Source organism: Ambystoma mexicanum, chromosome 2q (genome assembly GCF_040938575.1).
Source record: "Ambystoma mexicanum isolate Mex_15411 chromosome 2q, UKY_AmexF1_1, whole genome shotgun sequence".
NCBI classification, from domain to species: Eukaryota; Metazoa; Chordata; class Amphibia; order Caudata; family Ambystomatidae; genus Ambystoma; species Ambystoma mexicanum.
The window spans coordinates 175,525,075-175,597,163 of NC_090924.1; positions in this window are offsets into that span (position 1 = coordinate 175,525,075).

The following is a 72,089-nucleotide window of genomic DNA, read 5'->3' on the forward strand; positions in this document are numbered from 1 at the left end:
ATTCATCTATAGCTGAATTAGAGTTTGTGCCAGCACAGGTAATTCATAGTTTCAGATTATTTTCTTCTGATCATATTTTATGTGTTAATTCAGACTAAACAGTTAATGAGGAGACATTTGCCATGCCATATTTATTGAGTGCGCTGTTGGATTATAGTAAAGAAGTTACCTTGTTACCTTCTCTGTTTACTCACACCTTACTTGATGTGTCAGGGTTACAATCGAAAAGGACGGCTCTTACAGGGGTAATTATCACCCAGTAATAATGTCTGCTCGATCAGATCCCACTGCTTTCTAAAAGTTAGGACATCTACTCCAGAATTGTTTAACTGTGTGCTGCTGAGTTGATGTCATCATATTATTATTTGATACATCAAAGTAATTCATGAGATAAAGGCACTAGGTTTGAATGCTACACTTACGGTCCCTATGAATAATGTTATGAGTAGTTCTGCGAAACCCTTGTTTTAAGCCATTTAAACCCCCTTATATGACAATGTAATCAATGTTAGGTACATGTGCAGCCTGGGTCTAAGTATGAGCCTGCAGGCTGATGGTGCGGTAGGTGTCCAAGGAAACTAAGGGCCTGATTGCGAGTTCGGCAGTATCCATGAAAGCCTAGCTAGTCAGAATTGATAGTTGGAAAGTTGATGAATTTATCTGTGGCAACAAATATTTTGGGTCATATTTTTTGGGACATTAGTGATGTTTGTGTGCCTCTGGAGTGGTTTCACTCCATGCTTCCTGTGGTAGTGGTGGCATACACCCATGTATGTCTTTCACTTAGTCACATGTTGTGCATGTTGTTTTATGTCTAATGGATGCACACAATGTTTCCCTCCGAGGGGCACATTCTCAGGGTGTTCTTGTGGGCATGGAAGATTAGCCCATGGTCAACTTTGAATGGCACCTGGGATTTGGCTTGATCGTGTGCACTCTGCAGGGACAGGATTTTACGTAGTGTAGGATTGCACCAGCTGGTTATGTGCAGCCTCTCCACGTGCCCTTTGCCAGTCATACAAAAGGGCAGTGCCTGTGGGTGTAGGTGGTGGCCGACCTGCATTTCCACTGGGATGCCACTCCTTGTGGAGACATTGTGCAGGACACATGCTGCCACAATGATCATGCACACAACTAGTCGTGCATGTAGCAACTCATCACCAGAGTGGTCAAGAGAGTGTAAATGTGACTTGTCAACTCGGAATGTGTGCTCCGCTATGCCCCTAGTCGCTACATGGCAGTATTGTATCTTATCTCATCTAGTGTGGTGGGATTCTGTATGGGCATCATCATGAATGTGCTCAGCGGGTAGGCACTGTCCCCAGTAAATGTGTACATGGTTGTCATTAACATTTGCTGGCAGTGTCTGTTGGTCAGTGTGCAATGTGCATGCATGTGCGTGTCTGTTCATACTTACCAACAATGTTCCCTCTAAGCTGAGTGTGCATGTGCGCTTACCCAGCTTGCTTCTGGGTCCCGCTCAGAAGATTTTTAGCAGCGCACAGAGATAATTCTCACCTAACTAAAATATTTTATAAGGTACAAGCTGCAACATTTACCTGACATTTGCTTTCTCTTAAAATAACTAATCTTAATATTCTGGTATAGCTCATTTGCGTTACCATACCATGCAAGCATCACCTTAAAAACCTATAAACCCCAACAGAACACACCCACAAGAGGCTAAATACTAATATGAAAAAGTGGCTCACAGCAGAATCTAACCAAGATTTGGCTGGACACATTAACCAAATAATGTTCCCTCCCCACCTATGAATTTATGAATCCGATACTTGGCTCTACCATGCTTTTACCTTATGACTCTTAACTTGTGCCCCAGAACACATTTAGATATCAACCTGGACTCTTCTTCTTTTGGCTCTATGAAAGGTTACCAGACTTGTACCGACATCCACTTGTTTTATATTTGTTGTATGAATAATGTTCAAGTTCCAGAATTTCTGGTGCTCATCGTGCCTCACCAAAAGCATCACCCACACTATGTACACCAACTGTCAGCCAAAAATTAGTTACTGACTTCGAGTAAGCAAGCTACTTGGATGTGTAGCCTCATCCGATGTTTCCTCTACTTTGTACATGTCACACAAGTGTTTTGAAGCGGTCCCCTTGCAAGTTAACACATTGTGAAACTCAAATAATAATTTGCCATCCAAGGATTTCGAGTAGACAAATGTTATGCTCAGCATCTCCTACTTTAACACTCCTAACAATACCGTATAGGTGGAGAGCAACATTGCAATATCATTTTCTTGCCCTGCAAGGGAAAATGGGCATCGACTATGCATTAGTCCTCTATAATATTAGGGTTGATGGATATTCAGATAGTTGAATGATTTTCACAAAATCTACATCCTTTCCAAGTGTTCAGAATTCCATTGTGTGTAGATCTTAACAAAGTTTGTTAACTTGCTGGGGATACAGAAAAAGCTTTTACTGAACACTTGTTTAATAGTATAGGGTTGTAGGTGTGGGGTATGTTGCAAGAAATCTTGTATGCACTGAAAAATAATGATGTACATGCCGACTGATGACATTTTTTTAAAATGCACATATAACAAGACATGAAATATGTTTTGCTTGCAAAGTATTGTTGGTATGCAAATATCCCAGTAAGTGTTTACTGCTACAATCCCTCACTTTTTACAGTGCTCGGTCAACTAGTATTGGAGGCTAGCAAAGAAGCCAGGGGATGCAGGAATACAGGTGGAAGGGCAGGGGAGAACACTCCTTGGTGATGAACAAATCAGCAAACTTAAAAAACCCAAATCACACCTTTCAGCAGGACAGGGAAGGAAATATGTTTGTTTGCTAAAGGGTAGCAAACTGCACCTTGTGTCTCTATCTCCGCTGCTGAAGCTTTTCTATATAATCATGTGTTCCATGTATTGACTCAATGATCCCCCTGCAACTTATTTAAGTGATAATGAATTACAGAAGAGGGGTCCCTGGTTACAGAAGGCACTCAATCTGTTGTACTGATGAGCATTGCTGCTACTAAATTAAAAGGTATGTATATGGGATTTTCTTCAACTGGCTCCATTAGAAACCTCAGTAAGGCACTTGTTGAATTTTATTTATTTATTTATTTATTTATTTATTTGCATTTGTTAAGCGCACTTGCAGCCCATGAGGCATCGAGGCGCTGTTACAGAGGAAACACAGATTAAGATTAGGTTTATTTTTTCTTTGTCTTAGTTACGTATTTATAACGCGCTTAAACACTCGGAGGTTTCTAAGCGCGGACACGGGGATCGAACCAGTTGTTGCTTTGTGTCGTCCTGCTTCCAAGACGCGCACGCTGCCGCTGTGCTATCCTCCCGGGATTTTGTCTTGGCTGTGGTGAGAAAGGGAGGGGACAACTATGGGCTGTATTAAGAGCCCTGTCATTTCACTTCCTATGTCAGGGTTGCAAGCAGGTCTCTGATAGGATTGTGCTCCCTACTTGGATTAAAGTGATTTTTCAGAGTAAAAAAATGATTAGCTTTGCCATTAAGGATATTTTATGAAATATGTTCTTACCTCTTAAAACTTCTCTTGAGATCGAGCAGCAATCTTATTAGAGTTGTTTCCTATCGCCCTGTTCTGATGGTAACTAACTTGGAAACATATCAGTGCACCTTTTTGGGTAGAAGCAGGGGTTATGCTCCCATGTGTTCATTGTTTCCCATTTTTGTTGGGCTAATTTTCCTATTTTTAGGGAGTAAAATTGGATAGTGTATATGTCTCTTCGCTATAAGGCTTGTTTTGTGTAAGTGTTGTCACAACTCACCGGACAATGCAATGTGGATAATAAGTCAAGGCCCAGGAATTTTGACCATCATATTCTGAGGCAGTTATTCTGATGCAATTATTATTACACATCCTTACACAAACTATGCACGTTAACTTGGCCCTTGGATTACTTAAAGTGGCACATAAACTCGCATTAGAGTGTGTTCAGACACCGTCCTTTTCGTTGCCATTATCCCATATGTAAATATTGTGTTCTGTCTGAGTAGTTTTACAACTACATCAATTATGCAATGTGGGTTTTTTAATACACATGAGGGTCTTTCCAGTGGCTTAAAAAAAGTTTTCTCTGCACAGGAGTACTTTTGCTAGGCACTGAGGCAAATTTTGAAGTCTTGGACTAGTTGACGAGTAGTCTTTATAATAACATATACAATATTTTTTAGTCTATTCGTTTGGAAACACATGTAAATTGCAACATTTACACAGATTTGTAAAGAATTGCAGTGGATCGGAAGCGGAAATTCCTTTTCAAACTCTATTCAGAGACACTAGCTAACTAACTTTGCATGCTCACAAAGTGGCTTACTTCATTAGTCAGTTGCACCCATGGAAATAAATGTGCGCACGCCAGCCAACCATTTCCGCACATAGAGAAAAATAATTAGAGGGAACATTGCTTACCAATGAGCCATACATCCCCATGTTAACTGGCTACCAGGCTCCGGTGTAGTGGTGACATCCAAAATATATAACTGTCATTTGTGCTTCCTGGATAGTTGGCATACACTTCAGTTATGATGCCCTTGGCATCTCACACAACTTGAAAATTAATTGAGTGTCAATGTTTGCGGTATATGTGCTCTGTCAATCTGGGGGGAAGTAGCGCAACATGGGTGCAATCTATTGCACCAAGTAGTCTTGGGAAGTGCGCCACAGCATAGAAGTCCTGCATTCATGTTTGCCTTTCTGCCAGTGTTCTTGGCATATAGATGTGGTGGCGCACAGAAGGTTGTGCAGTCATGCACGCTAGCACTTGGTGTAGGCAGCGTGATTGTGTGGCCTGGGAGATACTGCCGACTATGGCAGTGGTACACTGGAAGGATCCAGTTGCCATGAAATGTAAGGCAGTGAGCACTTTTTGTAGGGGGTTAGGGGTCTGGGAGCACACAGTGGGAGATGTTAGCCCATCTTCCCAATCCCTGACCATGTCTAGGATAATATGGAGGGGGGAACCTGTACCTGCCATAGACTTGGTCATCTGGCATCCTGAAAAGGGTGGTACGTGGGTTAAAGATCCAGTCCTTGGCCATCCTCCTCCTGTGGTGTCCGTGCACAATCACTCCGACAAATGCTGGATATGTTTGTTTGGTGTGTATTACATGCTTTATATGCGTTTGTTACGATCTGCATTGAGGTTTACGCCTGCTATCGGGTGGCATGAGGGTACTGGGATTTGCATGAACTTTTTTGCAACCCGATGTTCAGAGTTAAAATCCATGAATACGTATATATTTGCGCTCATGTGGGCATGCGATTGCTTGACCGTGGACCGTCCTTCAACAATCCCACATTTACATGTGTTATTCGTCATTCTGCATGTTTCTGTAATGCTCACATGATATCCACGGGGACGCCACTCAGCTTGATTGGACCACTCGCGATATCGAACCCCTCCCTTGGAATCTGTTTAACCAAGGATTGGGCCTAAAATACAGGAATTTTGGATTTAACTTTACTGTCTCTTGTTGCTTGACTCCCACCTCCATTGAGGACCAAACCTTCCCCTTTGTCCTCTCCTCACCTTGTTTTCTTGTATTGTGCGCTCTCCGTCCTGCTTCTCGGTGCAGGGGTGCATTGTTGATATGGGTGCAGCGCGAACTAGTTGCTTCACTGGTGCAGGCCCAATGAGTCTGGACTTGCTGTAACTCCAGTCCGACAAGGTAGGTTTGTTGGTTTTGATGAACTGTCCTTTTCTTTTCTCTTGCCCCTAATAATGTCTCCTCTTCTCCCTCTAGGTGCTGGGAGAGGTTGTTGATGGTGTCGTGCTGCTTGGGGGGCCGAGCACGGAGAAATGAGTGAAAGCACAATGCACGGTGCTATTCACCTTTTTCTTGTGCTGACCTATGTCTCTCTTTTCCCTTGCAGGCCGCTGCAATGTCCCAGAATGGCTGGGGGCTGAGAGAGTAATTAGCGGTGAGTAAAGTGTAATGTGCGGCACCTTCTTGTCTTTTCATGTGCTAACCTGTGTTTTTTCTCCTTTTTAGGTCGATGGTATGCTCCGGAATGGATGTGACCATGAGCAGCTCGAGACCAGGTAAGCGTGTGATTATTCTTGCTGTTTTTGGAATCGGAATATGAGAACGCTTACTAATGTCTTTTCCTCCGTTCTTTTCTTCCCAGGATGCGGCGTTCCGCAATTGGAGATGGCACCGCTGAGATGCTGTTCTCTGGACCAGAGGGGCGATGGATGGAAGAAGGATTCTACTCAAGGTAGGTGTTGTGCTAATGTTGTTCTTGTTCTTTCAGGTACGCAGGTCTAGGAAGGCAGGCGAGGATCTCAGGAGACCGATCTGAGCGCAGTGAGTGTCACGCTGCAGGCGCAGAGTAACGTGAAGCGTGTTCCTCTGCCCGGGCGTGGTTTATATAACCTCCAGGTATCCCAGGTATGCCTATGCCTAACCACACCCAAAAAGCTAGACCGCATATTACAGTTCATAGAACTGAGCTATGTGGAGGCATCCGTATTGGACCAAAGTCCATTACCAAGTCCAGTTCTCAAGTCTTTCCTCTGAAAATGTATGAGCCTGGCACCAAAGGCACCAGGACGGATTCCAAGAGGTTCTCAGATGAGATGGGGAAGCCTTTAAGGCCAATATGGAGGATCGTAGCCTGGCTCCAGTGTTTTGCCGAAGAGGGTTAGGGACAGGGATCATGACAGTTTTGCCGTCTGTTTAGCCCCACTCATCCCCTCTGACTCCCTCTAACCCCCTAAACCCACACCTCACTCCATCTCTCCATGCACACCCATTCTACTCTCTCTGACCCCACCCCATATCGCTCCATCCTCACCCTCCCTACCCCCACTATCCCTACCCTCTCTCTTCCCCACCTAGCTATCCTCTCTCTCTACCCCCACCCACCCTATTCCCTCACTTTACTCAACCCTACCGCCACTCGCTCTAATGCTACCCACCCTAACCCCTCTATTCCCCCACCAACCCTAACTCCACTCTCTGCAATCCCTTCCACCTCACCCCCATTCTCTCTACTTCCACCCTCTCTCTCTATCCCCTCTCTTCCTTCCTCTCACACTCTTGCTGTATACCTTACACTTTCACTCTCACACTTTCTCGCTCATGTTTCCTCTTCCTCATTGTTGCTCTAGTCCCCTTCTCATTCTATTGCACACTTGCACCCCTTATCACATCCTTCTTTGAATCTTTCCTCCTTGCACCCTGGTGCCTATAAATGCAAAATGCAAAAAACAGCAGTAAACACCAAAACTATTGGCTTTGCCAATGCGTGTTTCAATACAGATCGAAAAAAAAAAGTATGTAAGGGATGTCCACAGATCCTCACAGAAGTCCTGCTTCTGCAGCCATTCACATTGTATTGCATAGCCGACAGGTCTCCATTGCTGGCCTTGTCAGAATCCATGTCATCTGAAGGGGGCAGTACCTATATTTAAATACTAGCTGTCCCCGGCCACGCGTTGCTGTTGCTCAGTCTGGTTAAATGGAAAAGAAAGAAAAGAGAAAGTGCACATTTCTAATAGGTTTAATTTCAAAATGCTTCTGGGTATACAATATGTTTTGTTGTTCCATTGTCTGTGCGGATATAGAAATTGTCTGGTTTGCCGACCGTTGTCCATGTGAAAAGCAATCTGTGTCTAGATGTAAACCGCACAATTGTAAAGATTTGCCTTGAGCTTTGTTGATGGTGATTGCAAACGTAATTTGGCATGACTTGAGCTGTTAGGATTCCTGCGCCGAACGACATCATTTGGAAGCATGAGTTGTATTTCCTGATGTTAGATAGGAAATGCTTTGATTCAGCGGTATATCTGGCAAGCAAAGTTTTTAATGGCTCTGGCGGTTCTCCAAGTTGAGGCAGTTTAATTCTTCCAGCGGCGCAACACATTCCCGGCAGCGCAACACATTCCTTTTGTTTCTCCATTAACGTTTCTCCTTTCTCCTTTTAGGCACTCTCAGCCTTTCGCGTTCATTCTGTTGAGAACGAAGCAGATCTGAAGCTGCAGAACGCGATCACTGTGCTCGCAACCGTGCTTTACTGAAGTCTGGCTGCATGTAGCTCTGCTGCTTCATCGCTCGGCACTGTCATGGATGGCACTCTGTTAAGAGTGGCACAGGGCACCCAGGTAGGGTTTGGGTGGTTGTACCAAAGTAAGGTGGACAGATAAGTACACACACAGCTGAAAGTAAAAGAGAACAAAAAGTAGACAAGTGTAGCAAGGAAATAAGGTACAACAGACTGGATACCCTCTTGGGGTGTATGCAGATATGGGAAAGAGTGATCCACGGACTTTAGGAAAAACTCCAGCCTTCTGCACAGTTTGCTATAACAGAGGCCCACGCTGTTTGCTCATGGCTGGGAACAACAGCTGTGGGTGTCTGTAACACTGAAACGAGACAAGGGAAGGTGCAGAGGTTGCCTGCCGGAAACCAACAGACAAGCTCTGTACAAAGGGGTCAACAAACGATACAAGAGAAGACAATAACAGGCAAATCCAGGAAAAAAGGAAGTCGATGAGCAAACTAGCAGAAGGAAATGAAGGGAAAGCAGTATAACTGAATAGGACAGGGATAAAGAACAGAGGGTTGAAAACAAGGAAGAAAGCAAGGGAGCAGCACTCAGGAAACAGGGGGACTGCAATAACTGAAAGTAATAAATGCAGGTAAACTATTGTGGATTGCAGAGGACTGTAGGGTACAAAGAAGAGAGCTCAGAGGAGCAGGACAGCAAAGAGCAAGCCCAAAGGAGCAGGGCTGTAAGGAAGGGAGCCCAGAGGGAAAGGGCTTAGGGCAACGGAGTGAAGCAGGCTGCACAGCAAGGAGCCCAGAAGGGCCGGGCAGCAAGGAGTGAGCCCAGACGAGCAGGGCCGCTGACTGTAGAAGGCTGCAGAGGACTGTAGAGGGCTGCTAGGCTGGAAGCCCAGCGGACAAAGGCTGTAGGTAGAAAGCAGCGAAGTGTGATCGGCTGCAAGGCAGGAAGTCCCGAGGACAAGGGCTGTTGACAGCGGAGTGAAGCAGGCTGCGCGACAAGGAGCCAGAAGGGCCGGGCAGCAAGGAGTGAGCCCAGAGGAGCAAGGCCGATGACTGTAGAAGGCTGCAGAGGACTGAAGTAGGCTGCAAGGCTGGAGGCCCAGCGGACGAAGGATGTAGGTTGAAGGCAGCAAAGCGTGATCGGCTGCAAGGCAGGAGCCTGGAAGACAAGGGCAGAAGGAAGCAGCAGAGCTTGATCGGCTGCAAGGCAGGAGCCTGGAAGACAAGGGTGGAAGGTAGCAGTGGAGCGTGATCGGCTGCAAGGCAGGAGCCCGGAAGGGCAAAGGTGGAGGATAGAAAGCAGCAGAGTGTGATCGGCTGCAATGCAGAGAGCCCGGCAGGGCACTGGAATCAAAAGCAAGAGTAAGGAGGAACAGCATACAAAGATTCGTAGAATAGATAGTTATGGCAAAGTGCATTGTGGTACTTGTAGTTAGTTGGGTAAAATAAAAAAGCACCAAAGTCTCGCAAATGGGAAATAAGGTCCAAAAAGTGAATAGAGGTTGATCCAAGAGTTTTCTGTAGATAAATGAATAACAATTAGTCCATAAGGATCGCCAATGTATGGGCCCATGGCGCAGGCATCACAGGCACGTATTTGAGCCATTCTAAATCGGAAACATTGAAATGGAATTGTAAAATATTTAGTAAAGCGTGTGTTGCTTTTACATCCACCAGATGGCATTGCTTTTCCGGAAAAGCATGAAAATATGTAGTATAGCATGTGTTGCTTTTACGTCCAACAGATGGCACTGTTTTTCAGAAAAGGCATGCTTTTACCTATCACAGGTGTGACATCTATGTACGATAGGTATATAAAAAAACGTGCATATTCGAATGCGACGTTGATTCAAAATTTCAATGTAATCAGTGAAGAATTTTCGAAGATTTAAGATTTTGAACAAACAAACATTTACATTTTTATTTATATAGATGAATCATTTTGGGCAGTGTTCGAATTCTAAAAGCTTAAATGAAAATGGATGATCTTCCAATTGACTAATTCCATTCATCCTCTTTCTTCTCCTCTACTTCCTACTGCTCAAGTTTAGCTGCATCCAGACATGAATTCACCCAGATTTTTCCCAGGGTCTGTTGCATTGGCAGCTGAGGGAGTAACCCTGGCCCATTGCAGCCGCTAGTGCTTCTGCAGCCGTGGTACAGAGGCATACAGGAAGGCAGGAGGGGAGGCATCATGTGGCTGCCATGTTAAGAATGGTTGCTGCAGAAGAGGAGAGATGCTATCATTCAAAGTGCTGCTGTGGAGGGAATAGAATCATGCTCATAAGTATGGTAGCTGAAATGGGCACTCGAATGCAACATCAACCAATCAGAACAGACATCCACTTTTTTTTTTATTGTATATTGTGGAAAACCTTTACAAATTAGATACAAAATTTATCACATAAAAGTAAAACACATAAAATTCATACATTCAGAAATTATTTTCCTAAAAATTGATACAAAGCAAATGACATAAAGCAATAAACTTAATGTAATATTGATGCAAATTGATTAGTATATCAAGTTCCACAGAATTTCAGTTCATTCAGCTTAGAATCAATATTTGCCAAGATCTGCGTCAGTCTGATAATAAGCTTGATACTATCTCCATTCATACATTTTTGCCATAGTGCCTCACGGGACAAAATTGAATCTGAGTACATAAAGTGGCCAAACCTAGATTGACACAAATCTTCAAAAAATGTACAATATATGACTACATGTTTGAGGGTCACCAAAACCGCGACATCATTACAAAAGCAGCATGATCAGAAGCAAACTTTGCATCACATTTAACCCATTGGAGCAACTTTTCATTAGTATGATACAAGTTGAGTTTGAACCGGGGATACATCCTTGGAGCGGCAGAAGATGGAAATTGCATGATGTATTTCGATCTAACCCCCCACTTCCTTCTGTACTGGGCATACTCATGATAAGAACTACATAGTCCTATTCTGTCCGCCTGACAGCTCCAATAATATAAATGCAGTTTCAGTCTGCAACTAGGCAGACCCAGTAATAAATCCTCCCTCAGAATTCCTAGTAATGTCATTAAATCATTCATTTTGCCTGCATATTCAGGTAATGATCTCAGGCACCCTATTTTAAGCAGGTCTTTTAAATCTTCATAGAGGGAATTACAGGGAGGGTGAAGAATTTTTGCGTAATTATTCAATAATCGCCAGTTCCGTTTTGCACATAGTGGTAAAAGACCCAGTCATGTCGGACAATGTCATTTGGCACAGCAGTGGCTAAACCAAGTACTTTTTTCCATACTCCCCCCTGTACAGTATCCAATATGTCATCCACCTCATATAGGCAAATATCAGTTATATAAATAATAGTTGGCTCGACTTTTAAAAGATAAAACTGAAGGATGGGCAAAAGTGAAAATTCACAATATTTAGCACTAATTATGCGCATTTGTGAGATTAAGGGTTTGATTGTAATTTGGATTTTTTCCCTCCACCAGGATTTAGAAAAGGCATCAGATAGGGGGTAACCCAGATATTTAATTTCAGAGGCTATTTCAATACGTCTACCGTCAATCGACCAGTTATAGGAACACCATTTTTTTTCCCATCAGATAGTTTAACAATCAATGACTTAGAGTGGTTTACTCTTAAATTATGGGATGCAGCAAAGATGCTAAATGCATTGATCTTATTCTGCAGACCAAAGGGGTTTTTATCAAGAATAAGAATATCGTCAGCAAAACCAATGTAGTTCAGTTGAAGGCATCCTATCTTAATCGGGTAGGTAATTTCCTTTGCCCAGCAATCCTCCACATCGCAGATGTATAAATTAAACAGGACAGCTGCCAACGTACAACCTTGTTTTAACCCGATTTTAGATGGAATCAGGTCAGTAAGCACGCCCCCCTTATTGAGTCGCACTCTATAATTAGTATGAGAGTGTAATAAGGCAATGAGCACTATTAAATCACCCGGGAAGCCCATTACTAGCATCTTAGCCCATAATAATTCTCGCAACACCATGTCATATGCTGAGCTGAAGTCTAGTGTTGCAATATAAACAGCACCCATGTGGTGGTGTTTAGTATTGAGTTGGATGTGAGATATTATAGTAGTATTTAGAGAACAGCCCATATGGCGTCTAAAGCCAATCTGATACTTTGGCAGTGTAACATTGTTTTTCATAAATTCCTGGAGTTCTTCGAGGATTAGCAGACAGAAAACCTTTGAAGAGGCGTCTGTTAGGGCAATGGGTCTGAAATTCAAAGGATCATCTATTGGTGTCACATCACGGAATACCTGGCGTTTGTGGAACCGATGGCGACACGAACGCTAGTTTCGTTTTCATTTGCCTCCGTTTTGGCCACGCCCCCTTTTCCTACGTTTTTCTCCCCTCTGCCCTGAATTCATTGGTTGTGACGCTCCCCGACTCGGACTCTTTACCAGCTCCTTCCGGGTCGGGGATGCGTCGCAACGCTTCCGGGTTTTCGTATCCCTGAGCCTTGCTGCTAGTTTCCCGTTCGCCTCCCCCTTGCCAGCTACTACTTCCATTCCTTTTTGTTTTATAGTACTGCGCCTTTCTGGGCGCCGCTTTTTTCCACCTTATTTCCTATTTAACTAGCCTTTCTTTGTTTTCCCTTTTCCCGTAACTTTTCTTACACCCACCTTCTTCGCCTCCTTCCAGTCTGTTACCCCCCTTCCTTCCTTCTACGTTCTACCCTTTTCCGTCTTCCCTTTCTTGTTTTCCTATATCTATTTTACCAGGTCTTTCCTTCCTTTCTCACTCCTTGTTCCTTTGGGTATCTCTACCATTGCCCTGCCGTGTACCAGACCCTTGCCTGTTCTCCGGATTGCCTATTCTTGCCGCCTAAAGATACCTGCCTGTTACTCACCGTGTACCAGACTCCTGCCTACATTTGGACTGCCTTTGTTTATCGATTTGAGTTCAGACGCCTGTGTTTGTTCCTGGTTATCTGTGGACTACTGCCCTTCCTAGGCATCACTCCACGGGATACTTCCGGTCTACAGTTCTACTCACCTTTCCGGAGACCAATCTACGAACATTATAGGATTTAGGGGTTTTTTGTGCCTTATAGGCTTTTTCCCCTCCTAGGCGATTCCGGGAGAGGAGCCCCCTGGTCTTCCTTACTGGAGACACGGTGGCTTCCTTTCGGGGCCGTCCTTACCTCCATAAAAAAAAAGAACCTTCCAGGAGAAGAGAAAAGAAGGGTACCTGGAAAGAAGAAGAAGGTGAGGAGTTAGGGGAGGGGGTAACTTCAGAATCTGATTCATCTGACAAAGAGAGCACTGATTCAACTAACAGACCTGACAATTGGTCCTTTTTTGTGAATAGGAATGATAATAGCAGAACACCATGATTTGGGTACATCTGTCAGGATTAGTCAGGCGAGTACAAAGGCAGCGAATATGGCAAGGGAAATGTGCACCCAGGAACAACGACTCAGGTATGCTAGAACCCAGGAGTGCAAATAGAGTGTGACGTCAAAACCAATATATGAAAAGGGATGTGGGGTAAGCACCTGACCGCGAGGAAAGCCGGCAAGCGCCTTACCCCCAATTGCTGTTACAGGTACTGACAGCGCTAAACCCACGTGGAGGGCAAGCAATGACAGGATCTGTGTACTAACACTCTTGATGGTATTACATAAGGGAATTTAAGAACTGTACTCACGAGGACGGGATACACCTCTTGAATGTCAGCTAGCCCACGAATCCTGTTGGTGAATCTGGGACCCAGAAAGGCTATAACAGCAATGGGAGTAGTAGGGAGGTCCAGAGGACAAGGGCTGAAGGCAGCCGGAGTGAGGCAGGCTGCCGGGCAGGGAGCCCAGAGGACAAGGGCTGAGGCTGGGAATCAGCAGAGCGAGATCCGCTGCAATGTGGAGAGCCCGGCAGGGCAAGGGGGGAGACTGGAAGGCAGCAGAGCGTGATCCGCTGCTATGTGGAGAGCCCTCAGGGCAAGGGCGGAGACTGGAAGGCAGCAGAGTGAGATCCGCTGCAATGTGGAGAGCCCGCAGGGCAAGGGCGGAGACTGGAAGGCAGCGGAGCGTGATCCGCTGCAGAAAACTAAATACCTAAGTTGGAATAGGGATTACAACTTAGAGGGGAAAACATAAGCATTCACACAGGAGCTAGCTACCACCACACACCACACCTAATGATCAAATGGGAAATGGATGCAGAAGTGCAATGGAAAACATGGAATGGATCCTCCAGAAAGTAAGGATCAGGAGCAGGGAAAAACGAAATAACCTATGCAAACTTTTCCCTACCCCTCCAAGGAAAAGACAGGAAACTAAACTAAGAGGAAGGCTAAGGCAAATGGGTATCAGCAGCAAAGGACAGAGTCAAAGAAATATAGAACACAGACAAACTGGGCTGCATCTAAAAGGGGAAAGCACTGAGAAATGCTGCCTGCAAACAGGGGAAGACAAAAAGGGAAATCAAGGGAGCAGAAATCAATTAGCGCATGAATCCGAATTTCAGGGCGGAGGAAACAAGAAAACAGGAACAAGGAAGTAGGTACAAAGGCAAGGAACCAGGAACCAGGGACTAGTCAAAAACAGGAACACTGCAATCGATGACCAGCGCTGGACTGAAGTGAGACTGAGGCTTTTAAAGCTGTTAAACGAGCACACGCCTCTGGTGTGCTGACTGCTGCACCTGCAGCCACAGGTGTTGCCTATCCTCCACCCAACCTTGTCCTGCAAGGGTGGAGGTGGAGCAGTGGGCCAGGCATTCTGGGAAGCACAGTCATTTGGTTAAAGAAGCATGCTGGCTGCCAAAAACCTGGAATGGATCCGGAAGGGAAGTAGTTTGGAAAATAGGGATTTAGCGCTCCCAATTCATTACAGCACTGTGGCATTAGGTTCGGAGGAAATGTCCAGCAAGGAATAAGCCCCAAAACATGCCCCCAAGTGGCGGGAACGGGAGCGAAGGGAGCGAGTCGTGACAGTATACCCCCTCCTACGGCCCTCTTCGGGTGCCCGCCACCCGTACGAGACTTCTTCTTTCCATGATGGGAGTGCTTTTTCTTTGGAGGTGGCACTGATGGAAATGGTGGCTTGTGGGCAAAGGCAGATGGGCTTCCATGATAGGAGTGTGTTGTCTTTGGAGGTGATACTGATGGAAACGGTGACTTCTGGTGAGGAAGAGACTCATGGTTCGAAGAAAGGCATGAAGAACTTGCAGGACCTGGAGCAGAGTTGGAAGGTCCAGGAAGCTCAGTCACTGGGAGTGGACCCTTGTAAGTCTTTGAGGAGGGAGGCAGGCTGGTGCAACTTGCCTTAGACGATGGTAGAAGTTCTGTTAGCCTTTCTGCCGAGAGCGGACATGCGGGAGGTGAGGAAGTTGCTGGCTTCAGGAAATGTTCATGTTCAGCCATTAGAGAAGGTGGCGGCTGAGGTAGAGGTTCAGATCCTTTTCTGTCATCCATCTGGGAAAAGGCTTGTGGTTGAAAATGATTAAGGTTTGACTGCACATATTCTACGCCTTGGATGCCTGGAAGTCCCATGGGTTGTACGAGGCTGGTACTCCTGGTGACAGTCGTGTAGTCACTTTGTTGCACGTTGGATACAACAGCAGGGACGTTTGGCATACTGATAGGAGTGATAGACACAGTACTTGGTATTTCAGGCACACTCGCAGAAGGAGCAATAACAGACACATCTTGAACTGCAGCAGTCATTCCCTTCCTTTGGCTACTAGCACCCAACTGGTGCTTCTTGGCGGAATTCTGTTGCACAAGTTCTGTAGGTAATACGCCGGTCTGCACCACCCCCTGTGCACACCCAGGTGAGTGGTTCTGACTCACCACTTGGTCCAGCTTGATGACTCTGAAGCGGGAGCTGGCAAAAGTCTCAAACTCTGATGCTGCATTTTTAGGAGGCTCTGATGCTAAAGTGAAGCAGTTGGGAGAATCGTCTTGTGGAAAAGGCAGGCATTCTGGTGCTCCTCCTGAAGCAAAAGAAAGGCAATCTAAACGTTCATCGACAGTAAATGTTTGGGATTCAGGAGGACTGTCTGGAGCAGTAGACAATATAGCAGGATCTGATGGTGTAGACAGGTATACCTCTGATGTTGGAAGCGAAGCTAAGCAGGATACCGGTGTATCATGAACTGAAGGCAAACAAGCAATAAACTCTGGAACTGAAGACATGCACATATGATGGACTACCGGAGGCTCTCTGGCTGAAGGATGATCTTCTGGATGAGTCACTGTAGCTGAAGACAGGCAGGCCAGAGGAAACTTTGAAGCTGAAGGCATGCGAGTTGGAGCCATCTCGGTAGCTGAATCCAAACATGTCAGGGTCTTTGGGACTAACCCCGTGCATGGTGGAGGCTCTTGATTAAATGGCAGACATGGCAGCGGTTCATTGATTGAAGACACGTGTACCAAAGATGACTGCAGGGCTGTGGAATGGATCATAGAAGAGTCAATGGTTGTAGGAGGACACACAGAAGTCTCAGAAGTTGATAGACACATTAGTGGCTCAGGAATGGAGGGCACCTTTAGGGCATTAGACTCCTTGGCTCCAGTAACCAAGGACTGAACTGTACCCTTGCAGTCCTTTTCTTTAGTGGGTGACACAGAGTCTCTTTCTTTGTGGAAGTCAAAACCAACCAGTGGAATCACCATAGTAAAGTCTCTGTTAATCAGGATTTCGTCAATTGTCCATTCCTCTGTCTTAGCTTCTGAAAGAGGCAGATTAACAATCAACAGTTCAGGAATCGCCTGCTGGTCTTTTGGTTCTGTATACTGTGGAATGAGTTCATCAGAACATGAAATCTGTACTGTCTCTGACTGTTCGTATTGATCAGAATTGGCAGAAGGAAGAGTGAACCCAGAGGTAAGATCGTCTTCCACATCAGCTTTAACATCTACTTCAGTCTCAGCAGCTGTATCAAGAGCAGGACCTAAGCCTACTGTAGTGACTGAATCTGTGTATGCCACCTTTGTGTATTGTGTTTGGAGATCAGAAGCTTGTATGTGTGCTAGCTCAGAATTATGACAGACTGCTACACAGGAAACTTTAGGTAAAGGAGTGGCTTGTACATCTTCAGCTAACTGAAATCCCTGACAATCAGCAGAACAATTGTTAGAAACTGTGCCCGGATTGAGCGCTGTGCTAGACGAAAGACCTTCACTCCCAATAGATCTAACATATCGACAAATATCATGGTTTACCAAAGTCTCTACCCTCAGGGGCTGAACAGTGTTCACTTCCTCCACATCAACAGATAAAGTCTGAGGTGTATTCAGTAAAGAGTGTAAGGTTTTGTTTTCCTCTTGTGCAGAAATGAGTTTTTGTCTTAACTCCTCAAGTTTAGCTCTTAGCATGCCCTGCATTAACTGTACATCACTATCAGTAGGCACAGGGGGAAGCATAGTGGCATCAGGGCTGGATCCTGCACTAGCAATCTGGATGTGCATCGATTGTACATTGTCCTCTACTGCTTGCAGGTTCTGTGATTTATAGTTCCTCTTACCAACTTGGTCTGTGTTTCCCTTAAACAAACTATTGACATTAGACCTCTTGGCATTAGGGACTACAGTATGTACCTGTGCAACGGAGTATGCGTTAGACTGAGGGTAGAAAACAGAAGTTATGCAAGAAACCCCTCTATTCTTTATGTTGGTATCATGAAACTGTTCCATCTGAGGTGAAGCACAACTGGAATCATGGGGTTCAACAACCGAGGTACTCTCGTATAATAAGTCTAACAGTGTGTTGTTTTCTGCGGCTAAGGCTTGTGCTGACATAGAATCGGGATCAAAACCAAAGATAGAACTAGGATCAGGCCATGTAGGGTGTGCCATCCTATGGGAAAAATACTTTGCACGTAAATGCCCATTCGTGACAAGGAGTTCATTGGAGTCAGGCCTAGTGATTTGATTGTCACAGGTAAATGTAGGGGAGGCCTTCTGTACAAACTTGTTAGAGGCCTTGCTGCCTTTCTTTCTTAAACTTGCCATATTCAATGGGAATTTTGGGCTGGTCATTCTGTCAGGATTAGTCAGGCGAGTACAAAGGCAGCGAATATGGCAAGGGAAATGTGCACCCAGGAACAACGACTCAGGTATGCTAGAACCCAGGAGTGCAAATAGAGTGTGACGTCAAAACCAATATATGAAAAGGGATGTGGGGTAAGCACCTGACCGCGAGGAAAGTCGGCAAGCGCCTTACCCCCAATTGCTGTTACAGGTACTGACAGCGCTAAACCCACGTGGAGGGCAAGCAATGACAGGATCTGTGTACTAACACTCTTGATGGTATTACATAAGGGAATTTAAGAACTGTACTCACGAGGACGGGATACACCTCTTGAATGTCAGCTAGCCCACGAATCCTGTTGGTGAATCTGGGACCCAGAAAGGCTATAACAGCAATGGGAGTAGTAGGGAGGTCCAGAGGACAAGGGCTGAAGGCAGCCGGAGTGAGGCAGGCTGCCGGGCAGGGAGCCCAGAGGACAAGGGCTGAGGCTGGGAATCAGCAGAGCGAGATCCGCTGCAATGTGGAGAGCCCGGCAGGGCAAGGGGGGAGACTGGAAGGCAGCAGAGCGTGATCCGCTGCTATGTGGAGAGCCCGCAGGGCAAGGGCGGAGACTGGAAGGCAGCAGAGTGAGATCCGCTGCAATGTGGAGAGCCCGCAGGGCAAGGGCGGAGACTGGAAGGCAGCGGAGCGTGATCCGCTGCAGAAAACTAAATACCTAAGTTGGAATAGGGATTACAACTTAGAGGGGAAAACATAAGCATTCACACAGGAGCTAGCTACCACCACACACCACACCTAATGATCAAATGGGAAATGGATGCAGAAGTGCAATGGAAAACATGGAATGGATCCTCTAGAAAGTAAGGATCAGGAGCAGGGAAAAACGAAATAACCTATGCAAACTTTTCCCTACCCCTCCAAGGAAAAGACAGGAAACTAAACTAAGAGGAAGGCTAAGGCAAATGGGTATCAGCAGCAAAGGACAGAGTCAAAGAAATATAGAACACAGACAAACTGGGCTGCATCTAAAAGGGGAAAGCACTGAGAAATGCTGCCTGCAAACAGGGGAAGACAAAAAGGGAAATCAAGGGAGCAGAAATCAATTAGCGCATGAATCCGAATTTCAGGGCGGAGGAAACAAGAAAACAGGAACAAGGAAGTAGGTACAAAGGCAAGGAACCAGGAACCAGGGACTAGTCAAAAACAGGAACACTGCAATCGATGACCAGCGCTGGACTGAAGTGAGACTGAGGCTTTTAAAGCTGTTAAACGAGCACACGCCTCTGGTGTGCTGACTGCTGCACCTGCAGCCACAGGTGTTGCCTATCCTCCACCCAACCTTGTCCTGCAAGGGTGGAGGTGGAGCAGTGGGCCAGGCATTCTGGGAAGCACAGTCATTTGGTTAAAGAAGCATGTTGGCTGCCAAAAACCTGGAATGGATCCGGAAGGGAAGTAGTTTGGAAAATAGGGATTTAGCGCTCCCAATTCATTACAGCACTGTGGCATTAGGTTCGGAGGAAATGTCCAGCAAGGAATAAGCCCCAAAACATGCCCCCAAGTGGCGGGAACGGGAGCGAAGGGAGCGAGTCGTGACAACATCTTGCAGGAGAAAAATAGCATCAAATCTGTACTTTAGAATCGTTGCCGACAAATCAGTATCAGATCTATATAGGCATGCAGGAATGCCATCAGGACCAGTAGCCCTCGAAGGATTTAGCTTCATAATAGCCCTGGACATGTCTTCATGTCCCTAAGGTGAATGAGTAGGAATGGCCTTACTAATGTCAATTCTGGGATAGTTCAAGAATTGACTTGGTATATCATATTTGGATTTGATTAAATGAAACCATACATCAGCAGATATGCCATTTTCCTTTGGACCATCATTACAAGCATTCAATGTCCTCAGTATCGACCATATTTTCTGTGTGTCACTTTTTCTTAAGTTATGCATCCTATTACGGTTATCATTTAAGTAAAGTTTTGTTCTAAAATTATTCACCGCAGTTTTATAACTATAAAGGATGTTCTTTTTTAAGAAATAATAATCAAACGGTAAAAGAACAAATTTGGAGAGTTGACGAATCTTATCATTCTTACTCTGTTTTATTCGGAAAATTTCAATATTAAAGACATGTAAATGCTGTTTTTTGTGCAAGTCAATTTTCTTTTCTTTATCATCTCAAAGAGATGGTAATCAATCCTCTCAGCCAAAAGTATGTCAATTCTACTTGGATCAAGACATAAATCAGTCGCAATTATGTTAATCACCGGATCAGCTTTTATTCTTCTTGTCAACTGATGGCAAAGAGAAGGGTTCCATCTAACCGAAAGACCCACCCGATCATTTTCAACTAACGTCAGAAGTGGGTTAGATTAAAAAAAACAGCTATTTACTTTCACTTTTAAAGAGATTGCATGGTGATCACCAAAACCCAATTTCGTTATGTGGGTTAAGTCATGGGAATTCTGCAAAATCGAGGATTGAAAACAGTGATCAATGTGTGAGTACAACCCTCCTCTTGACCATGTGTGGACGGGACCCTTTTCATCAATGGTGTCATGCACAATAGGTCAGTTACACACTCATACAACACCTTGCATAACACTCCGACACAAAGGACTGTCAGGCTCCCCGGGTCACAGTCAAACCCTCAAGTTGTCCCATCACCTAGGGTGCAGGGGAGTCGCCATCACCGATGGTTTCAGGTCACACGCAGAGGAAGGCGTTGTTTGTTTCCTCGTCTCCAATGGCAACTGCCATGGAGATTGCGATCGGGCTGGAACAGCCGATCGCGATTGCTTCCTGGTTTCACATCGACTTCCCGATCACGTGCACGAAGTCCCGCTCACGTGATCGGGAGGCGGCTCACATAAAAACCGGGAGCTTTGAAGCACTCGCCGCTTCACAGCTGTTTCACAACACTGTTCGGCGTTCTTGACTCTTGTTTTTTGGCCACATCGGATTTCGACTTCAGGCTTACACATAACGGATTTGGTTAACTCTTGCTCCTTGGATACGGTTACTGGAACTTTGCACGGATACTGGTACTTTGGACCTTTGTCTTACGCATAACGGACTGCTTTGGATTTTCCCTATCTGCTCACTTACTGCAACTCGGATTTTGACCCTTGGATTCCTTACGACCTTCCTTCCGTTCTTTCTTGGAAACCATTACGTGCACCTTAAGGGTTACGGGTGGTCAGCCCGTACCTGCCTCCAGGTACTTGACTGTTTGAATCGTTGGCGCTCCCTTGCACCAAAACCTCAGGCTCCCTTTCACGGAACATAGGTAAGAGAGTATCATTTATTTGCATTTCACTAAAGCACTGTCTTTGCCTGTATTAACCCCGACTTCCTTCCAACAGCCTCTGGGTTCCTCTGCGCCATCTGATTCAGCGAACCATCAACCACCTGTGGCCTCAAAGCTCGCACAGGGAGTGTTTATCTTTCTCTCCCTGTGGGTGATTTGTGGACAGAGGCTCAATACTCTTCACTTCGTGGCAAGTCACGACAGACTGTGAAGCCATTGCGCTGTGTCGAGTATGGAGCCCGTAGCCGAAGACCCCGTGGCTGCATTGGTACAGGCACTCACAGTACTGAGGGCAGACATGACAGCAGCCAATGCGGCTATACATCAGAGATTAGATATGATCCAAAGTATACAACACCCGTTACCCGCTGATGTAGAGTTCGGGGAAGCCGCCACTCAACCCCCAGTTGTCCGGCCTATTGTTCCCCCTGTAGCGCCACCAGTTCCTGTACTCATGCCTGCGCCCTTTCCCCTGGCCGCCCCAGAAAAATTCCACGGAGACCCCAGAAAGTTTCGCACTTTTGTAAATCAATGCAAACTCCATTTTCTTTGTAGACCTCAGGCCTTTCCCGACTCCACCACAAAGGCGGCTTTCACCTTGTCCCATCTGGCCGGCACTGCTGCAGCCTGGGCCAATCCCCTACTGGAGAACAACAACCCTGTCTTATATGATTTCGAGTTATTGATCACAGAAATGTCTCATGTATTCGACACACGTCATAAAGCCCAATCCCGGGATCTTGAGCTGTTAGACCTGACTCAAGGAAAGGGGTCACTCATAGAATACATTGCCCGATTTAACCAACTGGCTGCTGAAACATCTTGGCCCGAACCTAAAAAGGCAGTTGTGTTTTACAGAGGGCTCAGTAATACCATGAAAGATGCTATGGCCGTCGTTCCTTCTTTGCCACATCTCATACTGACTTAGTGGACCTCGCCTTACAGATCGATGCAAGGCGTTCCGAACGCAAGTTCGAAACAGGGCTCCCTACTACTAGTTTGGCCTCCCCCTCCTCTGATACAGGTGGTGAACCTATGCAAATAGGCGGTATTCGTAGCCCGATCACACAACTAGAGAGGGACCGCAGAAGAACCAACCACGCCTGCTTCTACTGTGGCCTGAGTGGGCATTTTGTAAAGTCCTGTCCCAGACGCCCCAAGTTAAAAAATCCGGTTTTTCGGAATGCTCGACCCTAGATCCGGGGGCCGGATCGAGCAATCCTTCAATTCCCTCGGACAAGTTCCCCACCTTTGGCAGGATCAGGCCGGTGATGATAAAGGCTACGTTAAAACCCACACCCGACATCGTTCATGCCGTTTCGATCTATATCGATTCTGGTGCCACGGGCAATTATGTCGATATAAACCTGGCCGGGTCATTGAATCTGCCCCTGATTACCAAACAGCATCCGGAACCAGTACAGGCGGTGGATGGCACAGCACTGATTTCTGGCCCAATTCGACAACAAACTGCCCCGATCACCCTGACTATACAGAAAACACATCAGGAAGTCTTATCCTTTGATTTAATAACGATGCCCCAATTCGGGATTATACTGGGTCTCCCATGGTTACATCAACACAACCCTCTGATCGACTGGAAGTCTGGGAAGGTTCATTTTGAATCGGAAATCTGTCAGAATTTTTGCCTCACTGCACCTGATGACACTGAATCTCCCTCACGTGCCTTGGGGGCCATTGCACAACTTACACTATACGAGGACGCTTCCACGTCCTTGGAGCCTCACATGGTGGGGGCGGTTGCAACAGGTATCCCTATGGAATATAAGGACTTTCAGGAGGTCTTTGACAAGGGTTCTTCGGAGGTACTACCACCACATCGTTCTTACGATTGCCCTATTGACCTCATCCCTGACTCCAGCATCCCTTCGGGATGTATTTACTCCCTGTCCCCCTCAGAGGAACAGGCATTGAAAGAATACATTCAAGCGGCTCTGAAGGTTGGCCATATACGCCCTTCCACCTCTCCGGCGGCTAGCCCTATTTTTTTTGTCCCCAAAAAGGAGGGCGACTTACGTCCTTGTGTGGACTACCGCCGCTTGAATGCTATCACCATAAAAAACCGGTGTCCGATTCCCCTGATTACACCATTGTTGGACAGGTTGAGTCACGCCAATATCTTCACGAAACTCGATCTCCGCGGAGCCTATAATTTAATCAGAATTCGCCCCGGAGACGAGTGGAAAACGGCTTTTTGTACTCGCTACGGACTGTTTGAATACGTGGTCATGCCCTTCGGGCTTTGTAACGCCCCCGCTACGTTTCAACGTTTCATGAATGAGATTTTTCATGACTTGTTGGACATCTGTGTAGCGGTATATCTCGATGATATCCTGATATTCTCATAGGACCTGAAGGAACATGTACTACACGTCCGCGAGGTATTGTCTCGACTACGCCGTTTTTCACTCTACGCTAAGCCAGAAAAATGTCAGTTCCATACTGAGAGTGTGGAATTCTTGGGATTCCACATTACCCCTGGGGGTTTAGCAATGAATCAATCCAAGGTTCGTGCAGTTTTGGACTGGCCAAAACCCTGTAATGTTAAGGCATTACAATCATTCCTTGGGTTTTCAAATTTTTACAGGCGCTTTATCCAGGATTTCTCATCTCTTGTAACACCTCTTACTGCCTTGACCAGCCCCAAGTTACCTTTTATCTGGTTGGAAGAACACCAAACAGCTTTTGATGCGCTAAAAGCTGCGTTTACTACTGCTCCTGTACTGAAGCATCCCGACCCAGAACTCCCCTTCATTGTAGAGGCGGATGCATCCTCCTTTGCTCTTGGTGCGGTGTTATCCCAACATTGTCCTTGTTCAGGTCAGCTAAACCCGGTGGCGTTTCATTCCCGAAAATTTACTCCTACGGAAACGCACTATACGGTCACGGAGAAAGAATTGTTGGCCATCAAGGATGCCTTTCAGGTCTGGCGGCATCATCTGTTGGGGGCAAAACATGCAGTCACAGTATTCACAGACCACCGTAACATCCAAGACTTGGCCTCACTCAAGTGCATCAACAGTCGGCAGGTGCGGTGGCATTTATTCTTTGCAGCCTTTGACTTCCAGATCAAACATCGGTCAGGTCTGTCCCACGGGAAGGCGGACGCATTGTCTCGTTCTCCTGGTGGGGTATCCTTGCTTGTTTTCCCTGAAAAACTACTAGATCAGCACGTCATTTGCCTCTGTACTCCTCCTTTGCCACTTCTAGAGTCCATTCGCACATGGGTTTCATTACATCCCGAACAGGCCTCCGAGTGGGATCCGGTGTTTCATGATGGGCTGCCATTCATACAGAACAAATTATGGTTACCAACAGCCGACACTCGCAATCTTGCACTGGAATGGTCCCACGACAGTGCCATTAATGGTCATCCCGGACAGAAGCGTACGCTGGACCTCCTCAGACGGTGGTGTTGGTGGCCCTCCATGAAACGCGATGTTGAAGGATATGTCAACACGTGCGCTGTATGTGCCCAATGCAAACATCGCCGAGGACGTCCGGTGGGGCTCTTACTCCCATTACCTATACCTCCTAGGCCCTGGCACACAGTGTCAATGGATTTTGTGACAGACCTACCTCAAACCAAGGGCTTCGACACCATTTGGGTGGTGGTCGATTCCTTCTCCAAAATGGCCCGTTTCATTCCCTGTTCTGGCATCCCATCAGCACCGGCTCTGGCTGACCTTTTCTTTAGATCTGTCTTCTGTCTTTTCGGGTTACCCACTATTATAATCTCGGACAGGGGACCCCAGTTCACTTCTCGGTTCTGGCGGGCGCTCACAGGCCTCTTGGGCATTGATTCCCGTTTTTCCTCCGCATACCACCCGGAGACAGATGGCCAGACGGAGAGGGTGAACCAGGCCATGGAGCAGTATTTACGTTGCCTCATTCTACAGCACCAACAATCCTGGCTGAGTGTACCTCATCTCGCTGAATTCTCATACAATAATGCTCTGCATACTTCTACTGGCTTTTCTCCCTTTTTTGTCTTGTATGGCCAACACCCCCGCACCTTGCCTGTTCCAGACCTTACACATTCTGCTAACCCTGCCGCTGTTACCTGTGCACGTGACCTATCGGCCGTTCATGCCCAGACTCTCGCTCACCTTCGTGAGTCCCAAGTCTCTGCGAAGTCTGCGGCTGACCGGCAGAGGGCTGTGGCACCTTCCTATGTAGTGGGGGACAGGGTTTGGCTTTCCTCTCGTCACCTCCGGCTGCCTGGTTTTTGCAAATTGCTACCCCGTTTTGTGGGCCCTTATAGGATATCTGCTGTGATCAACCCTGTGGCTTATCGCCTCTCATTTCCCACCTCCTGGCGCCTTCACCCTGTATTCCATACATCCTTGCTAAAGCCTTGTCCTGCCCCTACCCGTCTCAGGTCTACGCCTGGCCCCGTTTCTGTGGGTAGCTCTGTGGAATATGAAGTATCGGGTATACTGGGTTCTCGTATGGTTCGTGGTTGTCTCCAGTATTTGGTGGACTGGGCGGGTTTTGGTCCGGAAGAACGGTGTTGGGTCCCCGCGGTTGACGTCCATGCCCCGAGACTTGTCTCCCGTTTTCATTTCGACCATCCCTCCTGCCCACGTGGTCGTGACCCATTGAGGGGGGGCTCTGTCATGCACAATAGGTCAGTTACACACTCATACAACACCTTGCATAACACTCCGACACAAAGGACTGTCAGGCTCCCCGGGTCACAGTCAAACCCTCAAGTTGTCCCATCACCTAGGGTGCAGGGGAGTCGCCATCACCGATGGTTTCAGGTCACACGCAGAGGAAGGCGTTGTTTGTTTCCTCGTCTCCAATGGCAACTGCCATGGAGATTGCGATCGGGCTGGAACAGCCGATCGCGATTGCTTCCTGGTTTCGCATCGACTTCCCGATCACGTGCACGAAGTCCCGCTCACGTGATCGGGAGGCGGCTCACATAAAAACCGGGAGCTTTGAAGCACTCGCCGCTTCACAGCTGTTTCACAACACTGTTCGGCGTTCTTGACTCTTGTTATTTGGCCACATCGGATTTCGACTTCAGGCTTACACATAACGGATTTGGTTAACTCTTGCTCCTTGGATACGGTTGCTGGAACTTTGCACGGATACTGGTACTTTGGACCTTTGGCTTACGCATAACGGACTGCTTTGGATTTTCCCTATCTGCTCACTTACTGCAACTCGGATTTTGACCCTTGGATTCCTTACGACCTTCCTTCCGTTCTTTCTTGGAAACCATTACGCGCACCTTAAGGGTTACGGGTGGTCAGCCCGTACCTGCCTCCAGGTACTTGACTGTTTGAATCGTTGGCGCTCCCTTGCACCAAAACCTCAGGCTCCCTTTCACGGAACATAGGTAAGAGAGTATCATTTATTTGCATTTCACTAAAGCACTGTCTTTGCCTGTATTAACCCCGACTTCCTTCCAACAGCCCCTGGGGTCCTCGGCGCCATCTGATTCAGCGAACCATCAACCACCTGTGGCCTCAAAGCTCGCACAGGGAGTGTTTATCTTTCTCTCCCTGTGGGTGATTTGTGGACAGAGGCTCAATACTCTTCACTTCGTGGCAAGTCACGACAAATGGGGACTACTTGAATATCCCAATTAAGGAAGACGTCAACCCCTTTTTTACCATTCTTCATAGTATTACTAGCATTTGGTAAGTTCCGCCCCATACACATGTCATCATACAAGCACGAGGAATTAAAATCACCCCCAACCACGACACCCAAATGTGTATGTCGGGTAAATGCACCTTCAAGGATTGCATCAAGTATACCAGTTGCTTAATTAAACAGGGTTTTACTCCTATTCCAATATATACACATAATGAGAAGGGAGTTTTTACATGGTATGCCTGCAGTTAATTCAATAGCTATTATGAAAGCATTCTTGTAAACACATTTCGTGGTGAGTTTACAGGCGTTGTTAATAAGAATTGCTAGCCTCCCAGAGGGTTGGCCCTTTTCCCCTCTTAACGCAGGCTGAGTGTGACAATCAAACCCTTCCACATTAAAGTGGGTTAAATGCATGGTTTCCTGGAGTAGTATAACAGCGGGGTGGGCCTTAACATCCACTGTACCCCACCATCTGTTCAAATTATCCAACCCACAACTGTTCCAGGAAATACATTCAAAAGGTTGATAATGCTGCGTTAGGCTAGGGTGGTACAGCCAAGGTGGATGCAGGCACTACTGTACTCAAATTATTATACCCAGGCAAGGTGGCAGCCATAGCCAAAATCTGTTTAACAAACTCTTCATTAATGCGGGGTAGTTGTACATTCTCCATATTTTGATTTACTATAACAGCAGGAGCAATGGGTTTTTCCAAGAAACCTTTTGCCTCTAAATCAGAATATAGGAGAAATGGGGTTAGTCCCACATAAACAAAGTTCTCTCTTTGCTCCCAAACCAGTTTCATAATCAGCCTGGAATAGAATCCACAGGTCAATCTGTTGTGGATAGTGGCCAGTCTCACCCAGTCTATATCATCGAGCCTATTGTTCTCAAACAGGGGATGGTATGGAAGGCTTTCAGAAGTGAGGAACGATTCAGATTGAGTTTAGTATTGATTTTTGGATCCCTTTACCAACCCAATATAAAGGGCGGGTCTTGATGAGGTCAAGATCATGGATGATATCATTTTGTTTAATATTTAAGCCGCATGTCACACCAACTATAGGCGGGCCTATCGTTTTCGTGGGTGACCCCTTTTCCTTTATGTTTCACAACATTAATAGGTGGCGCACTTACATCATTAGTAACAGGCATCGCATTCATATCGTGCGATAACCGGTTTATTCTTGATGGATCATTGCCCAACACACCCATCATCCATGGCTCATCAAAAATGAATTTAACAACTCGAAGTTCATCCACTATCTTCAACTCAGTTTCACTCATTTCCTTTTCAATAGTTTTGCTTTTGTTGCAAGAAGTTTGCTTGTGGGAGATGGGGTAAAATTGGGAAAGAGACAACTGTAACCCCCCCAGTCATGGTGCCAGGGGGGATCGGACTAATAGGTGGTACAGTTTTACATTCCTTTATCCCCCTTTTTCCGGTAAGGTTCTTACTGTCATTCTTTTTAGACCCTACTTTATTATTTATCTTTTTCTGATCTCGATTTGTGTTGGAGGGATTTAAATCCAATAAAACTCTAGATTCATCATCAAGCTGGGAGAGATCAAGGACCGCCTCGTTCTCAGGAATGGCAGTCGTTATTTTTAATTGGGCAATCAGCACTGCCCTTGCTTGTTTCTTTGTTAGTGCAAGTGCTTTAGCCCTCCTTTTCATTGCCCTCCCAGCAAGCCTCTTTTCTTTGCGAGTTAGAACAGCCGTATGGTTCGATAATGAGTCATATTAATTTTGATCAGGTTGAGTGGGTAGACTCCTGTCCAAGCACTCTTCAGAAATAGCAATCAGATCAGTCAGAGGGTGGGACTATTTAGTTCATCAGAGTTGTCACTCACCTCCTCTACAGGAATAAGGATCTGACTCAAAGGATGTGCAGGACAGGAGTCAACCTTCAATTGCTCCAGATGACGTTTGATTTTTTGCACAGAGGTTAACACTGAATATTTCATCAATATTCTCATCAGTCTGTGTATGAATCGATTGTTGGGCAATTGGGTCAATACACTGGCAAAAGAGTGCGTTTTTATTGGGGGGATACCAAAAATCCCATCAAATTGGTTGGCACTGTCAACCATGACCTTCCTAATAGTAGTCTTTCTGATAGTGCGGCCACAGCGTCATATGCAAACAAAAGACCTTCAATTCTGTTGGCTTTGTTTGTAAGTTCCCCAATTGCTGCTCTCATGATTCCGATCTCATAATACGAGCATTCATGCCCTTTATCGAGTAAGTCCACAATACTCGTCAATACAGGAAAATCAGGACTTAGTGATGGTACATCGAGAGTAATGTTCTCTGAGCGGACCTTGTTTTTAGAGACTTCCTTATCTCTATCATTCAGACTTGATTGAAACTCCTGAATGTCTATGGTCATTCTGTCATTAAGTGCAGTTTGAGCACTCTTTGCCTTTGGAGAACTCACCAAAGGTTTGCTAGGCGAAACATCGGTAATGAGATCAGTTTCCCATACCAATATGGACTTTTCGCCACCCAAAACACCAGAATTGTAATTGGGTAAATTATTTTTTGGGGCAGGGTTCCTCAACATAAATACGTCCTCTCGTCCGGCCAATCGTTGATTAACTGGCGTAGAAGGGTCAAAAGAAAGACGTACACGTTTGCTTAATTCTGCCTCAATTGTAGGGCCCATCAGTGAACAGTCAACCGTATCTTCTTTATAAGATAAATTGGTAAGACTATACATACTGTTGTCGCAAGTTTGCAACGAGTTGGATTGGGAAAAACACGTTTGGTTACTATTATTCAAGTCCTTTAACTTGAATTTCGTGTTTGTTAAGGTACTAGCAGTATCATAATTGGTGCAATGTATCGTAATGGGCACGTTAAATTTAGATGAAATACCCATTTCTTCCATAATCCTAGGTCTAGCATCTAAAGATGGACTAGTTAAAGTTGCACCCATTTCCTCTTCAACATCTGATCTTATAACCTCTGATGGCATAGCAGAAATCCCAGATGATAATACAACTGGTAACACAGGCGTAGCCTCATGATCATTGTTAATATGCATTGTACTTTGTGAGTCATTCAGTTTCCATCCGCTTTTTAACCCATTCACCATTCTGAAGCAATCACGAGTTATAATGCTTATTTTCAAAATGGAGGGGGAACGAGTGCCAGGATAAATCTCATTTCAATTTTTAGGGACAGGTTACTATAGCCATTGAAGCCACAAATTAAGGATGGTTAATCAACCTAACAAACAGTTCAAATACTTAAAGTATTAATAATTACAATCTCCCTACACAATGCACACAGATTTTTACTTGTAGCAGATAGAGTCAGGAGCCCCTTGCTTCCGCCGCTCCGCCGAACAGCCCAACAGCCACACTTCCGGAGCACTTCGGATGCGCGTGCGAGATGCACGTGCACCGGTGCTAATGAGGAAGAGGCTGTGGGTGGAGAGCGGGAGGAAGGCGGGGAAATTTAGGTGGGGCTGAAAGAAAGAAGTAAAGAGTAAGTTACACTCTCAAGCCAGCAACAAGACCCATGGCAAAACCTGCGGTCTTAGAAAGTAAATAAGCAAGTAATCACCTAAATGAAGAGTCCAAATGTAATCCAAAAGACAGTCCAGTTACAGCGCGTTACGCGCATTAAGCGGCAAGGCAAACTTCCTCTTGCCGATGCAGTACCAAGTAGCAAAAATCCAAACGGCAATAATCCAGCAGGAAAAAGAATCCAGACTGCAACATTCCAGCAGGAAAATCAGAACTCCCAGCCCAACAGCCACACTTCCGGAGCACTTTGGTGCGCGCACGAGATGCATGCGCACCGGTGATAATGAGGAAGAGGCTGTGGGTGGAGAGCGGGCGGAAGGTGGGCCAATTTAGGCGGAGCTAAATGAAGAGTCCAAATGTAATCCAAAAGACAGTCCAGTAACAGCGCGTTACGTGCATTAATCGGCAAGGCAAACTTCCTCTTGCCGATGCAGTATCAAGTAGCAAAAATCCAAACTGCAATAATCCAGCAGGAAAAAGAATCCAGACTGCAACATTCCAGCAGGAAAATCAGAACGCCCAGCCCAACAGCCACACTTCCGGAGCACTTCGGTAGCTGAAATGGGCACTCGAATGCAACATCAACCAATCAGCACAGACATCCACTCCACATATTTACCTGCCAATCCACATCAATTCCTGCATGAACCCGCAAAGGAAAGCTTAATGCCAAAAATGGCCTGCATGAAACAATGTGACCAACGTACAGACACACTGCACAAACACACGAATCCATTAGTCCCTAGATATAGATGAAAGAAGCACATATGAATGCTTAACCTCCACTGATTATCAATGCAAGCAGAGGGTGTGCACACAAACCAATGCCACACTTTGTCTTGTCGATCCAGGCTTCTTTTAAGTACCTAGATGTGTTGCACACTATCAATCCAGCAGGAACTAAACAAGGTCCTTTCCTTTACGCCAAAGTTAGGGTGATCCAGGTGCGTCATCAATCTGTTTTATTGGTCCTAATGCATGTTTTCAAATTACAATACTGCATATTGATTGGTCCGCCATAGAATCTAAATATTTGACTGCAAAAGCATTACATAGTCCTCATAGTATATTGCGGCTTGGCTAAATGGGATTCAAAAAGTAGAGACTAGCGGATGGTGTGCCATGGAGGTTATTACCAGTAGGGCAAGGCCTATTTGCAGAGCACATTCCAAACCTTAATGATAAATAACGTGTCTCTCTCATTTCTTTTTAAAGCTCTATTTCCCACTCCAATGTTGTTGTGTGCCCTGTGAAAATTAATATAATCTGAATGAATTCCAAATAAAGTATTCTGCATTGGTTGGATTTCCGCATGCAGTTATTTCGGAAGCCCCATGTTTATCAAATGCTGAACATCACCTTCCATTTCAAATATTGTAAAGTAGGTGTCAACACGCTCTGGGCACATCAATGTTCCTACTTGAAGGATTACTTTATATCCGCCTTTTAAAGTTGACTAAAGTCGAAAGTCTTGCGAACACAGGATCTTTGGTTAGATTTACTTTTATAAGGCACATGAGTACGATTGTAAAAAATGTTTCTGGCTTACATTGCGGAATTCAAGAATCTGATCCCTTCAACTTCCTCAAACGTAAGCGGCGACGTGAGATGGAGAAGGGGAAACTGTATCTCAAACGTGCCCAGATATTCAGAAACGCCTTGTAAAGTCAATCTTTTTTACCTGCACCATAGACACATATCTGTGTAGGTATGACGCCATGACCATGGTGCATTAGGAATAAGAAGAAGGCCTCTCCAATAGAAAATGTAAGATTGACCCAACTGAGCCAGTAAAAGAATAGCACTGATCATGCAGTTCAAAAATGACCTTAACTCTCATTAGCCAATATAGGCATATTCCTCTCCAGGCAGTATTAGGTCACTCCCAACAGATGGGCTTGGCCTACAGAATAGTTTAGTTAAACAAAGTAACACTGCGAACGGTAACTTCAGGCTAAACACGTGGGCATAGAAAGTGGACTATGACAATATGCAGCATTCGCACTGTCGCTGGTACGTGTTCCCCGCGCACGCCCCCGATCCAAGGTCTGCATGCAGCAGCTAACACTAGCCACCCAACACCGCAGCGCAGCAAAACGGAAACAGTCCCCCCAAGGGACAAGGAGCACTGTTCGATGCACACGAAAGCTGCTTGCCAGAAAAACTTTACAGAACACCAAATAAGAAATGAAAAGCACTTAAATGGCAGCAGACAAGAAGAGGACGAGGCAGCAACCTGAGCATTATTTATAGACTGTTGGTGATGAGGTGCACCCGGGTCATGGTGGGCCCAGGGCAAAGTACTTTTTCTGTTTTTACAAGTTAACCCTGCCATGTCTTTGCTGCTGGCAGTTAGTAAAGAGGTTGTTATGCAAAATCGCAGCATCTGTGTCTTGACATAAGATTACCTTTACTCCCACTAACCAATATAGGCATGATCCTCTTCATGCGGTATTACGTTATTTCCAACAGGTTGTATGGGCTTGGCCCACAAAATATAGTTCAGTTTCGACGGTCTTGAGTGAAAATATATTTTTCACTTTTTTGAATCAGGAAAAGATTGATCTCGAAAGACCGTTCGGAGCCGCTCCAAGCGGTCTTTCTAAATTGAACTGTCACACACCTGGATGCGCACAGGGACTAACAGACGCACAGTGCCCGAAGAGGAAAGTCTCAGGAATCCCTCGTGTTTTTTTGGTGACATTGGGATTGGTTGTGTTTGTATGTGTGTCTGTATGTCTGTATTTCTGTTTGAGGGAGGAGGTGGAATTTTTGTGATGGGTAAAGGTGGGCCTGGAACAAGAGAGTGAGTAAATATAATTGTGTTTGTGTATGAGTGCTTCTGAGGTAGGGGGTTGCAGGGAATTCTTTGGGCATGAAAGGGGGGTGGCAGGGAAGGAATGGGGATCCACACATTTTACAAAATCCCACAACACTGGGAGAGGGTGCTGGTGAGTGTGGGCAGGGAATCGGATTCTCAGTGGTTTGGCGTAAATGCACATTTTGAAGGCAGCACAAAATCAGCCAAAATAAAATAAAATGAGGCAATATAACATTGAACCGTTTTGACAGCCACATTGAGGAAAAGGTATTGAGCATTGTGGGACAAGGGCACTTTAAAAAAACAGGGTTAAGTTGGGGACCATTAGAGGATCTGTGAAGGGAATGTGGTAGGCGAACTGGGAAGAAGAAAGTTCACTATATGGTAAAGGGGCATTACCACAAGAGTTTTTGGAGGAACTGTGAGCAATATGTGGGCAGAGTCACTTCAAAGGAGAAGCACATAATCAGGGTCTTGGAGAACAGTGATCAAGAGGAATAGTGATCAAGAGGGAACACAAAAGAAGCAGCTGTGCTGTATGGAAAGTGGAGAGAAGAACATTCTGCGGAGAGGTGCATTTTACACACATAGAGTGACATGGAGCAAAGTGAGAGGGCATGGGCCCTCTGAGAGCAGGAAGGCAGAAGCTGAGAGGAGCAGGTACTCTCCAGAGGGAAGGTAGGCAGCATGAGGGACAGCAACGAAGTCTAAGACACATTATTGCTCTGTAGTGTTTCTGTAAGAGTTAAGCAACGCAAGAGACAGGGCACATGGCAGGATCCAGAATGGGGTACAAAACGAGGTGTTCTTTTTCCCTGACATGAGAACACACACACACACACGTTTTACCTACCTTGTGGGGACTATGTGTGTGGATACCTGCCTTGTGGGGACTAACCCTTCCCAATGTTTTAGAAATGGGCTAAGAGCACAACTATGTTCAGAAAAAAAATCATAATACAGGATCCAATTTCATATTTGCAAAACTGCTTATTTTTACTTGCGTGTCCGGTACCATCTTTGCGGGAACTTGGACGCACGTTACCATCCTTGTGGGGACCTAATTTATTATTCTTATTTAGGATGGATTGCACCATGAGCAAATGGAAAAATGTTTTCTTTACAGTACTCAATATACATTATAAAATGTTATTTGGACATGTGAGTACCTGCCTGCATTATAGCTATCACAACAGACGCATTTTGGGGGTTTGGCATTTCCCACAAGATGTTTAATTTGCATGCAAAACTTAAAAAGGCACTTAGTTTCTGGCATTAAACACTATTATAAACAATCAAAATGTTCCAGAAAAGATAACTGCGACACAGGCGATGGCTTGATTGACCCAGGCTGACACACAGTGGCCAAAAAGGAATAAATATTTCAAATTCAGATTTCATTCTTTCACAGGAATCATCTTCCCTTCTAACTCATATCTGCTCTTTAGAAATGGTGTAATGGAAATGATGTTGCTTTCTTCTTTTCGAAAGTGTATAATTAGAGTTGAGTTAACTTTCCTATAGGGATCATGTTTGATTATGGAAAAGTTAAATTTTCCACAGATCTCGTGTGCGATAATCATGAAACGGACCCCACAGAGACAGTGGGCCTCATTCCGAGTATGGAGGTAGCCATGCCGCTTTTAGCGGCATGGCTACCTCCATACCGGGTACCGGGTCTGGGTTCCTTGAATGGGGAAATACCGGGCCATTCTGACCTTGGAGGGCCCGGTATTTCCACATTCAAGGAACCCAGACCCGATACATCCCCATTCCCATTTCAGCCCCCATAGGGCTCAATGGGAATGAGGAGGATGCTAACGACGGGCCCGTTAATGACGGGTCCGTTGTTTGCATCCTGGTCTGCTCACGGGACCCGCAAGAAGACCTCGTAATGAGGCGGTAGAGGGTTGACGGGGCCGGCAGCTCTACCGGTGCTGTTAACCCTCTACCACCAGGGTCGTAATGAGGCCCAGTGTATACTTGCAATCATGTTGAGGTCCCCACAGAGATGGTGTGTGATTACAATGATGTTAAGATCCCCATAGAGATGGTGTGTTATTAGGACTATACTCAAGCCCCCACAGAGACAGTGGGCCTCATTACAGGTCCGGCGGTAACCCTAACGGTGATACCAGCAGGTTGCCGCGGGACCCGTAAAGAATTACCAGCGCCTGACTTCTTGGTAACACCGGGGCATTACAACCCTGGCGGCTGCAAAGTCAGGCACCGGTAATCCTGTTAATCCCCATTCCCATGGAGTCCATAGGACTCCATTGGAGTGGGGACCATGGAAGCACCGGCACCGTTAACAGTGCCTGTGCTTCCGTGACGGTTTGCCTACCATGGCTGATGTGTCCGGCAGGGCCTGCCCTGTCGGGCACAGCGGCTCCAGCAGGCAAACCTGTAGTATGCTGGTCAGGAAACAACGGTGCCGGTAACCTTACCGGCACCATTGTTTCCGGGCCTGCATGCTTATAATGAGGCCCAGTGTGTAATTATGGTGCTGTTAAGCGATTGTGCATTAGTCGCTATATAAATCTAAATATAATACAATAAATATAAATAGAAAATCTGGTCCCCACAGATATGGCAAGTGATTATGATAACTTTAAGGTCCCCACAGATATGGTGTGTGATTACAATGATAAGGTCCCCATAGAGATGGTGTGTGATTAGGAATATACTCGAGTCGCCACAGAGACAGTGTTTAATGTGGTGCTATTAAGTGCTTGGGCATTAGCCACTATAGAAATCTAGATAAAATGCTAAACATTTACAAATACAAAAAAAGATCCCCACAGATATGGTAAAAGATTATGATAACACTTATGTCCCCACCGAGATGGTGTGTGATTACAATGATGATGAGGCCCCCATAGAGATGGTGTGTGATTATGACGATACTAAAGTCCCCACAGAGACAGTGTGTAATTATGATGCTGCTAAGCGCTTGGGCATTAGTCGCTATATGAATCTAAACATAATAAAAAAAATACAAATACAAAATAGGGTTCCCACAGATATGACAAGTGATTATGATAACATTAAAGTCCCCACAGAGACAGTGGGGGTCATTAGGACCTGGGCGGTAGCCATGGAGCTATTAGCTCCATGGCTGCCTCCCATACCGTGTCCATGTCCGGTGTTGTTCAATGGGGACTTACCGGTGTAGTCCGACCCTGGCGGGACCGGTAAGTCCCCATTAAACAAACCATTCCCCATTCCCAATTGAGCCCCCACAGGGCTCAATAGGAATGGGGAGGGCGCTAATAACGGGCTTGTGACTTGCAAGCCCGTTATTAGCGCCCTGTTTCCTTAGCGGGACCCGTAAGGGACGAGTGGTCAGACCACACATTCCTTACGGTCCCCGCCAAGGGACCACGGATTAGGGTGGTAAGCGATTACTGGCACCGGTCTCCTTACCGGTGCCTGGTACCCCTTATCGCCCAGGTCGTAATGACCCCCAGTGTGTAATTATGACGATGTTAAGTACTCATTCATTAGCACTATAGAAATCTAGATAAAATACTAAACTTTTACAAAAACAGAATATGATCCCCACAGATAAGTGATTATGGTAAGTGATTATGATAATGCTAACGTCCCAACAGAGATTGTGTATGATTATGGCAACATTCAAGTCCCCACAGAGACAGTGGGCCTCATTACGACCCTGGCGCTAATGGGTTAACGGCGCTGTAAAAGGCTGCGGCGCCGTTAACCCATTAGTGCCTGATTACGAGGTCCCTTAGCGGGACCCGACCTTAACGGCTGGTATACACCAGCCGTTAAAGTAGGGACCCGCGTACAGACCTTGGTGCTAAGTGCGGTACCGCAATTTGCGGTACCGTACTTAGTGCCATCCCCATTCCCATTGAGCCCTATTGGGCAAAAATGGGAATGGGGAAGGGCCATGGAGGAAGGGGGAATTACCGCCCTGCCAACCTTGTAATGGGGTGGTAATTCCCCTTTTCTCCATGACGGAGTCGGTAAGTTACCGGCATGGACCATTGTGCTATTAGCACCTTGGTTTTCCGCCTGGGTCGTAATGAGGCCCAGTATGTAATTATGATGATGTTAAGCCCTTAGGCATTAGCCGCTATAGAATAAATAAAATTCTAAAAAATTACAAGTACAAAATAAGGTTTCCGCAGATATGCCATGTGATTATGATAACACTAAAGTCCCCACAGAGATGGTGTGTGATAAGAATATTTTTAAAGTTCGCCCGGGGGCCACACATAGGTCAACAAATAACTGGAAAGGAAACATTTAGTATTCAACTCCTCAATGGTTGTCCTAATAAATCATCAGCCCTTCCCCATCTAAAATGATGTACCTCTCCTTCTCCTACCACCGTAAACTACACACACATATTCTACCCCAAACATGGCAGCCTTGTGTCTATTAATAAAGAATTAACCTGATGCAGACTTGCCAAAGCACTCATCTCTATTTATTTGACTCAACCCCTAAGGCAGTGGAAAATCAAGTATTACAGTGCTGTCATTTAATGGATTGTCGGCTCTTCCGTCTGGATAAATGAGAAATCCAAGTGCCAGTGTCACAAACTACACAGATCCATCCTGGCATTGAGGACTCAGACACTGTCTCTGGCCTTCACACATCAACAATGCTGGTTTTGCATATGATTCCCCCTCTAACCCACTAAGACCCCAACCCCACCAGTTTTCTAGAAAGAGTGCATGCAATAAAACCACGAAAATGCAAAAGGTTCACTATGGAAGACCAAGGTTCACTTCATGTATGGAGTGTGAAAATCAAGTTGAAGTCCCATAGAGATTAGATGTGATTATAACGGTGCAGAGTTTCAGTCTGCTGCAGTGCTCGAGGAGAGAGGAGCTGCTGCTACTTATTGCTTTGCTCGTTCTGTCCCGTTTTTTTTTTTTTCTGGAACTGGAACTGTGGCTTTAAGGAAAGTAAGCCCAACTTTCCTTTAAAAACTCTGATCTAGCGCGGAGCACGCGCAGAGTTTCGTGCAGAGTTTCAGTCTGCTGCAGTCCGCGGCAGGACGTCAGGAGGAAGGTAAGACTTTACAACTCCATTAAACTCATGGAAACAGGTCCTCAAACACGTTTAAAAGCAAAACAGGCTTCAACCGCATGCACCAGTGCAAAAATGAATCGCCAGAAAGTCTTTGGAGTGCATGAAAGTTCTTTATATGACATTTCTTTGTTAGCAAACAAAACATGTGAGCAGGAAGTGGGGAGGGGGAGTGAGCGACCGCGCGGTGAGTTTGTGGTTTCCCCAGCTCACGTCACTACCGCGTGCATATTTGAACATTCCACGCCGCCTCCTCCTACCATCCACATGCCTCCCCGACCACACACGTCCTCTGAAAGTATTAACGGTCCTGCAGCGCTCGCTTACTTGGCTGCCCGTTGTCTCCCTGAACCCTTGTTTATACAAACAGGAGCAAGGTCAATGGAAGAAAGGCCTTGGTCTCGGATGAGTGAATTACAGCTGGCCCCCATGGAAATTAATCCCGCGCCCACAATAGCCATCAGCACAGAGTCCATAATAACATCTAATCAGAGGCTATATGAAATGAAAAATAAAGAAAACAAGTGTAGTAAAAGCGAAAGAACTGAATCGTCAAAGAATGTCAGTGAAACAAGTTTTGCACGGGCACCAGGCTTGTTGGTCTCGTCCAGTCAGATGGACTTTCTTGGCAAAACAAACTCAATGGCGCTGACTGCAACACAAGTGAATCAAGATGAGGAAAATGAGCTCATGGCATGCGAAACAGTTGGTAATACGAAAATACCAGCAGCGCAACTATTACAATCTGAAGAAGGAAGAACTGAAGCAGGCGAAGACCTGTTTTATTCCCCATTCGACGTGACGGATGCAGAATTACTACACATGGAAACATCACAAACTCCATCAAATCCCAAAATATTTAACTTCGACACCCACCAACAGGAACCATGTTGCAGTAATCGAGAAGATATCGCACGTTTTCTAGCTCAATACAACCGCTGCGACTCACGCTGCCTATTGAATACAGTTGCCATTCAAACACGACTCTGAAACAACAAGCGAGCTTGAAAAAAAAAAAAATGGAAGGCAAGAGAAAAGTGGCTCCACAAGTAAATGCAACGGAGAGTCTAAATCATAGTGGCATTGATTTGGCAGGTCGAGAGGCAAGACTTACCCTGAGACTACAAGCCGATTTTGAAAATATTCAAACGAAACTCTCAGACAGCTATGTGAGTAAAATGAAGGACAACAAAAATAGCTGTAGAAATCCGGTACTTGCAGAGTCAGTAACTGACAAAGACTCAAGCCGCGCAAACTTACAAGGTAAAGAACATTGTCAGCTGAACAAAGAATACACAGTGGATTCCGAGTTGAGTACCGAGAGGCCGGTACATCATCTCCCACAGATCCTTGCATTTGGTGAAAAACCTGGGAACTCTCTTAGTGAATCACTCGGACAAGGGAAGAAATGGCAAAATAAAAGGGACAGAAATGCACCAAACTGTTCCACTCCAACTAACCATGGTGCAAGTGTAACCGCTGTGCATTTGCTAAAGCCTCAAGACTCACATCTGGTCTGCGACTGCATGGATTCAAAAATACCAGCCAAAGAAAAATCATCAAATGCCGTTGATAAGGAATATGAAGCAAAATCAAATCTATCTGTAGCAGCAGCAATCCAGATTCATAACAATGTACTTGCTGCAACCTCCTTGGCCCTAATTCCTTTCATAAAATTATACGATAACTTGAATGAAGCCACACAAAACAATGTAGCTTGCTTGGGCAATTTGGTGGAAAAAGTTTCAAAAATGGAAACCCTAGTACAAATACAACAACAACAAAAAGATAATCAATACACGGAGTTAGATGATGGCCTTAGAAAGATTTATGAGTTAATCGAAAAACAGACAAATGAAGGAAGAAAACAAATGGATGATCTGTTAGACTTTATGAAAAAGTCCTTTTCGGATCTAAATTCGGCAAACTCATGTGCAGTTAAAATGGACGATGGGCCCAATACTATTGCTATTCCTATTGGCTCAGAACCAAAAGGAGAGGAAATATTGTCACAAAAAGCTTCCAATGTCGTAATCCTCCATCCGGTAGACGTAAATCTAAGTACTCAAATTGTACCCAGCTGCCAAGAGGCAAGTGTCATAGCCCCTTCTGCAACGGCAATAGAAAAGCGCTCTATCAACGTCCAAGAGAAAAATGAAGAGACCTTGAAGATACAAGTTTCAGAGCCTCCGTCAGGCATGCCGAGCTGTTCAACCGTCAAGGCCTCGTTTGGGATCTTCCATGGACTAGCAAAAAACATCCTATCAGGAAAAATGCCTGATCCTAAACAGTCTGCGGTCCCTGGCACTTCTGCACCAGTTATCCCAAAAAACGAAAGGAAAAGAAAAAACACATGACAGTCAACAACCAAACTTCAAACTCAAGGAAATTTATCAGAAACCTAACCACACCCCCGAAACCAAAGCTATTTGTTCGAGAAAACGCAGTGGGAATAATGACCAACAAATCTTCGATCGTAAATGGTTCAAAAGAAGTAAATGTGGACACATTGGAAAAGGAAAAGGAAAAAGACACCGAAACAGGTCCTAAAGATCATCCTGTCCGAAGGGTACTTAAAACTGTTAAATTAAACCCAAAAAAACGGATAAGAATCGATTCAGACACAAGTAGTGATTCATTATCCAATGACATTCAGGAACTGTGCAACCTCTCCACATATTCCAATGTTTCTGGAGAAGATGAAACTCAAGACGAAACCAACATTTCTTTATCCGAAAGTTCGAGCATTCTGGAAGCTTCCACCCAAAAACATCAGGGTAGGCAGAAAGGCAACACGAAATACTTGAGGGCTGTCGCAAAACAAATGGGAGACAACAAAAAGTTATTGCCTCAGGCAGCAGCTACAAAAATGGCTGACAGACACCCGAACGATAACCGTTTCATAAAAGAGAAACTGGAAACGGCACTAAATCCAAAACATACGTCAGCTCAAAATCAAACAAGAAAGGAAATGTCAAAATCCCGGCCAGGACAAAGCACAGGTGCCTCAGGAAAAATAAAAATAATCAACGTATTGGATGATGATTCAGAGGTAAATTTGAACCGAGGCAATGTAATGCGATTATTTCACTCCGTTCCGACACTAAGGATCCTTAAGTCTGATGACATACGAATTGTCGAATACACGTCAGAAGAACGAGCTGATAGTGTTCTCTTACACATCAACTCTCAAGCGGTCAGAAAGACTATATTGACCGCGAAAGAGGAACTGCTACGTCTGGGGTTCGAGATTTCTGAACAACTCGAGATGTCAACACCGTTGGCTGAAGCTCGCGAGGAAAGAAATGAATCAAAAAAAAGATCCCTGACCCAACGTCGAGCTCAAATACGATCCCACTTGAGTACCTACTCATCAACTGCGACAAATGAAGAGCTGCGATTGCAGGCTAAAAGGAGACTTTAACTAGTCACAACCGGACAGGATGCTGAGGCCACCCTTATTTCCTGGAATACCAGGGGATTCAGTCACTTATACAACGGCTTCCCAGTGGACCTAACCAACAACTTTGCCATCTGCCTGCAGGAAACTTGGATGCGGCAATCACCGGTAAAGGACGGTTATCATATATTGATCAACCCTGCCGATAAAAACATAACAGGTCGTCCTTTTTCTGGTCTTTTAACGCTGATAAAAATAGGAACAAATTGGGAAGTTACTGAATCAACTAATCCAAATCAGCATGTACAAGCGACCCTACTTGAAAGAAAGAGTGGAGAAAAAGACAAAGTTCAAAAGCTATTGCTACTGAATGTCTATTGGAACCCAAACAAGATCACTAGTAGCAAATTCATTAGCTCCATAACAACATTAATAGACCAGAACCAGTCGTCCCATCAAAATGTATGGATCATTGTATGTGGAGATTTAAACCTAGCATGGTTTAATGGAAAAAAAGAATTAATCGAAGTATCCCGAGTTGAAGATCGTAAAGCCAGCTCCAGGCAAACAAGATGGAACGACGCAATGGAGGCACGAGACTGTACAATGATCAACGGAAACGTGAAGGGAGACATACCGCCACAAGTCACCTGGCGAAATATGGGTTATGAAAAAACTTTAGACTATATTTGGACGTCTAATAATGTGACAAAACTAATTCACAACCTGGCGATAATTCCCTCAAACAGTAGTGATCACTCTCTCCTGATCATGTCTTGGCATCCAAGCTGTAAGACACTAATAGGTTCGGCATGTACAGAGCTGGAAGTAAATTCCGGACGTAACAGACTTAGGATAAAAGCAAATCAAATCCTGAACCTTACTGCTGTTTTTCAATCACAAACCAAAGACAGCCAGGAAACACCAAATTACACTGCTTTATTGCCGTATACTAACTCGACAAATAAAAGGCAACACCATCAAGAACATGATCACTTACATATCTGGAGTAGTACCGTGAGAAAGGGAAAGTTGAAATTAAGAAAAGACCTACGAGAGCTGAGGTCTGGAAGCAACACAAATACAGTTACTATGATAAAACATAGGAAACAAGTTTATCGCAATTGGTCAAAGGCCTTCAACCTGCAGCGCGATCAAGAACGAGGTGAGGCAATGCTAGCTCTGATTAAAACTAATAATACCAGAGACATCTGGAACATCTTGAACCAAGGCAGTATAAAACACGCAAGTACTATGGCCAATGGTGTATCGGAAGCCAACTGGGTGAGGCATTTTGAACAACTACTCACGTCACAACCAATTGAGCTGGAAGTAAAAAACGAGCTATGTTTAACTGCCTGGGATATAATCGAATCTGAAGAGGACATAGCAAGTGCAATATCAAAATTAAAAAACTCAAGAGCAGCCGGCCCTGATTGCATCACCAACGTGATGCTAAAACAACATAAACACGAATGGTCAGCTTTCATCTCGGAGCTGTTTAAGGAGATTGCCAAAACAAGGAAAATTCCAGCTTCATGGTCGGAAGCAATAATTGTCCCAATATATAAGAAGGGCGACAGAGAAGATCCTGTCAATTATCGCCCAATCACTCTACTAGATACCATTGGGAAGGTATTTGCAATGTTCTTACAACAAAAAATAACAGCATGGGCTCGGAGATCCAAAATCGATGACAACAGACAAACCGGCTTCACGAAAGGAGTGGGCACAGAAAACAACCTCGTTATAGTGAACATCTTGAAGCTTGAAGTCATTCGGAAGAGGGAAAACCTGTACTTCGCCTTTATTGATATGCAACAAGTGTTCGATACCATAAACCAAGAGATGCTCTGGGCAAAATTAAAGAAATGGAAATGCCCGCTTTCTCTGTTAAATCCAATACAAGCCTTACATGAATCCACCACAATAAGAATAAGGCTTAATGAAAATGGTGATCTTTCAGAATCGATCGCAACAAATAAAGGAGTGAAGCAAGGCTGCCCCTTGGCTGCGGTCCTATTTAAGTTATACATTGCTGATGTCTCGGAAGCCTTAGCTAGCACACATTCATTTCCCCCTAAAATAAATGGACATCAAATACGTTGCTAGCAGACAGAACACCAATCGGCCTACAGCGTCTCCTAAGTGCCTTGGAAGGGTACATGGAAGCAAATGACCTTAGGATCAACGTGGGAAAGACGAAGATCATGAAATTTGGTCACATAGAGGGAGCAAGAAACAAGAACTTTAAGTGGTATATTAATAAGGTTCCAATAGACGAAGTCAATGTGATCCGTTATCTGGGAATCTCAATAAGCACTTCAATCAGAGAACAAAGCTGGGTTAATGAACTTGACAAGCGAACGCGAACCCTGGCACTACAAGGAGCAAGAATCCACATGCTATATGGAAAATTTACGCTTGTTCCAGTCCGCACATTCTATCTCCAAAAAGTTATCCCAGCTATCACATTTGGCGCAGAGGCAGGCTGGAACATTGACCTAAAAATCTGGACAAAACTTGAAGGTATTTTTTGGCGACGTGTGTTACAACTACCAAAATACCTATCAATGACAATAATTCGGCATGAACTTGCAGTGGAGCCTCTGTACGGCATAGTTATTTGGAAATCCATGGCGTTGCTAAGAAAGATGGAATTAAACAATGTGGAACCTGCATACAAAATCTTTGCTCCGCATGGGAAAACAAATCAAGTAAATTTATTGAAAGAATGGTCTCAAAGAATAAAAATCTATATGAAGTCTGCAAACATTACAATGGAGATGCTATTGAAGTGGCCACAAATTGCAAGGAAAAAACTGAGGCAGTGGCTATGGATACAAAATTTAGATAAATACTATGAGCTGGCAACTGCAATGGACTTGGGGCCGACAATTAACAAATTAGACAATCCACCAAAATATCTCTGTCAATTTCCATCTCGACTCCATAGAGACCGATTTTTCCGTCTACGAACTAATATCTACAAGTCACGGAACATGCTGCTTGTGAGACATATGGAAAATATCACAGACGACGCATGTAGGCTCTGTGGGCTTGATACTGAAACAGTAAAGCACTTATTAACGGAATGTCAATCACTAAAGGAAATTAGATCCCTACTCATGGGCCAGTTTGCACCTTCAACTGGAAACCCAGAAGACTTATGGATGCGAATCCTAAGTGGGAACTCAGTCCATCTAATTTGTGCGGCTATAAACCTGTTGGACAGTGTTCTATCCACATCAAAGAAGCCGATTAGTGAATAGAATGGAGGCTGCTCTGTTATGCTTTTTTTGCTCTTCTTGTTTGTTTAATCATGTAAACTCCTTTGTTATCTCTTTTTGATGTTGTTGGACTACTGATGACAAGGATGAACTTAACAGGGAGATGTGATTTTCTGAGGATTTTGTAATAAAAGTTTGTAAAAAAACTGTAAATTACAAAAAAAAAAAAATAACGGCTTTAAGGTCCTCACAGAGATTGTGTGTGATGAGCAAGTGGAAGGAGTTAATCTCTGTTCCAGTCTCACATCTGACCAGCAGGATGAGTGCAAGTTACTGTTAAATCAGTTTGCCTCCCTGTTCTTACTTTCACCAGGCTTGACCCCTTGAGGTCAGCATGTATACTCACTGGTGACTGTTTGCCTGTCAAAAGCAAGGGGTACAGAATGTCAGACAATGTAAGAACCCATATAAGGAATGAGGTCAACAAGATGCTTGATCTCGGGGTTATAGAGACATCTACTAGCCCATGGTCTAGCCAGTTGTGCTTGTACCAAAGGCAGGATACAAGGAGTTGAGATTCTGTGTGGACTATAGAGCTCTAAATGCAGTCACAAAGACTGATGCCCATCCTTTGCCTAGGACAGATGAGCTGGTGGACAAACTTGGTGCAGCCAAGTACCGCAGCACATTTGACCTAACGTCAGGCTATTGGCAAATAGCCCTGACAGACCATGCCAAGGAGAAAACTGCATTCTCCACCCCAGCTTTCCTCTACCAATTCAAGGTAATGCCTTTTGGATTAAAGAATGCATCTGCTACATTTCAGAGGATGATCAATCAAGTTCTGAATGGGATGGAGGACTTCTGCATGGCATACTTGGATGACATTGCAGTGTTCAGCCCTACATGGAAAGAACACATTGATCACCTAGGCTATCTATTACAGGCTCTGGAACAGGCCCATCTGACCACAAAGGCAAGTAAATGTCAAATTGGTCAGAGCACAGTGGTCTACCTTGGACATGAGGTAGGAGGAGGTGAAATAAGGCCATTGCCTAGCAAAGTACAAGCTGTACAAAACTGGGCCACCCCTACTACTCAAAACCAAGTGAGAGCCTTCTTAGGTCTCACTGGGTATTACAGGAACTTCATTGAGAACTATGGGAGCATAGCTTCTCCCTTGAATGTCCTCTCCTCTCCCAAATTTCCTAAAAAGGTCAGGCGGAATGAGGAGTGCAATCAAGCCTTTGAAGGTCTGAAGAAAGCCCTTTGTCAAGCTCCAGTCCTAAGAGCTCCTGACTATCACCAACCCTTCATTGTACAAACGGATGCTTCTAATGTAGGTATACGTGCAGTCCTTAGTCAACTGGATGAGAAAGGTAGGTAACACCCGATTTGTTTCATCAGCAGGAAGTTAAGGGATCCTGAGACAAGGTGGGCAACAATAGAACGTGACTCTTTTGCTATTGTGTGGTCACTGAAGAGGTTTAGGCCATACATGTATGGTTCTACCTTCATTATTCAGACTGACCACTAACCCTTGAGATGGCTGATGCAAATGAAAGGGGAAAACCCGAAGTTACTCGGATGGTCAATCTGCCTACAAGGATTTGATTTTTCCATTGAGCACAGAGCAGGAAGTCACCACCAAAATGCTGATGGTCTCTCTAGGATGTTTATAACCGACTAGAGGTATGAGATCCATCCAGGAGTGGATTAAATCCTCCTATCCCTTAGTCTGGGGGGGGCAAGTGTTAGGGAGAATTCTCATGCTATGGCGAATGTCCCTTACCTAGTGAGTCCCTCAGCAGCTTTGCTGATTTCTGGAGCTTTTCCCCCACTCTTACCTGTGTTTTGCCATGTGTATTTCATCTGTTTTTGTGATTGTGGACTCTGGAGTACACCACTTCAGTAGCCCCACGCTAGTGTGTGTTACACAGCACCTTCAGTGCAGTGACACAGGGTTGTCTTTTAGACTTCCCACTGACTCCATTTCTGGTGCTGACTCCTGTCCCCCAGAAAAGGGTGAAGTTGCCATTAACTTTACATAGTCATTTAACCACAGATCCAGTATACCCCATCTTACATGGAGTATTGGAAAGAGTTAAATCTTAGCCCTTTTTCTGTACCTCTTGGAGCATTGTTTCGCTCCCTTAACATTAAGTCTTGGCTGGTGGCAGTGGTATCTACCCTAATTTTCCTACCGCGATTATATTACATAACGTGGTACTGTTTTAGGCTATTTTAGTAGCCTCGAACTTTAAACCCGCTAGCCCAAATACTTTTTATTTTGGCTCCGGTTGGGTTTAATCGCCATTTCTTTTTGTTAACATCCTTGTTGGGTCTTTCTTTGCGCGGCAAACCAGGTTTGCCTCCTTTGTTTGCCGACCTTTGGCGGGCTTCTGACAAGAAGCCCTCCTTTGGCGTCTGGGTGTCTAGGTGGGCTGAATGTGAGGGTGTGGTGTAGTCACCCCCTGCACAGGGTCTCCTTGGAGACCCAAGTCGCACTTTGTGTTGATTGGCTGAGGTGGTTATCCGGGCTGGACAACCCCCCTGCTGAGTGATTGACAGCCTGGTTGTGTGAATGGGGGATTTTGGCATAAAAGGTGGGACTCTTGAGCTAGAAGGCAGAGTCGCCTCTGGAACTACAAGGAACAAAAGAGAAGTGGAGGAGAAGACAGCTGCTGCAACCCCGAGTCCCGGTGAAGCCCTGCTGCAGTCCTGAGCTATCTACCCCTTCAGCGACTAAGAGAAGATCCAGTCCATAGTCTTCTTCCCTTGAGCCTGGTTAGGAGCAACTAGCTTATCACTTTTCTTCAGTCAGAGAATCCTTTCCTGGGTCAAAATCACTGCTGTGCTGTAGTGGTCCGGATAGCCATCAGAAGAGCCCTTTCTTGATTTAAAGGAGCGCACCTTTTATTCATTGTTGTCTTTTTCGCTGCTGCTGGCCTCATTCCTGGGTAGTGCAGATCGCTTCAGACGTCCTCCTTCTTGCCCCCACAACTGAAGCCGCAGGAACCGTGAGTCTGCAGAACTACCAGGAACAACTGCCGTGGCACCAGCTTTTCTCCAATGGAATAAGGTACTGTGTACATTTGGTCATTCTCTCTGTCTGACCGCCAGAATCGGGGTGAACCCTTTTGTCCATGAAGATGTGTTATTTCTTCCCTCCCTCTTATAACTTTTCCTTCCATTTGACAATCTTTACGAACTCTTGGCATCTCGAATCTCGAACTGTTCAACATGTGATCCTCGGCAACTGAGCCTCTGCTCTATTGACACTGGTGCAGGCCTATTGACTTTAATCTGTATCTTTGAATAAGTTCTCGAGTCTCCTTGCCTTGAAAAAGTATTGCATATGATTTTTATTCACTTTTCCCTTGTTTGAAATTCTTAAGTACAAAGTGTGTTTTAACTTTGTGAGCATTCCTATCCGCGGGTACGCGTTAGTATCGCAACACCGGTCTGTCACACAAACATGGCTGCATTCCCTCGACCCACTCAACCTGGAGCCACGTTTGCCTTGCCTCCCCCTGTTGGGCCTTGCTATTGGTTTTCATTGATTACATCCTGGAATGCAGGACCGGGCCGTATGAGGAAGCTGACTCAGTCAGAAATCGAAGTCAGTGGTTAAAGGGGGCATTTTCAACATCAAGGGAAGCCCTTTTTGATTTACAAGCAAGATACTCTTTTCAATATAAGGAGAATAAATCCACATCACCCCAATTGCATGTTTGGGAGTGACTCCTCCTATAGAGTTGGGGTTGTGCTGAATAAGTTGCTCTGTAGCAATGGGGCTAATTCAATATGGGTGTCTGGCATTACAGAGATGGACAACAAGGTTTTTAAACAGAGTGCTGTACCCAATTGAGTGGGGCTTTAGTTGTATGGGTTGATCCACAATAATGGACCCAAAGTGAACCTGAAGCAAGAATGTATGCGGGAGGATGATTTTACCTCATGGGCATCCTGCATGAGACAGTATGGCACTGGTACTTTAGGGGTTGCAGGATGCCCAAACCCTGTACCTCATGTTCCTCTGGTTGGGTACAGCTCAAAGACACCTCAGAGTTCTCTGGGTTTCCCCAGTAGTGTTACTTGTTCCATCACTTCTGGCCTCTCAGCTTTTGTAGGTGGTTGAGCAAGTACAAATTCCACATATCAGCTCTCTCTGACAATCAGTATCTCCTACCACGCCGATTTTCTTTCCCTCTTTCCGCATCTTTATATCTCTCTCAACACCAGTCACCTGAAATATATGATGTTGTGCGATTGAGATTTTTATAGTAGTTTGTGTTTTTGAGTTTCATCAGCCTGGTTTGGTATTGGCTATCATCATTCACACTTTCGGATTCTGTATGTCAGCTGACCTGGCAGCAGCTTAGTACAACAGCTCCTGCTCCCTCCCCTGTCTGTGAATTTGAAGTCACTAGTCCAGAAATGAGTACTTTGAACAAAAAGAAGATTGAGGGACCTGAAAATCACATCCCCAAAAATCCAAAGAAGGCAATGAGCTGGAGGACACCCCTGGTATCAGTGACATATATGCACTTTTACTGAAGGTTTCCCAAGATGTGGATGAAATTAAGTTTACTTTGAATGAACTGACTACAAAAGTTAACCTCCTGGAGACCCTGGTTCCAATAGTAGAAACTGGAAACTCAGCCTTGACTTCAGAGGTGGCAGGGAGTTGTAGAGCCAACAATGATCTGCAGGGCGAAATATCCAATTTAAAGAAACAGAATCTGAACTTGGAAATGGCAAGCAGAAACCTTAACCTTCGGCTGTTGGGTGTGCAAGAAAATGCTGATTTGGGCAATGGCCTGGATACGCGTGCCCTTGGGATGCTAGCTGAAGTGCTTGGAAAGAAGATTGTCTTTTCTGAAGACTTGGATTATTCATATAGAGCTGTTAAATTGATATCTGGCAAATCACAGCAGATCACTCTGGTGCTCACAAAAGTAAGCACAAAGGAAAAAATCCTGAAGGCAGTGAGGGATAAAGGTAAACTATCTTTGGATTGGGGTGCCTAGGCTATATACCCAGATCATCCCAAAGAAATAGTGGAGAAGAGGAAATCATTTAAGGAAACAAAGGATCTGGCTGCAGAGAAAAACATTAAAGTCATCTTGGTGAAGCCAGTGAGTTTGAAGATATTCTTTGAAGGTGGCATGAAGAGTACAGAAGACCCTGCAGAGGCTGAACTTTGGCTCAGAGGAAAACAGCCAACAAGGGTTCTTCAGGATTAACTATTTCACATGGGGCACATATTTAAAGAAAGGGTTGTTTTTCTATGTTTTCTTTCTTCTCGTTGTGTTGTGAGGAAATAACGTTTATTAATTATTTACATGTTGCTGATGTTATTTTCCAAGTTAATACCAATATAATTGAACAGTTCACAGTTGTTTATAACGGCTCTGATGTGTTTCATGAGCTCGAGACAGAGATTTGAATGTGTGCGCACGAATGAGAGCATTATTGGGTCCCTTCCTCTAATAGGAAGAGAGAGTCTGTGGCATGGTATGTGCAGGCAGGGTGCGGATTGGTCTGATGAGATATATGGTAGAGGTGCTGTCAGTTATTGACAATAGCCGTGGCGACATCTGGGCAGAGCACCACCCACATCCAGGTTTTTAGCGGGAGGGCAGGCCCGAGCTTCGAGTGCAGTTGCAGGATGGAGAATGGTGTAAACTGGGCCTAAGTCTCAGAATGAAGGGAGCAGATGAGTAGAAATGGTGACTGGAGAGAGATGTGCTGTGAAGATGGCTTTTTGGGATGGGACGTCACTGAACGTGGAGGCATGGAACATGGGCTGCGAGGGGGGCAAAATGTAGATATTGTTGTTTGTTTGAAACAGGGCCAATCAGGGCCATTTGTCTCCACACTTAACAGTGAAAGGAATCCTTCGCAGGGAGGTTCAGATCCTTCTCCCATTACTGTGTTTTTTTTATTTCAGGGCGGGATGATGTTCTCGCTGTTGTTATGGAGGGAGGTCGACCATTGTCTCAGGAGGATAGCTCAGGGGCACCGTGCTCGCCTTGGAAGTAAGACGACATGGAGCACCACAGGTTCGATCCCCGGTCCGCGCTTAGAAAACTCTGGGTATTAAGCGCATTAGAAATAACCTATCATATCATATCATGTCACCAACGGCAGGCAAGTGGGGTCCTTGACAGGACTTTGATGATGCTGTGGGCTGAGCCTTATGTATTTGTGCCCAATTTCTTTATGCATGTCTAGCATCAGTGGAGGAGTCCATGTGGAGGTTTTGCTCAATGTCTCGTCCTTTCCACTGGCACTTTCCTCAAGCCTTTCCAGGGGTATTGCTGACAAGACCTGGATGCTTGGGCGTATTACAGACGTGTGTTTTTTCGGATCTCATTTGGCTGTAGTATTTCATGGTGCATTGGTGCCTGTGTTGTTAGGGCTGGTCTTGTGCACTGCTGGTCTCATAGCTTGTTTGGTATTGGCGTTGTGCACTTGCTTGGATGATGGGTTCTTTGTCCCGGCTGGGAGGTTGATGCTGCAAAGGGCGTACACTGGGGTATTGAGTGGGTGGGTGGTATTCTGGCATAATCACGTGCCAGTGACACTGTAAGCCCAGTGCACCTGAGAGAGGGGACTAGGGATATTGTTCTTGGTTGTTGGGATGGAGAGTGGGCGGGAGAGGCAGTTCTGAACAGGTGCAATAAGTAGGGGAAGTGGAGCAATACTTGGTGACAACTAGCAAATTATGGAAGATTTACTGCTTAAACCCGGCTAGTACCCCACGCTTTCATGTCTGGTGTTGTTGGCGTATGCAGGTGTTTGGTTGGTGGGTACGGAGTGTAATGAGTATTTTAATAGCAGACAATCTCCTATTCTGGTATACTCTCGATATTAATCTGAATATATTGTTGTGCTCTTGGTAGTATTGTAATTCAGATGTGTTTAGACACTTGGGGAAAGCATGATTTTCTGAAAGATGAGTGCCCTTAGTTATGGTACTATGGATGACTTTACAAGGTGTATGTCTAATTTGATAGACTTCTCTAACCAACACCTAAAAGAAGGTCAGGTCAAGCTAGGGCCTGAGCAAGTGTTTACATAGGACAGACCACTATCAGAGTGATACCTAATTGGCCCTAAAGAGCAGAGGTCTCTATGAGCAGAGCAAGAGCAGGGGGAAAGGAATCTGTTGGACAAACAGGGAGTAACAAGTTTAAGTACAAGCCCTTATAGAATTGGAGTTGTATGCAGACTTTACCTTTGCCTTAATTGATCAATATGAGGTGCCTTTTGTTAGTACTGTCCAGATATCCCTGCTGCATGGAATATATACTGTTGCCACCATTTAGATATATATTGTCAAAAGTCCCAGACTGTAATGCCTGCCTTTCACCACTGCAAGGTTACTTGTACATATAGGGGACGGCACCTGAACATAGTCAAGGTAAGGAACGAATTAGGGGATAGGTACAACATGATGATAGGAGATTATACAGGGTCCAATATTCATTGATCAAGCAGGAAAAGGTGGAATGATCACTACACTACTATGATTATTATTATACTATTCAGTGGAGGGAAAGACAAAGCTGGGGCTTTCAGTGCTTGCATGTGGTTTGATCTGAGCCATTTTAATGTTAGAAAGGGATCAAATAGAGCGGTCTTGGATAACGTTGGTTTATTGATTGGAAAGATTAATTGTCTTAAATGGAATTGTACAGATCGGAATGAAAGGTGCAACGAGCTGAAGGATTAAACTCCATGAGTTTTTAATGCTTTAGGATGAAGAATTATTGGGGAGGGGGAACAGGGTTCTCATTGCATATACAACGGCAGGGAGGTACTTCAGGGATGAGTTAGACAAGACCAAGTTGTTGTGTGTGTTTTTGTGTGTGTTTATTTAGGTTTTTTTGTGTCTGTATATGGTCATGGTGAGCAAACTCCCACAGGTTTGAGTACAGACAAATTGTCATTGATGAACAGAAGCAAGGATTATATTTTGGTGGTCTCCTGGAATGTTAATTGAGTGAACTGTGCAAAGAATAGAAAAATATTTTTGAGCCAATTAAATGAAATGGGAGCTGATATCGCATTATTACAAGAGACTCCCATATTGTATACTGATGCTGAGAAATTGAAACGAGGATGGGTAGGAAAAGTTTTTTGCTCACTTTTTACTTCCAGTTCCAGAGGGATCTGTACATTAACACGTGAGAATTTACCTATATCTGTAATTACATGCACAAAAAGACAATAATGGAAGAATAGTATGTATCACCATGAATGTGCAGAATTCAACTTACAATATTTGCAATGTTTTTGCTCCAATGGAGGGGGAGGGGGGTGCATCATTCTTTGTCTCTCTGGCTCAGTTTATGACTACTTGGCCATTGAACCAAATCTGTGTTTGAAACTAAGAGACCTGAGGAAGGAGGAAACCAGGTCTGCCAATCAGGGTTAGGGACCAACCACAGCTTGGAGGAATATTCAAGCCACTCTTCTTCATTGCAGTGCCTGGTAGGAGGAAATCAGGTCTGCCAACCAGAGCCAAGGGCCCACCCCAGCTTAGAGGAGCATCCAAGCCACTTGTCTTCTCTTCTTCATTGTGGTACTTGGTCAAAGGAAGCCAGATCTGCCAACCAGGGTCAGGGACCCAACACAGTTTGGAGACATACTCAAATTCATCTTCTTTGTCATAGTGCCTGGTGAGAAAAGAACCAAGCCTGCAAATCCAAGCATCGGGGGCTCGAGGGACAGAGAAGAGGAATTGTGTTACAAGCCCGAAGAAGGCTGGGGAAGCAATACATCCCCTAGAAGTTGATGGACTGCAACAGAAGCCCAAGGAAGGCTGGGGAAGGGAGACATTCCCTTTACCAGTTAAAGGAACTAATAAACTCTGAATTCTCTTTTTGTCCAGGCGAAGAGAGTCATGCCTGTGGGCCAGGAAGACCACCTTTTCATTTAGTTTAAACTTAGCGTGTGAGGGACAGAGTTAGGATTCTGACATTAGACATTGAGACCTATGCTTTCGACATCTTGATGGTGACATCTGTTATTTTGGTTGAGGCTGGGAAACCTCACTTAAAGTTAGGGTAGATAGGCTTTTCTTTACATTTTCATAATATAATAAAGGTTTATGCCAACCAATATGACCCATCCGTCGGAGTCTAATATTGCACCCTTACACCATACATAGATTAAGAACAACCAACATTGCACATTTTTAAGTACAGGCCAGTGTTCGGCCAGCTGTGCTCGGGATTTGACAATGATGGGTGAAGTGCTTGAGTGGAAACAGAGAAAGTGAGGGGCAGAGGCAGGTTAGAGGTGAGGGAAAATGTTAGATAGCAGGCAGATGAGAGGTAGGTTAAGAGGGTAACTCAGAGGTGAGGAGGTAGACTTTTAGTTTGGTTTTGAACAAGTAGTCATGGCATGATTGTCAATTTGTCAGGTAATCTACCGACGGCACAATTGTTACATAATTTCTCGCTCTCCCTGAATCATGCAATGCCTTATGAAATGAGGGGGGGAATGGTTAATGTCACTAGGGGATTACCCCATTTCCACCAGAGGTAACAGACATAAACTGGAACTGGATTGCGAACATACATGTTATCTTTGAATCTTCAATACTGTAAACTCATGCATGTGCCTTGATATGCTTTCTTATAATCTTGTGCACTCTGTGATGGTGGTCCTGCTCTTGGCAAATGGTGTTCATATGGTGGAGCCTTTGTGCCATCTCTGTGTGTCTGTGTTGCATCTGTCATCTTACACCAGAGAACTGTGTTTTCTCCTGTCTAGGTATGGTTTTCCTATACATTAGGGGACCTGTAGTGCAGTCTTTAATCATTTGGGTTTTTGCATTCCGTTCATGCCCAGATGTTGTTGTGCAGAGATTTGTCCAGTGGGGTAGCACTTCTCAGGTTTTGGGTCAGAGAGCAGGTCCTTCTAGCACAGGGCTGTGAAAGGGCTTGCATTACATTATAATCACATAGGTGAAACCCCACCCTCATGGGCCCTACTCTTTGCACTTGTGAACCTTGTGTGTTTGATGTTGATTGCATTTACTCAGGTACCAGGTATATTGCCTTTGTAAAGTCAGCATATATACTGGTAGTGCACAAGACCATAGCATCATCAGTGGAAACTGGGGAAGAGGGCATAGCAATGGTTTATATTGAGGTCTGCTTCACAGGTCACCTGCATGTAAATGAAATGTTGTTTTCTGTTACAGTACACCTCTTCCAACTCCTAGGGCCCCACCAATGTGACCACTTTTATTCATTAGGATGTATCCTTCAGCTTGCACCATGGCAGAAAAAGTCACTACACAAATATTAGAAGTTGATTAGAAAATGGTATTCAGATATGCTGGTGGAAATTATTTAGAAATAGAAACCAACCCTGGCATTTGAATATGTTATGTTTTTACATATGACTATTTATTCTGGTAACATTAGGCATATTCATTCATAGGAACAATAAGCTGAGCAAAAGCAATACTGACAAAGGAAACTATCACTGAGGGGTATTGTCACTAATTCTGAGGGTTTTTGAAAGACTGGCATTGATCGTTATTAGCTCTGATTTTGGTGTGCACCAATCACAAGCATTTTACTCTCCAGCTCAAGACACCTTTAGAAATCCAATAAACTTGCCATTGAGGCTCCATGCCAAATGTGCATCTATTTTCCCTTCTCCTATTCGTTTTTCCCAAAATTAATTGTTGTATATACGAAAGGGAGGCATATATTCTCTACAGTTGCTTAAAGCACATCCTATGTTTGGAAACACCACCGGCCCAGTAGGCTTTTGGAATGAACAATTTGAAGAAACTTTCTTTGTACATGAAAAACTCCTCTAAAATTGTATTTAGATAACAACTGATTATGTGAAATAAAGTGACTGCGTGTACTTTGAAATACACCATTTTACCAGTAATTTCCAAAACATCCATTGCAATGTGTCATCTACACAATAACCTGCCAAAATATCACTAAACCATATTGTGCTTTCACCAACATTAATCCAGTTCACTTTAAAATGGAACATTCCTACAGCTTCTCCAGAATGTCACACTCGCTTAGGGCATGCAGGGTTATACTCTTAATGATTTAATGCAGCATATGGAAACATGAGAAGCAGGATTGCAGTGATAAAAAACAATCTTTTTTAATTAAGCCTATACTTTGGAAACTCTTTTATAGTCACACATTTTTGGGTGAAATCAGCTCTGAAGAAAAATATTAGGCCTCAAGTATATGAGTAGACCCGTCTTAAATAAAAGAATCGGAAATACATATGCGGTCGAACAATGTACCATTTTGGAGAGAGTGTTTGGGAAAGCCAGTCTGAAACCACTGTGGCTAATCAGCCCTCACTTTCCTTCCTCCCCCTCCTCCAAATCAGGTTATTCTAAGTTGCAGAGTGGAAAAGAGGTGTGAAATTCCACAGGGCACAGCAGCTTCTACATGACAATGGGCCTCATTCCGACTATGGCGGTAAGGGATAGCGGCCACCGCTAACGAGAGCGGTGGCGGTAATCCCTTACCGCCATACTCCGAGTTCCCTTTGCGCCATGGAGGTTTTAACACCTGCTTCTAGCAGGTGTTAAAAACCATGGCGCTAAGGGACCTTGATGTTAATTACGCCACCGTAATTTACGGTGGCGTAAATAACGCCTTCCCCACTCCCATTATGCCCTATGGGGCAAGAATGGGAATGGGGAAGGGTAAATGGGGATTGGGGAATTACCGCCCCGCCAACCTTGGAATGGGGCGGTAATTCCGCCATCCACCAAGGCGCTGCCGGTCCGGGTACAGCGTCAACCAAGGCGTTAATAGCGCCATTGGTTAGCGCCGTACTCGGAATGAGGCCCAATGGCTGTAGCCTTGAAGCTGCGGCTCTGGTGAAATCTGATCCCCAGTGCAAACCCAAACTGACTGCATTAATTGAGAGACAAATAGTTTAAAATAATCCTTCATTTAGGATGATAAAGTGAAGCAGCACTATTAACTTTATAATCTAAGCACATTTAAGGTACATGATTATTTACTGTAATTAAACATTTCCACGGTTCCTTATCTAAAACATAATTATATTGTGGCTAGTTTAACAATATAAATGCATTGCAAATAACAATATAAATGTATTGCAAATAACAATATAAATGTATTGCAATGCTAAAGCAAAAATGTAATCTTTCATGTCAAGTGTGTAACCAGTTTAAATATTGACAAGTGTGGGCATACTTTGCACCAAAAGAAATTTGTATAGAAACTGAAAAAGTGTGAATAAAGTGACAAACATCAACGGAATGCAGCGATCTGTTTGCACATCACACAGTGCTGCCCAGACTTGCAAGGGCACCCTGTTATCCCCCAACCCCACAATTGGGGCAGAGAAAGGGACCGCATAATTGTCATTGGGGCAGGCCTGAGCGTATATGTGCCCGGGGCCAATCGCAATATTGATAAGATCATTGATATTGATATTTTATTTCTATCGCACTCGTACACAAATGTTTCAGAGCGTGACAAGGCAAGGAAGGGGAACAGGGGAGAACAAAACAACGATCTTACTAGGCCCAGTGACATTGAGAACCCGCAAGTGCATGGGAGAGGGGGAGGGGAAAAGTGCATGGAAGGGGTAGATGTGGAAAGTGCAAAGCAAAGGAGAAACAGATAAATAATAATATATGAATAAATAATAAAGGCAACAAACAGTGGTAGTGCAGCCGGCAAGTGCTGGGTTTAAGGCAGCAGACAGGGTAGGTCTGATAAGTGCAGGAAGATAAAGGAGGGGACTGTATGGGTACAGAGACAGTCCCCAGTGCAAGGGGTAGTGCGGGAGGGTGGCAGGGTGAGCAGGTACCTGGGCCCGGACAGGGGCAAGAGCATCAAGAGTATCAGAAATTGAAGAGTAGAGCAGAGACAGGTCTGTGTCAGGATGTGAGACAGCCAGAGATGGAGGGGGGGGGGGAGTGACGGCAAAAGCCTCAACTGACACACGCTTCATTGGCCGGATGTCCGAGAAGGTAGGTGGCAGTGTTGGCTTGGGGGGAAGAGAGGGAGAGATGAGAGGAGTAGTCAGAGGGATGGAGAGGGGTAGGTCAGAGGAGATCAAGACATCAAGTGTGTGCCCTGCAGTGTGAGGGAGGATGGACAGGGAGAGGGAGTCGCAGAGGTCACAAAAGAGTACAGAGGAGGAACAAGGAGAGTCAAAATGGATATTGAGGTCACCAAGGAGGAGGAGTTGAGTGGTAGAGTCCAGGAGGGAGGAGGAAAGGTCCGCCCACTCAGAGAGAAATGAGGTGATTTCACCAGGAGGCCAGTAGATGGTAGCCACATTAAGAGAATGGATAGGAGAGAGAGAGTCTACAGACAAGTCATTCAAAAGAGGAGTAGGTCTGAGTGGGAATGATAGAGGCAGGAATCCACTCAGGAAAGATCAGGGCTACCCCCCCACCGGACCGGGAGGATCTGGGTGCGGAGAGGCTCTTGTAGCCATCAGGGAGGAGAGTGTCAAAGCTTGTGACAGAGCTTTCATGAACCATGTCTCAGTAAGACATCAAGGTCTAGTTCTTCAAGGAGGTGGCAGGTGTCAGAGGAGTGTTTGACAGCAGAGCGAGTGTTGAGAGTGGCAATATGAAGAAGGTTGCCAGCCTTAAAGACCTTCCGGGGAGGAGTACAGATCAGAGGTACGCTCTGCGGAGGAGAACGGCCCTAGGATGGGCAGAGGAGGAGGAGAGAGAGGGCAAGTTAGCCAAGGGGGGAGAGGAGGGGACAGCAGGAGATGAGAGGAAATTGATGAGGCGAGGGAAGTGCCTATTAAAGAGGAGGAGATTGGCCTGAGGGCTTTGGACGATGGTGCATGTTTATAGGGAGGAGAGGATAAAATGTCCAATTCAGAACTTGACTAGCCACACTGAGTGATTCTTGACAAGGGTAGAATTGCAAATATAACGCATTATACAGGTATGCAGTGCCGTGTACCCACTTCCTTCCCTCTCAGTTTGGGAGGTCAAGAAACCCATTCCCTGCTCAATCCACTCAAGTAGGAGAAAGTGTAGGCTTGCAATGAAAAAAGGCAACATATGTAACTTTAAAACAAATGGCCAGCAAAATTCCAAAGTGCGTAGTAGGTTTACCCATATGCCACTGTGTGTTTTTAGATGGGTTATATCAATGCCAATTTCTGACAACCACAAAAACTGAGTCCCTAAAATGCACACAGCATTAACCTTCATTTGGCGTGAGGGTGTTTAACGCGGCTGCAATGTCAGCAATGCCAGCCATGCCCAAACATCCCTTGTGCCAAATCGGCAGCACAAGAAAGGCTTATGCGCCAGAATGGGCACACCAAACTGGCTGCTGCGCCAAAGCGGTCACGCCAAACCGGCCCACGCCGATACGGCGGCACCAACAAGGGGTGTACTGCCGCGGGTGGGTGGTGGGAGGTAAAAGATGGTGGGTGAAGGAAAGATTTGTTTTATTTTATTGATTTTTACAACACATAACTCACCTTAAAATGACTAACAATTCCAAACACATCACAGTACACTGCGAAATAGAACATTAGGATGACATGAGTGATGTATGCTACATGATATGGTATGGCATTTATAACTTGCCTAAACACAAGTGTTTCAAGGCGCGATGAGGCAAGGGAGGAGGAACTGAGGGAGGACAGAGACAACGATCTTACTAGGCCAGGTGACATTGAGATCGCGCAAGTGCAGGGGATCGGGGAGGGGAGAGTGTGGGGGCGAAGGGGGAGTGAACAGTGCAGTACATAGGATAACAGTAAGGAATAAACAAATGATAAATAAAAAATGCAGCCAGCTGGTGGCAAGTTCCAGGGTAAGTGCAGACATCACGTGTCAAGTGCTGGCAGGGGCGGTAGGGGCACAGAACAACCCCTGAGTGCAAGGGTTGCCAAGGGGGCAGTGGAGGTGTGCAAATGGCTGGGAGGGGACCTGGGCCTGAGATCAGAGGATAGCCAGGTAACCAGTGCAGATTCAGTTTCAACCAAGGTGATCAGCAGGAGAGAGGAGGAGAGAAAGCATGGTTCTCCTTAAGTTTCAGAGAGGCAGAGAGGCTGTTCCAGAGGGAGACTCCAGTCGAAGAAAGAGATTTACCACCAACTCGTTGCTTGGAGAAGCAGCTGACCCTCAGGGAGTTGGAGGCGAAAGCGCAAAGAGCTAAAGAAGGAAGATATTTAGGAAGAGAGAGTGGAAGATATTGAAGCCCCAGGCCCCAGAAGGCCTTGTGGAAAATGCAGAGGGTTTTGAACTTAGTCCTTGCAGCCACTAGGAGCCAGTGCAGAGTTTTCAGTCCTGGAGAGATACGATCCCTGGGCTTGAGGCCAAGGACAAGTCTCGCAGTCCTGTTCTGGATGAGTTGCAGAAGATGGAATGTAGAAGCAGGCAGATTTAGAAAGAGGCTGTTGGAGTAGTCCAGCCTAGAGAGAACAAGAGCTTTAGAGACAGTGAGCTTCTGGGGGAAGGAGAGGAAAGGAAGAATACCTCTGAGGAGGTGTAGCTGGTAGTGTGATTTCTTAGAGATGTCACAGATGTGTGAGAAGAGAAGGAGAGTGTGGAGTCGAAGATGACCCCAAGGTTTTCAGCCTCACAGGTGGGAGCAGGAAGAGGGCCAAGCGAGGCCGGTCAGAGAGTGACAGGAAAGGAGGGAGCAGGTGTGCCAATGAGGAGAATCTTGGTCTTACTGGCATTAAGGCAGGGATCATTGGCAGCACACTGCTCCTGGATAGCAGAAAGACAGTCAGAGATTAGAGAAGGAAAAGAGGCGACAAAAGGGAGCCTGAAAATGAGTTGAGTTTCATCCGCATAGCACCAAATGTTGTGGTAAAGAGTGGCAATGCGGTGGCCAAGAAGTGCAAAGTATTGGTTGAACAGCCAGGGAGATAGGTTAGACCCCTGGGGAACAGCACAGATAGAGATAGAGACAGAGGAGAGGAAGTACCCCAGTTGGATCTGGGAGGTTCAGTTGGAGAGGAAAGAGTTCAGCTAAGCCAGGGCCTGATCGGTGATACCCAGGTTATCACGGAGATGGTTGAGCAGGATGTCATGGTTGACCATGTCAAAGGCAGGAGAGAGGTCAAGTAAGATGAGGACACAGGGTGTGTTGTAATCGAGGTTGGAAAGCAGGTCTTCACAGATGTCCAGGAGAGCAGTTTCCATGCTTCTGGCAGCTCTGAAGCCAGACTGATGGTCACAGAGACAACCAACTGATTCAGTGTGAAGATTAAGATGGAAGATGGCCAGCTTTTTCAGGAGTTTGTCCAGGAAAGGAGTACATAGCGTGAGAACTATACCATCACATTATACATAGCATGCGTTGGTGTACAATGTTGAACATTCCCAGTTAAATAGTTCATGGAGCTATAAGAGTGAAAAAGTGATTAACTGAAATCTGGTGGCAAAATCTTGTTTTGTTCTATGCATGTCCCAAAACGCAGAGTGAATCGGGATCTGATGAACTACTCGCGCCTGATATGAGGACTCTGGAATGTGTTAATGTGAAAAAATGTTACTTATTATGTCAGTGGTGCCTAATATGACACAGTGAGGCCAAAAATAATGCAATGGCACAGTACTGATCAATATGGGACAACACAGCTGAGTATGACAGAGATGTGCAGAAGGACACATTTTGGCATGGCAAACACTGTTCTGCTAAGCCAGCATGGCACAGTAGTGCCATATGTGTCAGGGGGATGCTAAAATATGCTATGGGGCTGTAGCTAGTATAAAGGAATTGGCCATACATTTCTTGGTGCAGTCATTAATCCTAGAGCGCTGTTTAATTTCTCACAGTGGCATGCCATGTAATCGTGTACTAAGTGGTGATACGGCCAACGAAGCCCAATGAAATTGCATTTGCATTTTGTGATAGTCAGGGGTTTGACCTACTCAAGCTGTAGGGTGTGGGAGGGCCAAACCCCTCTCAACATGGGACAGGAGGACAGTCAGTATTTTCACCACAGCCCAGCCTCAGAGGAGGAGTGAGGGAGTTAGGAGGGCGTCAGTCCCTACCACTCATATATATGCCTTGTTGCATCTGGAAGGTACGACTGTCAAATCACCTAATGCCTGCTGTACCCTACTCTGGCTAGAATTCTATAATTTTTTCCAGGGCTATTTGACTAATTGCAGGTATTCGTCCCTTTGACCCAAAGGGGAGGCCCACGGTGAGGCAAGGGAGATAGGCCCTCACTGCAAGACCTCCCTAGGGGTCGAGTCAAGGGCTCCCTTTGGGGACAAGGACTCCCGTTCCTTTGAGGAACTCCCTAGGACATCTACCATGGCTGCATACATGTTAGATCAAATAATGTGGCATCTTTACTGTTGGCTGAAGGCAATGCAAAAAGAAACCCATTTGTAAGAGAAAAGGAAGATGTCTCTTTAACATGAGACATATATTACCTCAGACAAGTAGGAGAGAAGAAGGAGAGCCTTGTGTGCAGGGAAAACCCTTGACATCATTACGCCTTGTGGAGGTCGAGCAAAGGCATGTCGTGGAGTCTGCAACTTTCAACTTGGCAGATAACACCAATACGAGATGCCGCATGCCTGGCATGTGCAGATGCAAGGAAAGCATTGTGAAGAAAGAAAGAGGAACAATCCAGTTTAATCATTCCTTAAAAAGAATTTTGCAGAAACTGGTGGAATCCAATGGGCAAAATTGGTATATAATGATACCCTGAGCCCTATCCGCAGTCCAGAAGACCCGTCAGACTTCCCTGGGGTGTACCCCCTTTGAGTTACTCTATGGAAGGGAACCCAGGATGTTTTGGACATGTTAAAGAAACCTGGGAGGAGAACGAGAGGCTATCCTACCCATTTCCCAAATGGCCCAGAAATTAAAAGCGCAAATGGCGTCAGTAAGGGAGATTGTAAAAAGACACTTAAGCCAAGCTCAAGAACAGGAAAAGGCAGTATATAATAAACATGATGTAACCCAATCCTTTTCTATCAGGCAATCAGTTTTAGTTCTCCTTCTGACATTGGATAATAAGCTAATGTCCTATGAAGTCCTAGAAAAAAAAAGTCCCCTGTACTATCAAATCTCCCAAGCTGGTAGGTGTCAGAAAACCTAAGTCTATCTTGTTAATCTCCCGAAAGAATGGAAAGAAGATCCCAGTGAGACAGCTACAGTCACTATGGCCACCCTCCTTACTGATCCAGAAATTGAGACCCAATAGATTTTACATGAGTTGTCATTTTCCCACCAACAAGACCAAGGCAACTTACTGGCTCAATTTCAGAACAACCGGGGAGGGTCGATAATTTGTTCCATATCTTCCGTACACCGGCAGGGAAACTATCAACCTAAAGCCTTATAGGATCCCTGAGGCCAGAAGAAACATTATTGAACTGGAGATAGAGGAGATGCTCAAGGCTGAAATCATCAAGCCCTCTGAGAGTCTTTGGTCCTCCCCTATTTTCCTAGTTGCCAAACCTGATAACTCGTGGCAATTCTGTATAGATTTTAGGAAGCTGAACTCAATCTCCATCTTTGACAATTTTCAAATTTCATGCATTGACGATGTAATCGAGAAGTTAGGGACGACCAAGTACATTTCTATTTTCGTTTTAACAAAAGGATACTAGCAGGTCTACTCAAATTCAGCAGATAGGGAAAAGACAGCCTTTTCAACACCACAAGGCTCTTTCCAGTTCAAAGTCTTACCCTTTGGATTACACAGAGCTCCTGCCACCTTTCAACTGCTCAAAGATACAAAACCGAACCTATGCACTGCTTTCTATGAGGCCTACTTGGATGCAATCTTGGTCCATAGTAACAGCTGGCCGGAACATTTCACCTTCTTTACTCGATAGTCCGTACTCTTAGGATAGCAGGTCTACGACTAAACCCCCGAAAGTGTCACTTGGCCCAGTCCGCTGTAAAATATCTCAGGTAATTTGTGGGGAATGTTCTAATAAAACCTCAAACTGAGAAAGTAAAAGCGGTGCAAAAAAAAACAACCCCTAAAACCAACTAGGATCTCCGATGGGTCTCACCAGATATAAGAGAAGGTTTATCCCCCACTACTCCACCCTAGCTGCTGACCTGATGGACAAACTAAAAAACTCACACCCACAGAAATTGGTTTGAATAAACAAGACCAAGCAAGCTTTGAAGTGCTGAAGACAATTCTATATCAGGAGGCTGTCCTTAAGATGCCATACTTTAAAAAAAAATGTATTCTGCAATCAGACGCATAGAAACTAGGCTTAGATGCAGTGTTCTCTCAAGAGTATGACATAGTTGAACCTCCGGTCTTATTACCAGCCAAAAACTCTTTTTCCCGAGAGCAGTCCTATGCCACTATGGAGCTCAAAGCCCTAGCCATCAAATGGGCCTTCGTACATATGAGGTACTACCTCACATTAAGGATTTTCAGGTTGCTTACTGACCACTCACTGTTAACCTGGATGAGCCTGAGAAAAGACACTAACCCAAGAGTAATGAGATGGTTCCTAGATCTCCAATCATTTTGCTTCACTGTAGAACAGCAGAAGGGGAAAGAACAGTGGAATATGTATTTTCTAAGTTGATTCTCTAAATAGAGATGGGGAACCCACCACTGTAAGGGGAAGAGTATTTGACAAATCACAGGTATTCATCCCTTTTCCCCTAGTGGGAGACCCCCCCCCCCGCCACTGTGAGGCTTTCGATGTGAGCCCACTCCGCAAGGCCCTTCCTAGGGTTTAAGGCAAGTGGAACCTCAGTGGGAGAGACATCTACAACACCACCAAACCAAGCCCATACAGACTTCAATATTTTCGCACAACTTCACTGTGAAGATAATCCATATTAACGCAAGCTATCCCTGTAAGGTACAAAATTAAAAAACAATAGCAACTTAAATATCCTTACACACCATCACTATATTGACCTCTGTATCACCATTGCACCATCCCTGTGGGGACTTCAATATCATGACACAGCAAACCTGCAGGGACTTCATTAGAAGTGCACACAACGAGTGAAGTATGTGGATGGAACAAGTGAAGTATGAGGATGGAACGGGTGAAGTATGTGGATGGAACGGGTGAAGTATGTGGATGTAACGGGTGAAGTATATGGACGGAATGGGTGAAGTATGGGGAAGGAACAGCTCAAATATGTGAAGGAATGGGTGAAGTATGTCGATGGAACAGACGAATGAGTGTAGAACGGGTGAAGTGGATGGAACGTGTGAAATGGGTGGAACCAGTGAAGTGGATTGAACGTGAGAAGATGACGTATGTGGATGGATGATGCATGGAGAAAGGATAACGTGGGTAGAACGAATGAAAGGAGCAGTGCATACAATGGTTTGAGTGCATAAAATGGCCTGGAATACATGGAACGAATTAGAGTGCATGGAATGGACTGGAGTGCATGGAACGGACTGGAGTGCATGGAACGGACTGGAATGTGCAGAACGGACTGGAGTGCATGGAACGAATTGGATTGCATAGAATGGCATAACTCACATGGAACGGTTCAAAGTGCATGAACGTTTGAAAGAGCATTGAAACTAATTGTTCTGTGTGCTTGAAACGGTCGTAATACGTAGAACGTTAGGAGTACATGGACCGGATGGAGTGGGCTTGATCGCAAGCACTTAAGGTAAACCACCATATCATATCTCCACCCTTACTCTCTTCTCTACACCATCACTCAAACAGAACACAGCGATACTATGACACCATTTGGTATAGCTGTTCTCATACCATCATTTTGCCTCATACTGCCCATCACCCTAAATAAACATTTCTGGTCACACACCCTCCAGTCTAGGCGTTCTCCTCAGGCCTAACGCAGCCGGAATCAGTCTGCATAACAACCTGCCAGAACAAGCACATACTCATCTCTCAACCACCACATCTACCGCTAAGAAACAGCTATCGCCCGAATGCCACACCAGCTGCACACATATCCGGTGCTCACACGCACCTTTGACTCCCTCCATTTTCTCTCTACTGACTTGAACTTCGGTTCCCGAGGCCGTTCAACCTACTAGCGCCTTGAGACCATACCACTGGTACACAAGGCAGTGTCACGCCACATTGGAGACCGGGGTCTGCCGCGTCCGCGCGTCCCTTCACTTCCTGGCGAGTCTACCCACGCTTCCGTACTTGGGGGCTCGCCAGGGGAAGAGCGCTGGGTGTCGGGGCCAGAGGGTTACGGCGCATGCACGGAAGACCTCTGTCTCGGTTCTGCGCATGCGCCGTGGACTGGGCTCGAGTCCTAGGAAGGGCTTGTCTTCCAGGACTCGCTTTGGGTACGCCGGCGCCCGGAGGTGAAGCGGCTTGCGTTCCAAGCCTCACGGGCGCCGGTGACCCATAAAAGGAGGTCGCAGTTCGAGGCAAGCCGCGTCTCAACGCGGTTTGTTTCGTTCTGCGAGCTTCCAACCTGGGCCGCCTGTTACTCACCTGAGCCCTCCCTGGGCTGCCTGATACCTTACCTGAGTTCCTTTCTGGGACTGCCTGATTCCTTACCTGAGTTCCACCCTGGGCCTGCCTGATTCCTTACCTGAGTTCCACCCTGAGCCTGCCTGATTCCTTACCTGAGTTCCACCCTGGGCCTGCCTGATTCCTTACCTGAGTTCCACCCTGGGCCTGCCTGATACCTTACCTGAGTTCCTTTTTGGGCCTGCCTGATTTCTTTCCTGAGTTCCTTCCTGGGCCTGTCTGATTCCTTACCTTAGTTGTTCCTTGGGCCTTCAGCATACCTTTCCAGTGTTCCTCCTTGGGCCAGCCAGCTACCATACCTGGGTTCCCCCTGAGCTTGCCAGCTTTCCATATCTGGGTTCCCCAGGCTCTGCCAGTAACTTTCCAGAATTCTCAGGTTCTGCCGGCATACTTTACCCTGGACCATCCTGGGTCTGCCTACATCCACTAACCAAGGTCCCCAGCCTTTGCTGCCCTAGAGTACCTTTCGGGCACCATCTGGTTGTTAGCCTGCTCAGTCTTGGTTTCTTCCTTTCCTGTCCGGCCTTACCTTCTTCATCCTTTCCTGTGGACCAAGAAGATACCTGCCTCACCGGAATCTAAGACCTACGCCTCAGTTCACGTACTTTGGACTTTATTCCTACGGACTTCATTCCGGCCCATAATCTGTTTCAAGACCGTTGCCTCTCCTGCCTGTGCTTGCACAGTCCCTTCGTCACGTTAATCAGGAGAGTGCCTTCCGTGACATTGGGAATCGGCCCATCCTCCACCCAGTATCAGCTTTTGCGTGGAGGAGAGGCTGGTCTCTCGTGCCACAAGCTCATCTTTCAACTGAATACAGACTGGCGACTCCGGCAAAATCCAAGACCAAGAAACCAGGTACGCAGCCCTCTCGTGCTTCCCAACTTGACAGGCGCTATATAAATGCAAAGTAACATAACATAATGTTGGGATTATTCTCATTATAATCCCAGTTCATGCAGTGCGTAAATCAGTATCACACCCAATTCATGTGAAGTATATGAAGACATTAATATCACCATAAACTGTGTGGGGATTTATCACACAACAGTGCTGTGAAAACACACACCATCCATGTGGGGCCTTACATATCACAGCACACCACCTCTGTCGGGACTTCAATGTCATTCTGATTCCTACTGAATACTGTAGCATAATTGCATATGTTTGGTGGTTAAAGGGGGCATTTTCCCATCATAGAAAGCACTTTTTGATTTACAAACAAGATACTATTTTCAATGTAAGGAACATAAATCCACATAGCCCCAATTGCCTGTTTGGCAGTGGCTCACCCTATTGAATTGTGGATGTATCAAATGAGTTGCTCTGTAGCAATGGGGCTAATTCAATATGTGCGTCTGGCTGGCTGGCGTGCAGTGCCCGAGGCTTGAAAAGGCTGGGTGACCATTTGGGGTCAGGAGAAAATCCTGCCTCCTCTCTTTGACTCTGTCTATGTCCCATCTGGCTGTGGTGGCTCTAGTAGCTCAACTGGTCAAGCAGTTCTCAGTCAATGATTCGGTCTACCTCTTCTTTGGTAAAACAGTGAGAGGGCTTATTCAGTGAAATTCCAGGTTTGGGTCTATGTCTAAGCTAAGCAGGAAGTGTCTCATATGGAGCCTGAGTTTGGATGTGGTGAGATCAATTGGAGCAGTTGTACCTATTGTGCCTTTCTCACCATACTTTGTTTGTTACTGCCCTCATAAACGTTTGGGAATCATACTAGGAGAGAATGAGGAAGCAGCTTTGCAAGGGCATTGGCCCTAATGAATTGAGAAGGTGGTAGGTGGTTTTGGGGAAGAGACCACTGACAAATCCTACTCAGTCTTCCTCCAGGTAACTAAAGCCACTGGCCTAATGGTCCTGGTAAACTGGACTTCCTGGTCTCCATGTAGGGGTGGCTCATAGATACTTGGCAGCATGAAAATGGCCCACCACATATTATGGAGGATCAAAGCTAGCCCTGTGACAAGACTGAGTGCTTTCTCAGCTGCGGCAAGCAGTTCAGTAAGTGAACCAGGTCTGGATTTAACTGCAAAGGGAAACATAGTTTCTCTTTGACAGCTTTCAGTACCCTAGTGAGCATGCCCAATGGGCAAAACTAATAAGTGTTACTGTGTGGTTAGACTGGCCTGCATTGGTGCAGCCTGCCTGAACATCTTTTCTTATTGTGGTATGGCATTTTGTGCCAGGCACCAAAGTCAAAGAATCATGATCAGTGTTATTATATGGCTAGATTGCCCTACATTGGTGCAACCAGGCTGCAAATAGTTTCATACTGTGGCATGGTATTTCCTAGTGGCATAAGGAGGTAAGCCAACATGAGGGTTCTTAATTGGACATAATAGCGTATATTGGTGATGGCAGTCTCTCATTGTGGCATTGCATTTTGTACTGTCACAGCTAACAGGAGTATGTTTCTATCTGGTAATAATGGCATATATTGGTGCAGTCTGCATGGACTTCTATGGGCACAGCCAGCATGAAATGTGTTTAGAATTTGCAAATATTGTGCACAAAGGCATTGTGGAAATGAATTGGAAAATGCTTCAGTGCATTGTTGGTGACTTGCAGTCATTGCAAGTTTTCATGTGTTACTATACAAAATCGATTGCAAACTGTGTGGCTTTTTACTCAATTGTTTACAGAAAGTGTGCTGTAAAATGCACTAGTTTAGCCTATTACATAAAAAAGAATTTCAGGGAAGGAACCCACTCAAGTCCCCCTTTTATTAGTTCATGCTCCCTCGCTACACTCAGTCACTCCACCAAATTCGTGGGAAACATATACACCCGCCCAATAAAAAATTCTTACCAGCCATCACTGTTCCTAGTGTATCCGCTAGCTCAAGGAACAGGGCCAGGACCCTGAATTTTTCACAGTATCGAGAAAACTGTTGACATGAACTAATCAGATTAATATTGTATTAGTTTAGTACAATAACATGATCACTGAGGATAGAATCAAAATATTTCATTGCAAAATCTAAAACGTAGATTACACTGACATTTACTTGCAGCTTTCCCATCCTTTTCTTTTACCTGCGCTCATTTTCTTTCTTCCAGCAGATTAAGGTCTGCATACCTTTGATAGGTTCATGGTACACCACCCCATGGGCAAGCCTATGTGTTCTACTGTGCATACCACTGTGCTGGCAATTTGGCACAGTATAAACCATGATAACATAACATAGCATACAATGTCAAAACCTTGCATATTACAGTACAAACCCTTTCTGATGTGCACCCACCCGTGACATCCAGTTCATCCTTCCCTTCAGTGCTAGGATTCCCAAAGCTCTGTCATTGAGTGAATCCCCCATTTTTATAGTGGGGGGATGGAAGACAGGTGTAGATGGGATCAGCAATATACGTTTATGACACTCAACTTTTAACTTTAAAAATGTAACCCACCTTTTACCTGTCTCCAGCAGCCCACTTGCCTAAGATATGCCAATTGTAGAAGGGACCAGTTATCTTTTAACAGAATGGACAACTGGTTTGGTCAGAGTGGGCCAGTTTCATAAGTTACAAAACTAGGCCTAACCAATGTTACTAAGCAAATATGTTTTCAAACATGTTAGTTGCAGCACATCTTACCAAAAAGACCACCTTGGTTAATACACAAACAGTCTGTTCTGGATAGTGATGAATTGTAATGTGTGATTGTGGCCCACTTTTTCAATGGTACATGGACCAATGTTATGCCCCAGTCTGAACCTGCCTTGTTGCAACACGGTGGGAAGTGTACTTGGGATAAAAATGCAAAGGTTGGGATGGGATTCCCCAAAAGCCTCTTGGTAAGAAACACAGGGATATGACTTTTAGCCGACAGAAAAGTAAAGGCAGACAGCAAAATGCTGGTGTACGATTTGTTTAGTTGATCTTAAGCTTTTTCCCTTCTCCCAGTACACCAGCAGACGTTTACATTTGTATATAAAAAGGGGTAATCACACAATACTATTTACATTATTAACCTACCTAAACAGCTGAATTACTAAAAACAGTACAGAAAAGAGTCCTTTTAAAATATAAACAGTTCTTCCAAAAAATAAAAGTCCTTAAAAATATATGCAAATGTCTCCATACAGGTGCTGTAACTATGTATAAAAAACATCACTTGCGAGTCAGCCAGGCCAGCGCTGTCACAAGGTCCTTTCTGCTCTGGGTATTCCTCTTCCTCTGTGTTGTGATGGTTCTCTGGCAGGCTAGCAGCAGCAGCATGTGTGATGGGGCAGGGGCCCAAACCAATGCTCCACCCAGGCTGCATCTGCCAGATGCAGCCCGGGAGTCTTGGAGACCCATCTTGGCAGGGGGCAGGCCTTAGATAATTACACAGCGCTCCCCTCTCTGCTGGAGAGCGCCACACCTGACAGAGGAGGGTGAGAGGGGGGCCAATGACTGGGGGTGTTCCCCGCTCACAGAGCCATGTGGAGCCATGCCACGGCAGTGACAGGAGTGCCAGGAGGCAGTGGTGGGATCTGGCACACCCCTACCTGTCTGGGGAGAATCTCTCTTTCAGCTCGGGCCAGCAGAGGTGAAAAAGAACAAGCAAAGGTGCAGGGAGGAGTGCTGCTCAACCCTCCTCAGTGGAGGTTCAGACCAACTGTCTTCAAGGCGCTCTGCTCATGCTGCAAACCTTTTCCTTTTTTAAAGAATCCCTGTGTGGCATCACGTGCGGATGTCTTTTACTCTCATTTGTTGCATGCTTCTCCCCATTAAAATATCCTCAACCTTGAGGATAGCCATAGCCTGAATTATAAATCTATGTAGCTAGCAACTTTCTCTACAAACCCACCACTCCCTACCCGACCTGAGACTGGGTCATCTGCTCCTCACTGTTTTCTCCCCTGATTGTTTGGAGATCCCTTTCCCACCCTCCCCCTCCGAATACCCTAATAATAATAATAATAATAATAATAATAATAATAATAATAATAATAATAATAATAATAATAATAATAAAGCCATGATTTAGATCTACAGTCCACCTGCCAAAGTATCCCTGAACTCGTAGACACCTGCACTAAAGAAGAAAGAATGGAAAACTTAGGATCAGGCAATGGGAAACTCACATTGGAGCTATGGTGAATCCTAAGTTAGTTTCATGACAGTCCTGCTCTCCCTGGTTGCAGGATGAAGATTAGACGGGGCCTCATCTAGGGTTTCTTCCTGACTCAGCGATCAAGCCTGTACCAAGTCAGGCTCCCTATATTCCAGTGGAGGAATGGGTAAGGGTAACCTGCCACATCCAATTTAGCAGGAGCAATGGGATCAGGATTAGTCTCGCAAGAACACTCTCAGATTCGGGTTCACGTCCTCTTCTCTCACTACCGGTGTCAGCTCAAACTCATCCTGGACTTGGAGCAGATGGTTCCGTTGCAAGGTCTTGATGTTTCTTGGCTGTCCTCATACCCACAGTCAGTAGACAGGCAGCACTACTAATTGATGCTCAATGTTGAATAGTTGAGACTCCCACTTGTTACTCAGCTTGTTTTGTCCACTCTTTCCCAGGTTGTGGATCAACACACAATCACCAGGTGGAAGACTTGCATCAATGTGCAAGATGCAAGGCAACT